We start from the raw sequence: 69,017 nt of genomic DNA on the forward strand, positions 1-69,017 counted from the left end.
GTCCACAGGCAGTAATACTGCAGGACTCCACCATTATATTGCCATTCAGGAATACAGTCCCAGGGTAGCTCATCTTACAACTTTTCAAGAGAAGCTCGAAATGACGCTCTTTATGTGAAATCTCTCACTTTGAAATGTTGGCAATGATTAGTCACGGCACAGGCCCCTGAGACTTGGGCTGCCAATTTACAAAGCCTGGGTTTACAAAACAGAACTCTTTTTAAATGCATGCTCACACGTAATTCTGCCAGTAATCCTGGGGGGAAGTGGACAGAGGAAGACCCTGAGGCTCAGAGTAGAAAAATGACTTGCATATAGCCACCCAGCTGGTAGGGGTATGTGTGTGCGGAGGAGATGGAGGCAGTCCTGACCCCCTGGCCTGAGCTGTCACACAGCTCCTCTTCCAGGAGGGAATTGGGGCATTTCTGAGGGAAGTGAAGCTAATTCTCAGAGCTCCTGGCCAAGGAGTTTGTCACAAGCCTGCCTGGGCAGGTGAACCTTGGCCTGACACCTCTGAGTCCCTTCCATGGCAGAGATAGGCAGGTCGAGCTCCCACCTGGAAGCCCATTTGGGCTGTGGCCTTCTCTCCACTCTCTATACCTCGCTGTTTGTCGGTGCCCCACGCACAGCAATTAATCATCACTGCCTCATGACAACTCTCGTATAATTATCTTGTATTATGAGTGAAGTCTCACCAGCAGGCCAGCCCTCCCTAGAGAGGCCACGGCTCCCTGAGAGCCGGGTGAGAAGTGTTCTCTGCCCCCATGGGTACGACGGGTGCAGGGATGTGGAGGGGCCTCAGTGGTTCTCTCCCTCCATCCCAGACCCCTCTGGGATGGGAGCAGGTCGGTGGAGCTGGAGTGGCTGCTGAATGACTTACAAAAGTCATAGGGGAAAGGAGGAGTTACTGTAGTAATAAAGAGAAATGACAATGAAGAAGGCAGGTGGCTGGGCCCGTCCAGCCCCCTCTAGTCCTCATTCCCTCATTCCCAAAGTTGCGACTGATGCCAACCAATTGTCAGATATGATTCCAGTTGCTGAGCTGTAGCCACAAACAAAACAGATCCTGCCCCCTCCCCCGCAAGGATCCTGGCATTCTAGAGGGAGAGTCAGACAACACACACACAGGGGCAAGACTATTTCAGACTGTGTTAAGCACTATAAAAGAAATGCATAGACAGAGAAGAGTGGGGGACAGGGGAGCAACTTGGCTTTCGGAGAGTGACACTTGAATGGAGGCGGAATGCATTCGGGGTAGAGGGGACAGTAGACTGAAAGGCCCTGGGGTGGGGACACTCTGGAACAGGAAGAGAGTCACTGTGGCTGCAGTGAGGAAGAAGGAAATCAGGTCTGAGAGGTCAGTAAGGGCGACTACATAGGTTCTAAGAGTTTGGCTTTTATTCTAAATTCAGTGGGATGCATTCTCAGAATGCTGCCAACTAAACTGTAGCCTTTGGCAGTTTGCCCCCGTCTATAATTTCCTGCCCATCCATCCATCCATCCATCCATCCATCCATCCATCCATCCCTCCATCCCTCCATCCATTCGTTCAACAAACACTTATGGAGCACCTACTGTGTGTTAGTCTGGCCCTGGGGAACAGTAGTGACAAAGCAAAGCCCCTGCTCCCAGAGAGCCCGCCTTCTGGAGGAAGACCCTCACCCCACTTCTGCACCGGAACCGGCTCCGCGGACCCCACCCGAGATCTCGCCGCCGCCAGGTGGCGCTCTGCGCCTGCGCTTGGGCAGCGGCCGGGGGTCGCTGGGCCGGGGCTGGGGCCGGGGACAGGGACGGGGCGGGGGAGGGGCGGCCGGGGAGTGGGGGCGGGGCCGGCGTCGCAGGTTGTGTGACTTTGGGTTTGACCTGCCTGGAGATGAGCTAATCCCGCCGTATAATAGACTCCGGGGAGATAGGGAAAATGGCTGCGGCGCTATCTGCGTCGCCATGGGGACCATCGCGCGCGCGCGGGCGGGGCGCGAGCCTGGAAAAATACAGCCTTTGTCGGCGGCGCGTGTCACTCACGGCGCGGGGACCTCAGGCGGCGGGCTCGGGCTTCCTTGTCCCAGCTGCAGAGGCTCTGAGGCTCGGATGCCCGGGTGTCCCCAAACTCCACGGACGGCCCCTCTTCCTTCCACACTCGCACTTTCCGTTTTGGTCAAGAAAGTCTTCCGTGACACAGCATGTTCCACCCCATCGCTCTGGCGTCTGTCACCCCCGCACACACCATTCCCTGTCGCTTCCCCAGCCCGGAGTCCACCCACGCTGGCACATAGACAGGCCCCGACAACTGCCCTTCCCCCGTGCCCCTCTCGCAGCTCACCTGGGCACACCTGGGCAGAGATACAGCAGGACACACACAGCCTCACACAGACCCGAGCACACCCCAAAGGCACGCCGGGCGGGAGCGGTGACACTTGCACGCTCATGCCCGGCAGGCACAGGAAGCTTGTGTGCCCCGAAACACAACATAGGGTGGGCAACTGCATGCACACAGCACATCCACCCTAGTGGCCTCCAGCGTGCGACCCTAAACAGCCACCTCCAGAGCAGACACAGTGAGGCACTCGCGGGATGCTTATCCGCTGCCCTCGGACACGCGGGCTTGCACTCCCATTCCTCCACCGCGTGTCCAGCCACCCTGGGCCGCATGCCTGCCCACAAGCTTAGTGTGGCACCGCCTCCTGTGTGGACCCTCCAACCGCCTCATCGGCCGCCTCTGGGCACTTAGCACACACGCATGAGTGTGTGAAACATGCATTTCAAAGATGTAGTCATATATGCAGTTGCCCACAACCCAGATACCCAGACACAAACACCCACTGCAACACACATCAATTCATACATGGAGCTGTACATAGACATGCAGACACACTCTGATACATCTCCTCCGGGCGCTCAGCACACACGCCTCCCATGCGTGTGCATGGATGGGCTCACGTACTTGCACTTTTTTGTGGTACACTTGTTTGACACACCCGCACACTTGCATCGGCGTTAGCCCATGCACTGGCACACCCGCGTGTCCATCCAAACACGCCGGGCACACCGGGGCGCGCACTCAGTGGTCCTGGCAGGCAGGCGGGTGGTGCGGGCACGGGGAGCCCGCGTGCCCCCAGCGGACGGCTATCTGCCTGCCCATCAGCGCGCGGATCTGCGGTGGTAAATGATGCATTCGATGGCGGGCGCATTTGTTGTGCGCTCTCTGAAAGGGCTGCGATAATCTGGAAGGCAGAGATAAGGAACACCATTTATTCCGCGGCACTTTGGAAACAATTCCCAGCCCTGTACAACCCCATTCTCCGGCAGCCTTCGGGAGCCGGGCAGATAACGATTGGCTATTCATTATCTTCGCCGGGAACAAAGATTAGCCGGCCGAGATGAAAAATTACCCCGGACAGCGGCGCAGCCCCGCGCGGAGCCCCCTGCCCGCTGCCACCACCCGTGCCTTGGTGTCCCGCCCTGCCCGCGGCCCGCAGCTCATGCCCAGCCCGGCCTCGCCCGGCTTCCGGCCTCCTGCGCGTTCTTCGAGCTTGGTGGCTAAGCCCTGTCGGTCTTTCCATCTCAGTCTGTCCATCTCATCCTGCCCATCTTTCCTTTGTGTCCCCACTCTTCTCTCTGGGGCCCTTCCCATCCCTGTCCCTCTTCTAGCATTGGCTCTTTGAGCCTCTCTGGGGTTCTCTTCCCATCTCTCTATTTTTGTCGTATCTCTCTGTCCTCTCTTATCTCTCTCATGTCTCTGTCCATGTCTCTCTGGTTATCATCTTCTCTGCTTTTATTCCCATCTTTCTGACCCTTTCTGCCACTTTTTAGTTGTTTATTTCTGTCTGTCTCCGAGTGTCCGAAGTCCCAGGCCTGTCCCCACCAGTGCCTCTTCCTCATTGTTTTTAAAACATCTGTCCTTGGGCCTCCCATCTCTTTCCCCGCTCCTTGTCTCTCTGGATCTTTCTGTCACCGAATCTCCATTTCTCTTCATCCACCCCACCCTGAGGGCCCCACATCTCCAGGCCTCATACCTCCCGCCCTCTCAAGGCTGTGAACCTGGCCACAGACCAGAGACTGGAAGGCTCCAGCCAGCTCTGGCCTGGCCAGCCCAGCCCCGCCCAGTAGGCAGGAGGCAGGTGGGGTGGGGAGGTGCAAGGCCTGGAACCCCCTTTCCAAGGAAACAAGACAAGTAGAAAAGGCCCCATGGGCACCCAGGCCCTGCTCCTGTGCTTCAGACAAGCTCTCCCATGCCCCTCCCCAATAAGGCCCGGGGCCTTGGGATCCGGTGGTCCCAATGAGGACACCTCATTAGAGCAGTTATTCAGCATGGCACTGGCGACAGCAGATAAGCTTTATCATCTCATCTCCCCTCCCACAGACAGACAGAAAGTGCCCGAGCAAATGGTACCCTGGAGCTCCACTGGCGGCCTGCCCTGCTGGTTAAGGAAGGTCTGGATGGTGGGTGATCCTGCAGGATGCACACCCTGCATGTCACAGAGGACACACTTTTCCACAGTCCACAGAACAAGGCAGTGCTGGCCACAGAAACATGCATTTCAAAGATATAGTCATATATACAGTTACTCACAACCCAGATACGCAGACACAAACACCCACTGCAACACACATCAATTCATACATGGAGCTGTACATAGACATGCAGACACACTCGGATACATCTCCTCCTCCCCACCATCAGTTCAAAGATACAATGATATACAATGATACCTATGCTGTTAAAGACAGATACACACACACACAGCCAAATGCATGTTCAAATACACAAACACAGGCCCCAACAGCCATCAATTAATAAACAGAATTATACATGGACATCCAGACACATGCAACATACCACACACACACCTACACATACACCAGTTCAAGGACACATGCAGATACCCAGGTACAAACTATTAAAGACACACACAGGCCAGGCGCAGTGGCTCATTCCTATAATCCCAGAAGTTTGGGAGGTCGAGGTGGGAGGATTGCTTGAGTCCGGGAGTTTGAGACCAGTCTGGGCAACATAGTGAGATCATGTTTCTACAAAAATAAAAATAAAAAAATTAGCCAGGCATGGTGGCACATGCCTGTGGTCCCAGATACTCAGGAGGCTGAGGTGGGAGAACGGCTTGAGCCTGGGAGGTTAAGGCTGCAGTGAGCGGTGATTGAACCACTGCACTTCAGTCTGGGTAACAGATCAAGACCAGGTCTCAAGAAACAAAACAAAACAACAACAACAAAAATACATACAGTTTAACACATGCCTAGATACATGCACATACACAAACACACACTCCAAAACACGCCAATTCATAGACATGCCACACACTGCTACAGACACACAGGCAAACACTTGGAAATCCCCACCCCTCTTTACACGAGTCTCTGACATGATGACCCCACAGACACAGAGCCAAAGGGACACACAACCATTTCCACAGACACACTCTCTTGTGCCAGCTTCCAGGGTCATGCTCTGAAATAGCCACATTGTGACCTACTGCCCAATACACAAACTCTCAGGAACCCACAAGAAGAAATGGACATACTAATACATCCAGTTTTGCAGACACTCCTGTGTGCTCATAAGTGTGCACAGACACACCTGGGCACACAGGACATAGACTGTGAGCCACACGCATAGAACACACAGACAATGCAATAGTCACCACCAGATTTGGAGAAAGACCTATAGACAGCAGGTGTCACAAAGACCAGGGGACAGAAACACTCCTCTGGGGCACACCTGGGCACAGGAGCACAGATTTCCCAGTCCTTCCAAGCCCAAGCACTTTCTCTCCGGGCCTAAGGTCCCCAGGTCACTCTTTGATCTGCTGGGATGGGAATCAGGGGTCGGAGTGGGGGGACACTGACTGGCTGAATCCCTTAGTAAGAACTTTGGCAGCACAAGAACTGAACTCTCTTTGCCCACAAACCCAGGGGCCTTCTGGGGATGAGGACTCCCACACTCCCTTTCTCCCCTCCTCCTGCCCCCCACTTCTGTGAACAAGCCCTCTGCACCCTTCCTTGCTTCCCCCATTGTGAGAGTCTGCCCCAAGGAGATGGGCCAGGGGGACACCAGACAGTGGACCTCTAAAGTGCTCAGGGTCCCCCAGAGTTAGGAACTGGAGTGGGGGTGGGACAGGGAGAGGGGCTGCCCCTGCACTTAGCTAAACCAGCCTGGCAGTGAGGGCGTCCAGAGTGTGAGCCAGAGTGCCGAGTTGCATCTGATTGTGTGACCGTGTGTGTGCACGTGTGTGTGTGCACACACCATGTGTGCGCACAGCTGCGTGCACATGTGCAGGGATGTGTGCGTGTCCGTGTGAGCACTCCTGGAAGTGGGTTGAAGACAGAGGAGCGGGCGTCTGTGTACCATTGTCAGTGAGTGCGTGTGCCCACAGCTCCTGAGGGTCCCCAGGGAGAGTCTCCGTAAAGACGTGTCCCAAGCTTTCTGAGCGAGCATCCCTGAGGTCAGGGGCGCGCGTGTGCGCTCCGGAGAGGGCGGGAGCGGCCTGGAGTGTGGATGCGCAGGGTGTGCACGCCCTGAGTGCCTAGCGGCCCTTGGCTGGCCAGGCGGCTGGACCTGGTAGGCCGGGTGCAGAGCCCCGGGCACCCTCCTGCCCCCTGCGGCGCTCCCGCCCCCGTCGCCACCCCCTGCCCCCCCGCAAAGTGATGTCGAAATAAAAAGCCGCGTTGCGGCCGGTGGGGGAAGAGAGAGGCAGCGTGAGCACAAGGAAGGTAGGGAGGCCAGCGCCGCCGCCGGGGCTCGGTGCTCAAGTCTGTCCATTGCCTGCCGCCACCTCCATCCTAGCAGGGCCCCATCGCCCACCAGGCAGATAAAAGCAGTCCGCTGAACACCATGTGGCCGCTCGGCGTGCCGCCCAGGCTCTGCTGGTGAGCGCCGCCACCCCGCGCCCAGGTCCCGCGAGCCCGCCTGCCGCGCACCTCGCCCTGCTCCCAGCTCTGCTCCGGCCCCGTCCGCCCGGGGGCGCCGCCCACCGCGCCTCGCTCGGTGAGTTCCCTTCACTTCCATCTGTCCGGGCCGGGCCCTTTCCGCCCCCGGCCCGGCCCGGCCCGCCTGGCACCCGAATCTCTTGGTCCGTTTGCCCTGTGGCCCCTACCTTTGGGGCTCGCCTTGGCCCTGCCAGAGACCGGAAACCCTGGTTATAGGGACTTCAACCAGAGGGAGTATTTGGTGACCTGGGCACAACAGGCCCGCCTCGGGCCTCCTGTCTTCCCATTTCTCCCAGCCACAGGCCACGAGACCCCGGCATTCCCAAAGCCTGGCAAAGCACCCCCGCCTCCTGGTCCCCGAACTGGGGGCCTTTGTCTCGGTCGCCCCCAACCCCCAGGCCGCGGCGGCGGATGCGTCCGAGCCGGGCCGCCGAGCGACGGCTGCACCTGCCGGCTGGTCCCGTGCGCCGGCTTTTCGCGGCTTAACCCAGCTCGCTCCTGTTTGCGCCCCCGCGCGCTGCGCCCCGCAGACCTTTATCCTGTGTGACTGGGGTGCGTGTGGGGGAGAGCGCCGGGTCTGGAAGTCTCCCCCCACCCCAAGCCGGAGTCTGAATCCGTTTAGTGGGATTTCAATAAGAATGGGGCCGCCGCGGGCTCGAAGATCTGCCGCTGGTAGGCGTAGACGGCGTTCTGGATCTGTCTCAAAACCGGGCATTTAAAATTATTCGGTGGCGACCAGGCTTGAACTCCGGGTTGCTCCAACTCCGAGGGGAAAGGCCCCGCGTTCAGGGCCCCCATGTGTGGCGGCCGCTTCTTTACCGGAAAACAAGGAAGGAAATTCGTTGTTTTGGAAAAAGCCTCCTCTCCCGAGGTTGGGAACATCTGGTGGTGAGCTCCAGGTCTACGCAGGCACCCCGTACTGGGATTCGTTTATGAGCAGGCAGGATTCGAGAACCAGGTAGGGCCCGTGCGGCAGCCGAGGCGTCTGGAGAGCGTTTCCCAGGCGGGTTGACAAATTGCAGACAAATTGTGTCTAACGAAACGGATTTACCAGTTGTCAGGCCGCCGGCCCCTGTCGCTCCGAGTAAACCCTCCGAGTAAACCGTGGCTGTTCGTGGAGGAGGGAGAAGCATGGCCCGATTGTCTCCGGGTCTCAGCAGGGTCCCGCGGGAAGCCTGCCAGGCTTGAAGGTAGGGGTCAGAAGCCAGAAGCGATATCGAATCTCGGAGGCGCCTGGGTCCAGGGTGCCGAGACACCTAGGACATGGGGGCCACAGACTCTACGATTCCCAAAGACGCAGAACAGGAATGGGGTGGGAGAGCCTGCACTGAGGCCGAGGGAGGGAGCCTTCTGCTTTGAGGGTCTGGAATTGAACCCCAAAGAGCAGGAGGGGCCGTTATAGCCGTAGTCCCTCCTTGGGCACACCCCCCCCCCCAGGGATGGCTGCTGGCCTGAGATCTAATGCCTCGGCTTTAAGGGAACTTCTGAACCCATCTGCTAAGGCATCCCACTTCCTCCCCGTACCCCTCAAGGTTTATTGCCAATGTGGGACTGGGAGGCTGCTGGGTTGCGAATTAAATTTCTCTATGGAAGGTAATCCCATAGCAAATGGGTTTCCTTGACACCCCACCCCCAGCCCCACACTGCGGGCCAATTAGCTGCCCATAAGGAAAAGGCGAGAAGAATTAGGTTACAAAGGGAGGGCAAACTTATGGTCCCAAAGGGGCCACCTCGGATGAGCTAAGTTTAAACAAAGGGCTTAGAGGGGAGGGGAGACCTGGGCAGCTCTGTGTCCCACCTGGGACCAGCGGCTTAGTAGAGGCCTGAGAAGCACTCTAGAACCGGATACCAGATCTGCTACCTCCCCAGCTCCCAGGCAGAAGCACCCAGGTCAAATTGTGGCGATCACCGCTGTGAGTTCTCGGGCCACTTGAAAAGGGTCCTTAGAACATTCTGTTTCCAGACTGACCTTCTCCAGTCCTCGGAGAAATCTTGTTCCCAAGTAAGGAAAGTGACAGCTTCTTAATGTGATCAAAGGCAGCGCCAGCATTTCCAGCTATGCTCCCGAACAAACAAAATACTGAAAAAGGGAACGTGTCCCTCTGAAGGTGTTCTGGGGACCCCAAAGTTCCAGCCCATAAACTGGAGTAAATCTGCTCTCACCAGGCCTGTAACAGCGCCGCAAGACCCCAGCCGATTCTGGGGGCTGCGTTGCCCCTCCCCGGGAGTTTGTTTGGGGCCCGAGGTGGGAGGACCATGTCTTCGGCCTAGTGGGGAGGGGCCCAGGTGGTGTCCCTCGGTCTGCCTGACCCACACAGATATTGACGAGCGCGGGTCCCCCTTTACTGTCCATCTGGGCGCCCTGCTACCTGGCGCCGCATTTCTCTTTCCCAGGCGGGTTCGTTTCCGCCAGAGAATGCAGCAGTCCCGCATCCTACGCAGGACCTGCAACCGATGTGGAGGCTTCGGTCAAGCCGTCCCCTGCCTGCGTTGTCGAGGAAAGCAACCCCAAGGCCTGAAGGGACCTGGCAGAACTCCTCTTTCCTTTTTTTCCTCTACACCCGGATTGCGGGCAAGGAGGCTGGTTCAGGTCTCCCGAGGCCCCCGCTCAAGCACTCCTTAGCCGTCCTGCTAAGCCCCTCAGTGCGCCGATTTTCTGAGCTGCCGAGCGGGGTAATTAAATCCCCTCCCTCGCTCCGCTCTGTACCAAGGCAGGCGGCAGTGCAGGGCTGACGTTTGGGCAGGGGACTCAGCCACGCTGGCCACCTCCACTACCGCAGTGGCCGGGACCCTGCCGCGAAGGGGTTAGACGCGGAGCTCGCTGCGCTGAAACTGGGGATACACACAGAACGGGGGAGGGGGTAGTTTTTACCGCGCCGGTGGGAGAAAAAGGAGAATTACCTGCTTTCTCGAGGGCCGCGCGTAGCCACTTCCCTGAGAGCCGAGGCACCGATCGCGGCCGGGCGGGAAGCTTCCGCTCGGCCCTGGCGTTCACAGCCCAGCGGCCAGCTGCCGGTCTGCCTTCCGCGCTGGGTCCCAGGGTTCGCGCTCGAGCAGGGTAGCTTTGCTGGACACGGGGAATTTTCCCTGGGGACGCGGTGTCTTTCAGAGGGTCTTGCTAGTCTCCGGAGACGCCAAATAGGCTCGAACTCCGCGGCGATCTCATTTTACGCATTGATGAAGAATCGTAAGCTAAAGGATGGGAAAAGTTGAGAGACAGACGGACGGAGAGACAGTGGGTCCCGGCGGGACCGCACGCGTTGAGGGGAGCACGAACTGGGAGACACGGAGACTGCTCACCTGCCCGGCCTGGCCGCGGAGATCCGGCGCCAAGGGCCTTGCGCTCGGCCTCCCGCCCCGGGCGCGCCTTCCCGGGCTGGCGCCGGCCTCCGCTCCCGCGGAGTGGAGTTCCGAGCAGACTGGGCTCCACGCGCTCCAGAGTGGAGGGGAGCGGGAGGCTCAGCAGGCGGCTCGGGCAGGCGGGTTCCCCAAGGGCACGAGACGCGCTGGTTCCCAGCCCAATGGAGCTCTGCGCCCCCCAGCCCCGCGCTTTACCTGCGCTGGGGCCTTGGACAGACAAACGGACGCCAGACGCCTAGGCAGGAGGAGGCCTCAGCCTGAGCCCGCGCCCCCTTGGCGCTGCCCTGAGCTGGCCTGCGAGGGGGTGACGGGGGCGCGCCCGCGGAGCTGGGCCCAGCCGGGCGCCCCCGGAGCTGAGGGGACCGAGGGCTTTCCTCCCTCCTCGGATTATTAAAAAGTTCATTTCCTGGCGAATCGGGTGACGTCAGGGGCTCGGCGTCGCGGTGGCGGGGCCGCCCGGCCGGAGAAGCCGCCTCCAGTTACCCAATTACCGACTGTCAATCCCGCCGCCCCTCCCCCACTCTCCCGGGGGTGGCCGGGACCCCAGCCCTCCTCCTGCCCCCGACCCACCCAGGGGCCCTCTGGACATCTACCCCGGGAGCCTCGGGACCAACAGGGAAGAGGGCTGGAGGACGCTGTTGAGTCCCCTCAGTACTCGGCACCTGTCTAGGTCCCCCCAAATGCCTTTGTCCTGGAACCCCTCCTCGGTCCGGGGCCCCCTTCGAGCCTTCGTCTCCCCAGTCTGTACAATGGGAGGGAGCAAGACTTGTGCGCCCGGCCCACTCGACTCATAGAGCCGATCTCCGGGCTGGAAGTGAGTGGGAAGCAGTTTCAGGTGACTTAGAAGACTGAGACCTCAGACCACCTCTTCCCCCTCACCAGAGGCCACCTCGGGGACCCCCGGAGGAAAAAATGCCACCTCCTGCCCGGGGGCGTCTCCCTCCAGCTGGCGCCGGCGCCAGTCCGGGTCTCCATGGCCTCGCCCCAGGCAATTGGGCCCGTTGGCCTGCGAAGGCCACGCCTGGGGAGGGGATGCCCCCTCCCCCTCTCTGGAGCCACCGGCCCGGCCACCTTCACTGGGTCAAGCACAGCCCTGAGCGGCCGCGTGTCCGAGGCCCAGGTGCCCTCTAGAGCCCTGTAGTTCCTGCCCCTCTCTGCCCCTCCCGGCTCCCGCTGTTCCGCTGCTGTACTCCGAGCCCTCCCAACCCCCAGTCCACTCAGACACCGCCCGAGCTAGGGGAGGGAACGGTCTGGGTAGGTAACTGCGCTCGGACTGACCACGTTCAGCGGTGAAGGAGCGTGGCGGGGTTAGGGTCTCGGGGAGAGGCAATCCAGAGGGTGCGCGGCCCGGGCTCCTGGGGAGGGGGCAGTTGGTTAGTTACTGCTAGTTACGCCCAGAGCGTCGAGGGATCTCGGAGTGTTCGCAAGAGGGGCTGCAGGGATCGGGCCTTGGGGTGAGGGTCCCTTAGTGGTGAGGCGCGTTGGCAGCAGGGGCCTCCAGGAGCGAGCAGGGAGGGGATCCGCCGGCGGAGGGGGGGCTGGCCTGCGGGTCAGTCCAGGAGTCCAGCGGTTCGGGAATTGCGGACGCAGCCAATGGGAGGCGGAGGCTGGGAGGCGCGCGGCGCTGATTGGCTGGCGTGGGCTTCTTAGGCGTGCGCGGCCCCCGCTTCATGTCTGTGCAGGAGTCGGCAGCTGGCGCCAGGGCGGCCGGAGGATGCCGAGGGGCCGGAGCCGGGAGGGCCCGAGGCCGAGGCGCAAGCTACCCCCTGCTCCTACCCTGTAAGCCCCGCCAGCCTCTGGACGTGCTGTCCCTGGGCCCGTCGCCCCCGGGGCTCCCGCCGGAGCTCCTTCACTCTGAGGCCGAGTCCCTCCCCTCCCCACGGCTGCGTGTGTAAGTTTGGGGTTCGAGAGCCGGCTGGGGGCCTGGGGCGCTCCTAGCTTTGAGGGGACTCTAGGGGGACTTAGGGCGGGGTGACCAGGCTGCGGGCTACTGCTTTGGTGTGCCTTGTTGAGCGGTCCTGATTGTGCCGCTTAGGACTGCACTCAGGGGGCTGCGTGTGCATGTTTTGGGGACTGAGGTCAGTATCTGGCGCCAAGCGTGGGTGTGTGGGTGTTGCTGGGATCAAGTGCCCCACTGGGTGCCCGGGTGCCTGTCTGCAACTTTTGAGTCTGTGTTCATGTGTTTGTCTACCGGGCGGGGGGGCCTCAGTGTGAGTGTCCGACTGAAGTGCTGCTCTGTGCGTTTGTTGGGGTCACTGGTGTCGGGACCCGTCCCCGGGTGTGACCCCATGTGCACGGGTGTGTGATTTTGCATCCGCGGGTCACCACGTGAGTGTGCGTGGCTGAACCCCCTCCCCCGCCTTCCTTTCGTTTTGAGCCTTGGGCTTTCCTCCCACCCGGGACTGGTGCTCTTTCTCATCGGAGCTGGGCTGGGGCTCCGCGGCGCGCGGGACACCTCGTGGTGGGCTTTGGGGGTGTCAGACGCTGGCGGCACGCCTCACGCCCCCTTCCTCGCGCAGGGCCGTTGCCGCCTCCACCCAGACCCCGAGCCGCCGCCGCCGGCCATGGAGGTGGCGCCGGAGCAGCCGCGCTGGATGGCGCACCCGGCCGTGCTGAATGCGCAGCACCCCGACTCGCACCACCCGGGCCTGGCGCACAACTACATGGAACCCGCGCAGCTGCTGCCTCCAGACGAGGTGGACGTCTTCTTCAATCACCTGGACTCGCAGGGCAACCCCTACTACGCCAACCCGGCTCACGCGCGGGCGCGCGTCTCCTACAGCCCCGCGCACGGTGAGCGCTGGGCCGGTGGTGATGGGAACCCAGGCGCCGCGCGCCAGGCTAGGGAGGGGAGGAGGGCCCGGCTACTTGCTTCCCGGATGTGGGATCCGCAGGAATCGAGCTGCTGAAAAATCGGGGCGGGAGAGGTGGGGGCAGCGGCCGATTGGGGAGGGTCTGGGACCCACAGGGTTTCTGCCCACTTCCAGCTGGCCCGTGAGGGTTCCCTGTAGGGCCCGTCCGGTGGGGTTCCTTCTATGCCACTTGTCCTTCAGCTCGGACTGACATTCCTGATTATTATCGGTGGGGGTTATGTTTCTGGTTTTTTTTTTGGGAGGTGATGACTGCTGGTTCTGGGAGTCGTGATCTCATGTCTGTCAGGGGCGTCCCTACCTCTGCCTACCCTGGTCTTTCTGCCCACCCTGACCCTCTCTCTCTTTGCCCGCAGCCCGCCTGACTGGAGGCCAGATGTGCCGCCCACACTTGTTGCACAGCCCGGGTTTGCCCTGGCTGGACGGGGGCAAAGCAGCCCTCTCTGCCGCTGCGGCCCACCACCACAACCCGTGGACCGTGAGCCCCTTCTCCAAGACGCCACTGCACCCCTCAGCTGCTGGAGGCCCTGGAGGCCCACTCTCTGTGTACCCAGGGGCTGGGGGTGGGAGCGGGGGAGGCAGCGGGAGCTCAGTGGCCTCCCTCACCCCCACAGCAGCCCACTCTGGCTCCCACCTTTTCGGCTTCCCACCCACGCCACCGAAAGAAGTGTCTCCTGACCCCAGTACCACGGGGGCTGCTTCTCCAGGCTCATCTTCCGCGGGGGGTAGCGCAGCCCGAGGAGAGGACAAGGACGGCGTCAAGTACCAGGTGTCACTGACGGAGAGCATGAAGATGGAAAGTGGCAGTCCCCTGCGCCCAGGCCTCGCCACTATGGGCACCCAGCCTGCTACACACCACCCCATCCCCACCTACCCCTCTTATGTGCCGGCGGCGGCCCACGACTACAGCAGCGGACTCTTCCACCCCGGGGGCTTCCTGGGGGGACCGGCCTCCAGCTTCACCCCTAAGCAGCGCAGCAAGGCTCGTTCCTGTTCAGGTAAAGGCAGGTGCTGGGGACTTTCGTGGAACAGGGGAGCATTTGCGTTTTTGTGGTGGAGGGCTGTGACTTGGGAGAGGGGCAATGTCGGTTTCCCAGATCTGGGAATGGGTGATGTCCTCTCTAATAGTCCCCAATAGATGTTTGAGACCCCTGGGTCGGGGAGAGGAGACTCTAAAACTTTTGCCATTTTCTTAAGTGTTTCCGGTGGACCCCCAAAGTTCAGTTCCTTGACCCAGGGTTGGTCACTGCTTGACCAGAACACAGAATGGGAATTCCCCCTTCCCCTTCCTGAATCCTAAGTGAAAATTCAAGCCACCTCAGGACTTAGCATGTGAAGCGAGGGAAGTGAGTCTGTATGTGCATGTGTTTGGGAGCATGCGTGCATGTGTGTACGTGTGTCTCTGTGCATGTTGTGTGTGCATGTTTCAGGCATTCTGGAGGTTCCAGACCCTTAAGGAATCTGGGTCTCCAACTCAATCAGTCTGATCTTGGGATTTCGATGGATCCCCCATCTCCTTGGGAGATTTCCCCCAAAGCAAAATTCCCAGGACCTGCTCCTGCTCCCTGCCCTGGCCAGGCCCTTCCCTCTCCCTCCCTGAGGGCTGGAGTGAGGGGATGAAGCTGCAGTGCGCCCGCCCCTTTTCCCGCAGCTGGCCAAACTGGGTTTGTCCAAGAATCTGGCCACAGAGCATAAACCCAGAAACTGGTGGCTAGTGTGGAGTTCCTGCTGTCCATGTCTCTTTACCTGGTCCCTTTGAGCCACAGAGCAGGAAGGTTTTTAAAACAGTTACTCCTGAGTGCAAGAACCACCTTCTTTTGCCAGTCTGTACTGCTCATTTAGTTTAAACTAAATCAAGAACAACTTCCTGGGGAACACGATGCCAGGCAGCGATCCTGCTCAACTTCGTCTCCAACCCCAGCCCCTGCTGGTCCCAGCCCGCGCTGAGCCCCGGCTCAGGATCCTAGTTCTGCTCAGGCCCGTCAGCTTGCGTTTTCTTGGTCCTTTTTCCCAAGTTTGTTTTGCATTTTATTTGAATTCCAGATGGCCTTTTAACTGGGAAAAAAAAAATTACAAACAAAAAACCGAGGCCACTTATCTAAAAAAGAAAGAGCTTATTATTTATTTTATTTTAAAGAACAACAACTTCAATCCATTTTTTCCAGGTCTCAGAAAAATTCTAGGGTTCGGTGGAAGAGGAGAAAAGTTGGGGAGAAAGAGGGAAATGATTCTGGACTTAGAGCAGAAAGATGGGGTGGGGCGGACACAGTTGGGTAGAAAGGAGAGGGACAAAAGAGGAGAGGGAAAGAGGCACGCCGGAGCGGGAAGGAGAGAGCCTCCTGGGCCCAGCCAGGTTGAGCTGGGTGACTCCTGCCACCGCCCTACCCTCGGCAAAGTTTGCAGTAAATAGCTCCTGGTTGCTCCAGAACGCCTGGGGCCCTGGGCCCCTCCTCCCCTCCTCCTTCGTTTCCATCCCTCCTCGGGAGGATTGGAAGCAGGGGATTTGGCCTTAAAGGACTCTGGACCTGGGCCCCATCCCATGTAGGAAACCCTCTGGGTCCCTCTTCCTGCCCAGGCTGTCGCAGCCAGGCCCAGGCCAACCGCGTGCCTGAGAGGCACCGGCACTGCTTGGCCGGTGCTCGCGTGCCCTGGGTTCCCTCCAGAGACCTTGCTGGTTAAGCAGGCCCTGTGTCTCTCCCTGTCCCCCTGCAGAAGGCCGGGAGTGCGTCAACTGCGGGGCCACAGCCACCCCTCTCTGGCGGCGGGACGGCACTGGCCACTACCTGTGCAATGCCTGTGGCCTCTACCACAAAATGAACGGGCAGAACCGGCCACTCATCAAGCCCAAGCGAAGACTGGTAGGAGTGGGCACAGGTGGCTGGGAGGGGGCTTCTGGGCAGGAGCTGGCGGTTAATTAAGGAGAAAAAACTCCTTCAAATGCAGACACTTTGCCGCTTGAAATCCTCTTTTATCATGAAAAGCACTGGGATATCAGTTGGGTCATCCCTCTTTCTGGCCAGATTCTTTTGGGCCAGATTTCCTCCTCGGGTATAGGGAGCCCACCGGGTACCCTCGCGCCACGCCACGCCACTGTGCTCCGGGATCCCCAAAGTTGAGTGTCCACGGGCTGGACTCCTGTCCTCTGGCCTCTGCTTAGCTCTTTTTTAAAAATAGGGCCATGAAGTATTTTTCCTTGTGGCTCAGCCCTCCCCGACAGCCCCACTCACAAGCTCCTCGTGCTTATTTAAATAAAACACAAACTCACACCGGCCACTAAAAAAACCTGCCCTTTATTATTTTTCCATGGAGTCACCTATACTGTGTATTTTCATTTGAGTGATTTTAAAAAAATGCCCTTTCGGATCTCCTGCCGGAGTTTCCTATCCGGACATCTGCAGCCTGAAGATAAGGAAACTTCGTGTATCTGTTTCCGGACTCTGCGAGTTTTTAGAGTCTCCTCAGCTCAGTCCTGCCTCTTGCTGGGCTGTTTTGAAATTTCTAATAACCTCCACTCTGCAAATAATGCGTAAAATGCTAAGAATAATAAATATATTTTTTCAGGGCGAAGTGATTTATGAGGCTTAAATCGTTCCCTGCTTTGGGGGCCTTTTTTTTCCCCTGGAGCGAGGGCGGGGTGAGGCCCGGGTGGGGGTAGAGGTGGAGGACGCGGCGTTGGCCCCTGAGTCAGAATTCCAGCTTCAGGCTGCTTACTCACCCCTCCCTGCCCCCGCGGCTGCAGTCCCTCTGTCCCTTCTGTGACCAGGCTCGGGCCTGGGGCCGTTCCAGGCTCTGCAGGCCTCAGCCTCCAGCTCCCAACACTCGCCACCTGGTGCACTCCTGCCTGCGGTTCTCTGGGAAGTGTTGGGGGACCCCTTCTGTCACTGTGGGGTTGGCATTGGTGGAACCGGGAGAGGGGATCTGCTTTCTTGGGTAAAGCCTCCCTCTGGCTTCTCTCTCCAGGGACCAGGCGCTCATTTCCAGACCCTGCCTCTGCCAGGCGTTTCCTGAGGGACTAGGACTCAGAGGGGCTGGGGGTGTTAAAGCTCTAAGGGTTGGGGTATGGGTGGCTGCATAGATGGGGATCAGCATTTGGGTCAGCTGAAGAGATGGAAAAGTTCTGTGTCTGCACTGCCCACTGTGGTGGCCCCTGGCCACATGTGAATATTGATCACTTGAAATGTGGTTAGTGCAATTGAGGGAACTGGATTTTTAATTCTGTTAATTTGTAGTTAGATCTTATTTAAATGGCTCCCTGTGGCCAGCTGCTACGGTGTGAGACGGTGCAGCTCTGCACTCTGTAAACCTGTGCTGGCCTCAGCTACACTGGCTCACCCAGGATTATGGATTTTGAGCAGAGTTGTGCTAGAGGAGACACAGAATCAGCCCCAGATCCAGGGGCTCGAGGGGGACCAAGCCAGCTCGGCCTCAGGATGCCTGTGCTACTAGAGAGGCCCTTCTCAGGGCCTCAGTTTCCCCATTTATGGAGTTAGAGTGCAGGGTAGTTGGGGGAGGTAGCTATTGCTGCCCTCTAGCTCTTGCAATCCCATTGATTCTAACATCAGGCTTCTGAGAGTTCTTTATTCCAAAGTTCTGTGAGTCTTGACTTAATTCATTCTCAAATTCTGAAATTCCATGGTTCTGAGATGCTTTGATTCCCCTGTGAGATTTAGCCCTCCTTGACTGAGTGGGTGGGGACTGGGGCTGGAGCGAGGGTCAGGGAGGGAGGTCGAGGTGGGCGTGGGAGCCCAGCCTGCTGACGCTGCCTTGCCCTCCCAGTCGGCCGCCAGAAGAGCCGGCACCTGTTGTGCAAATTGTCAGACGACAACCACCACCTTATGGCGCCGAAACGCCAACGGGGACCCTGTCTGCAACGCCTGTGGCCTCTACTACAAGCTGCACAATGTGAGTGTGCCCCGCCCCGGCCGCCCCACCCCTCCCCCGGGACCTCTGCGCTTTGTGCTGCCAGGCAAGAGGCCCCAGCCACAATATCCAGCTTGGCTTGGCTTGGGAAGCCGCTGCCCTGAGCGAGCGCCAGAAGGGCTTCCCGTAAGAGGGGGCGCCTTGCCTCTGTTCAGGAGATGGAGCTGGCTAGGACAGGGTCTCGGAGGGTAAGGAAGTGGTTTTTCTACTTAAAAAAGGTCAGGGTGGAGGGGAGGACTTCAGTTGGCTGGGCAGTGCTGGTATGCGGTGGGCAGAGCCAGGGAGGGTGTGGATCAACCCCATACACCAGAACCTGCCCTTCCTGGAATTGTAGCCATCTGGTGATGGGACTGTGAAGGTCGGGCACAATTCCTGGCTTCCTGGGACCCTCAGCTTGACCTGCCTCTGGTCCACGCTGTGGCAGGGGTGGGACATGTTGCTGGAGGAAAGAATTGGCCCTCTGAAAGCTGATGGTTGCCTCTAGGTTAACAGGCCACTGACCATGAAGAAGGAAGGGATCCAGACTCGGAACCGGAAGATGTCCAACAAGTCCAAGAAGAGCAAGAAAGGGGCGGAGTGCTTTGAGGAGCTGTCAAAGTGCATGCAGGAGAAGTCATCCCCCTTCAGTGCAGCTGCCCTGGCTGGACACATGGCACCTGTGGGCCACCTCCCGCCCTTCAGCCACTCCGGACACATCCTGCCCACTCCGACGCCCATACACCCCTCCTCGAGCCTCTCCTTCGGCCACCCCCACCCATCCAGCATGGTGACCGCTATGGGCTAGAGAACAGATGGACATCGAGGACTGGGCACTCCCAGGATGGGTGGACCAAACCCTTAGCTGCCCAGCATTTCCCGAAGACCGACACCACTCCTGCCAGCCTGGCTCGGTCCAGCACCCCTTCTCCTGGAGGGTGCCCAGCAGCCTGCCAGCAGTTACTGTGAATGTTCCCCACCGCTGAGAGACTGCCTCTGCACCCGGCCGCTGCCCAGGTGGGGTTTCCTGCATGGACAGTTGTTTGGAGAACAACAAGGACAACTTTATGGAGAGAAAAGGAGGGGACGGGACAGACGAAGGCAACCATTTTTAGAAGGAAAAAGGATTAGGCAAAAATAATTTATTTTGCTCTTGTTTCTAACAAGGACTTGGAGACTTGGTGGTCTGAGCTGTCCCAAGTCCTCCGGTTCTTCCTCGGGACTTGGCGGGTCCACTTGCCAGGGCTCTGGGGGGCAGATTTGTGGGGACCTCAGCCTGTACCCCCTTCTCCTCTGGCTTCCCTCTCAGAAACAGCCGAACTCCAGGCTGGGCTGAGCCAAAGCCAGAAGGGCCACAGGCCCTGGAGGGTGAGCTGGTGCCTGCTTTGACGGGCCAGGCCCTGGAGGGCAGAGACAATCACGGGCGGTCCTGCACAGATTCCCAGGCCAGGGCTGGGTCACAGGAAGGAAACAACATTTTCTTGAAAGGGGAAACGTCTCCCAGATCGCTCCCTTGGCTTTGAGGCCGAAGCTGGTGTAACTGTGTCCCCTTAGCGCAAGCCACAGCCCGTCTTGTTTGTCAGGTGGACCCTGTAAATACATCCTTTTTCTGCTAACCCTTCAACCCCCTCCCCTCCTACTCTGAGACAAAAGAAAAAATATTAAAAAAAAATGCATAAGCTTAACTCGCTGATGAGTTAATTGTTTTATTTTTAAACTCTTTTTGGGTCCAGTCGATTGTACATAGCCACAGAAGCCCTGCTATGAAAGGAGTAAACCCTACACACAAGGTTGGAGATTTGCAATTGTTTTTGGAAAAGAGCTGGGATTCCACAGCCCTAGTATGAAAGCTGGGAATGGGGAGGGGCCTTTAATGCCCTTGGTTTCCGGGGGCTGGTTGGCATTTGCTGGCCTGGCAGGGGGTGAAGGCAGGAGTCGGGGGTAGGTCAGGACCAGGACCCAGGGAGAGGCTGTGTCCCTGCTGGGGTCCCAGGTCCAGCTTTGCTGTGGCTGTCTGGATCCTTCCTAAGGTACAGCTGTATATAAATGTGTCCCGAGCTTAGATTCTGTATGCGGTGATGGCGGGGTGTGATGGCCTGCGAGGGGCCCCTGGCCCAGGAGGAGGATTGTGCTGATGTAGTGACCAAGTGCAATATGGATGGGCAGTCGCTGCGGGGAGCACCAAGGCCAGAAGTAACTTATTCTGTACTAGTGTCCGCATAAGAAAAAGAATCGGCAGTATTTTCTGTTTTTATGTTTTATTTGGCTTGTTTTATTTTGGATTAGTGAACTAAGTTATTGTTAATTATGTACAACATTTATATATTGTCTGTAAAAAATGTATGCTATCCTCTTATTCCTTTAAAGCGAGTACTGTTAAGAATAATAAAATACTTTTTGTGAATGCCCCTGGCCTGTCTTGTGGGCTCCCAGGGTGCCGAGTCCCGGGTGCGAATTTGGGCAGCCAGATTGCATTGCTCTTGTCGGCGGGGTGGCTGCGACGGGAAGGCCCCTGAAATCCAGGATGGGGCCCTGTTGGGCCTGGGTCTGATTTTGCCACTGACGTCCTGATGCTCCTCCCCTGAATTGCTCCCATCTGGATTTCTTGTCACTGCACCAGGGGTCCTAGTGAATGGGAAGATACTGGGGAGGCGCAGGGAGGCTGTGGTTTCTCCAGCCTGTGGTCCACCCCTGAGGGCTCAACAAGGCTCCTACAAACCCCATCTCCATTTGCTTCCTTCCAGGTGCTGAGCTTCCTCTCAGCTCTGGTTTCTGAGATATTTGGTCATCAATATTCCTGTTCATTGACTGACTTGACCAGCAGTGTCTGTGATCACTGATGTCATTGATTGCTGTCATCTTTGATCAGTGATGTTGGTCATCAATGATAGGCACCAGGACTGATATTCCAGATCAATGACATGTCTGATCATGAGAGCCTACCATCAGAGACACCTGATGACTAACAACTGATCACCAATATTTCATCAATGCCTCTGCTCAACCATGAATTTGATCACTGACACCCACAAAATGTGATCACGAATGTCTCCAGTGACTGTCTTTGCTCACCAGTAGTATGCCTGATCATAGTATCTCTTCTCACCAATGTGTTGATCGTCAATGTGCTTTGTCACTAATGTTCTAGGCCATCAATAAGTATGACCACCAATGTAATTGATCAGTGTTTTTTTCTAGTGATAGATCAATCACTCACATGTGATCTCCAGTATCTCTGATCACACTGTTTCTTATCACCAGTGTTTCTTTAACAATGTCCTTGGTCAGTTGTTTCTGATCACCATTATTTCTAACCAGCGATGTGCCTGACAACCAATGTCCCTGATCATAGGATCCTCTCCCCATCAAATTTCCTATCAATGTAGTCATTAGTGTTTCTGGTTCCCAATACCCCTGAATGCTCAACACTGATCATCAAGATCTCTTATCACCAATGTCTCTGATGCCCAACATCAGTGATTGCTGAATCTTCTTCAAAGTCTCTGCTGACCAATGCCCCCATTTTCCAAAGTCCCTTATACCTCTGATCACTGACCTCCCTGATCATCAATATCCCTGGTCATCAGAATACCCAGTCACCAATGTCTCTGATCACCAAATTCTCTAATCATTGATGCCTCTGCTCACCAGTGCCCTTGATCCCTAATGGTCTGCATTTGGTTCTCTTCACCAAGATCTCTGGACCCCATGTCTCCAGTCATTGAATCTGGTCACTAATATCTCGTGTATCTTTGGCCACCAACGACATGGACACCCAATGCTTTCCCCGCTAATGCTCCCAGTTACAGCTGAAGCCACCCATGGCCCTGATCAATGATTGATGACATATTTGATCAATGATAATTCTGGTTACCAAGACCCCTGAACACTGGCTCCTGATGGCCAGTGTGTTACACACCCCTCCCTGACCAGGTTGTGTTTGACAGACATCTTCTCTGGCTGACTCCACCATCACTAATGACAAGTCACTCTGATTGTACATCCCTGGTCAGCCATGGCTTCTCTTCACCTTAGTTGTCATCATCTTTGACCAACAGGATCTTTATTCACCAGGGGCCCTGAGGACAGGTATTTCTGATTGCCACCATCCTTGTTTCTTGACAGCCCTGCTGTGCACCTGGTCCAGGAGATTTTCCTTTAATTTTTTCCAATACCAGGCTGCTGACACCTTCCTCGCTTAGAGCTGGGTGGGCCAAAGCACCGGAACGGTCAGCACCTTGTCCCAGCTGCTGCAGTCCATCAGGATAGACTCTGACCTCCAGACTCTGCCCTGGTGTGCCACCAGTACCCCCTCCTGTCTTTCCCTGTGAAGTTGGCACTGAGAACAGACAGGAGCCAGCCTGGGGTTTGGCAGGGCAGGCACGTGCTTCCTTCCTACCTGATGCAGAGTGGCCCTGGGCCCCCCTGGCCTCCACCCCCTACAACTCTAGGGCAGGAGGCCTCCTCTCTTCTTGCCAGCTGTTGCCACAGTGAGGGCAGGGTTGGTTCTCTCTCCTATGCCCCTAGATCGTGACAGCAGGATTGTGTGTTTCTGCGATGGGGTGTTCACGTGTGCACATCCTGTTGAACATCTCCTGTATGCCACGCACGGTTGTAGGCATGGGGCTACAGCAGGGAATAAAACAAACAAGAATCTGTCCTCAAGGAGCTTACATTCCAGGCATGAAGCATAAATAATAACTCTACTTGGCCTCTGGCGAACCATCCTACTTGCTTGGCCCAGAGTCCATCCAGAACCCAGAGCCAGCCCTGGACTCCAGAGTTTAGAGTTGAGAACCTGCAGCCTAGATCCCCAAACCAGGAACGATAGCTCTAGGCCCCAGAACTCAGGAACCAGAGCCCAGAACATACAGCCCAGAGCTTGGACCCTTCAACCCAGAATTGGCAGCTTGGGGCTGAGAGCTCAGAACTTACAAAGACCTCTAAGACCGGGACCCAGAGCCCAGACCTCAGAATTGAGTTCTCAGAACACAAAGCCCAGAACCTGGGGCCCCGAATGTGGAAACCCAAATCTACAACCTAGAGCTTGGAGCTCAGAACCCATAACTTGGCATTAAGGACATGCAGCCTTGGGCCTAGAATCTAGGTCCCAGAACCTAGAACCATATCCAAACCTAGAACTTGGCTCAGGACTTAAAGGCCAGAATCCAGACCCATAATCCAGAACAGCCATCAAAAGAGGCCTCCTTGTTTCTCTGTTGCGCCCCCGGCTTATTTCCTTCCTTCTGTCAACCAGCATTTTGGAGCACACAGTGCCAGGTGCTCTCATGAGTGCTGGGAGGTGGCCAGCCGACAGAAACAAGCGGAGAGGATCCCCTCGTCCTGTGACGTCAGCTGCAAGAGAGCAGGGGCTGTGTCTGGTCACTCTTGTGTCCCCGATGCCCCCAGTGGCTGGTGTTAGGCTCTCCCCAGTCATCTGTAGACTAGATCCATTCACTTTCCCATAAATGTTCATCAGCCTTGTTTGTTCTTGGTGTTGGGTGGGGGGAATAACACACACAGAGACTCTTGCTACTATGACAAGCTCTCTCCACTCACTACCAGGAAACTCTCGGAAAGCACGAGCTGTTTCTTTTTTCTTTCTTCCTTTTTGGAGACAGGGTCTCACTCTGTCACCCAGGCTGGAGCGCAGAGGTACTATCGTAGCTCACTGCAGCCTCAAATTTCTGGGCTCAAGCCATCCTCCCACACACCTAAGACTTTAGGTATGTACCACCAGGCCCAGTTAATTTAAAAAAGAATTTTTTTTTTTGGTAGAGACAGGATCTTGCTACATTGCCCCAGCTAGTCTCGAACTCCCGGGCTCAAGTGAACCGCCTGCCTTGGCCTCCTAAAGTGCTGGGATTACAGGCGTGAGCCACCGCATCTGAATTGCAGGGGCTGTTTCTCACAAGGAGGCAGCAGCCAGAGCTGGGGGAGGCTGGGGAGTGGTGTTGAGTAGAGATGGGGGTGAGAGCCTCAGATTCAAGTCCCAGCAAGTCACTTTAGAGCAAAGAACCGAGGCTCAGGGGCTAGAGTTTACAGCTTCTCTTCCCTCCTTCATAAAACAATTCACTTCTAACAGTGACTCCTGCCTCCTCGAGTCACTGTGTATGGTAAACAGTTTGAATTTTGTGGCCACAAAGTGCCCAGGTATGGCCAGACACGCAGGCCAGGAGCTGCAAGTGACTGTCTTGAGTGGGTCAGGGTGGCCTTGATGATTCCCCAGGGCCTGGTGCCAGGGTGGCCGGGTGGGTCGGCCTTCTTCCCTCTGTTTGCACCCCGGTGGGGCTGGTGGGCCATGGACTTAGCTCGACTTGCCCGGCCCCTTCCTCCCTGCCTTGCACAGGGACACTTCCAGGCCTGGCTTTGATGCCCATTTGTAGGAAGAAACCAAGTGCCCTTTGTAACTCTTAGGGAGCAGTGCTGTTCTTCCCACAGCACCTCCTGCCCCCCTGGTGACCCAGTGCTAGGATGGGGAAGGGCCCTCAGGGCCACAGAAATGGACACTGCCCTTGGGGAATGCCTGCCATCCGTTTGACACAGGGACAGAATCACCTGAGCAGCGGGAAAGATGAGGGGCAGCAGGGGAGGAGGTGGGTAGATCCTAAATGAGTTATCATACAGGACGGTTCGATCAAAACTCTGCTGGGTTTTTTTAAAGGCAAAATGGCAAATGATTCCAAACTTTATCTGGAAAAACTAACAAGATCAGCAGAAGAAGCCAAAAATTAGGAAAAATAAACTGAGGGTGTGTGTGTGGGGGTGTGAGTGTGTGGGGGGGAAATGCTTTCTGATATTAAACAAGATTCTATTATCACGATCGTTCAAACCTTGTGGTTCTGCTATAAGAATAAACAGATCAATGGCACAGATTCAGTAAACCTGCAACAGACCCTATTATTTACAAGATAATGGGTGATAAAGGAGGCATCCTGAATCAATGCAAAAGTGGAGGGTTACCCAATCCAGTGGTGTTGGAACAACTAGCTGGTTAGCATCTCACTTGGTGAATACTGACTGTTCTGTCCAGACAGCAGGCAAGTGTGTTTGGGCAGCGTGAGGCTTTACAAAGTTTGAATGAGTTGCAGATGATTTCAAATTAGGAGATTCACATAACACACTGTGGAAGGAAACAGGCAGAAGGATACACAAGAGGTCATCCTCAATAGCAATGTGAATCCACAGCCACCAGACATCCCGACAGGTGCTGAGTCTCACAAATGATCAGATCCATGCCCATTCCACATGGGGCACCACTTCCCTCTCTCAGCAGAAATGGAAGAGACTGGGCAGGTGTAGAGAAGCAGCCTGGAGATACCTGTATGGGCAGAAATGATCTAGGTTTTGCACGCTCTCTGGCCCAGCAAGCCTCTTCCCGTACATCTCACAGAAACGCTAGGATACGTGAAAATAAGCAAGCTGGAAAACAACATGTAAAGCAGACTCTGTTTTTGTTTTTAAAATATTTGTGTAGAGGTAGAAAAACACCTGGGGAGACATGTACCTGATGACGATAGTTGTGAGTTCTGAGAAGTGTGCTGCAGACCCAGGGTGTGGAGGTGGCACTTTTCCCTTTATAACTGTGGGCTGTTGTTTTGATACGTTCTGAGTATATGCCACTTGTGTAATTTAAAACATAGTCATTCACAAAAACCTGTCTTCTCTGCCTTGTTCCTAGCTGGTCTCTCTCCCTGGGATGTTCTGTGCTTCAGATCAGCCTGGAGAATTTCTTCACGCTTCAAAACCCTGATCAAGGATCGTAGGGAAGCTTTATTTGAGTTCTTTCCCTGGGGCCCTTCAGGGCCTCCCTGGTCCCTAACCAAGGTTGCTCACGGTGAAGCCCCGTCTGAAGGACAGACCTGACTCCCCCTTGCTGTGCAGCTTCGAGCAAGTGGCTTGGGCTCTCTGAACCCCAGCTCCTCATCAGTCAAGACCACATTTTGCAGGGTTGTTGGAAGGATCATATGAGGAAGACGGAGGTTTCTTGGAGAGGCCACCCAGCGAGGAGACACTTCTAACGCCATTTTATTCGTCCAATCTAGGCTCATCCTGGGTAGCCCAATGGGCTTCAGACTGAGCCCCCAAGCCCACCTCCACTCTTAGAAGACCAGGGTGTTTGGGGACCCTGGGCAAACTGCCTGCCCTTTCTGTTCCTCCTTCTCCCACAGAACCGAAGGCTGCCAGGGCCGGCGGGAGTGCCAGTGGGGTGCCCTAGGCTATTTGTAGGTGTTCTCATGTCTTTCTCTATCCCACCCAACTCAGGGGGGTCCTCACAGATCGTCTGTCCAGTATCACTAGGGAAACTGAGGACTGGTGGGAGCAAGGATAGGGGGAGGGTCTCACGATCTCTCCCACTGGTATGCAGGCTGGAGTTGGGGAGCGGGCATCCCTGGAGAGGGGAGCGGCAGCTGCTCCCTCCCACAGCCCCATCTGTCCTCCTCGCCTGGCCCCAGCCTATACTGCCAGGCTCCCCAGGGGACCCTGGGAAAATATTGCCTCTGCTCCTTCTCCCTGGCCCCTCCCGCCAGGTCTGGCTGTTCCGATGTTCTGATGCTGTGAGGCCGGGATCCAGGTTTCCCAGGCTTTGAGGGGATGCTGGCATGGGCCCCCCACTTTCCTCGGAATCTAGGGATGAAGGAGACTTTCTACACACACACACACACACACACACACACACTCCACCAGCCCTGACACCAGCCCATCCTGCTTCCTCACCTTGGACGGCATGGCCTGTCCCCTCTCCATTGTGCCAGCCTCCTCCTGGGCCTCCCAGCCTCCAGACCCATGCCCTGCACTCTGTCTCTTCTTCCTACAGGTGAGGCCACCACAGGGGCCTTTCTTAACCTCTTAATTATGAAATATTTCAGTTATCTAAAAATATAGCTAATAATATAAGCAACACCATGGTAGTCTTGGTATTGATTTTCTATGCTGCATCACAAACTGCCACACACCTAGCCCCTTGAAACCACACGTGTTTGGTATCCCACGGTTTCCATGGGTCAGGATCCCAGGCGTAGCTCAGTCGCAGCCTCTGCCCAGGGCCTCGCCAGGCTGCAGTCCACCTGCCGACCAGGGCTGGCTTCTCATCAGAGGCTCAACTAGGAAGGGATCTGCAACCCAGCCCCTCCAGGTTACTGGCAGACCTCATCTCCCTGCAGCTGTAGGGGTCTCGGCAGCTCACTCCTGCACAGAGCACAGCTGACGGAGGCGTCGAGAACTGGTGAAGCACGGCCCGATAACATTCCCCCGCCTTGCGTATGCTATTGGCTGCACACAGGTCACGCTCCTGCTCACTCTCCAGGGCACAAACTCCAGGAGTTAGGACAGTGGAGGCAGCGTCAAGTCCCTTTGACACCCTCCCCAGCCCAGCTTAAGGAGGGAAACACCACGGAGATCATAGAACTCTCCTGACCTTGTTGTCCCCTTTCCCCGCCTCCAGAGATAGCCAGGGCTTCATTTTCCCATGCATGTTGTTATACTTTTACTCTAGGTGTATAAATCCTTAATGCATTATTCTGCATGTTTGTATGTTTTTTATAAACGGTGTCACAATGATGCTTTCAATGACTGGCTTGTGTTGCTCACTGCTGTGCTGGGGCTGCTCCTCCATGCTCACATATGGAGTCGGTTCCTTCGTTCTCACTGTAGTGTCATAGTCCGCTGTGCAGCTGTAACACAATGTATTTGCTCATTCTGCTTAAGATGGATATTTCAGTCATGCCTGCCTGTTGCCACCATAAACAGTGCAGCAGTGAGTGTTCTTGTCTCTATTCCCACGTGTGAGGGTTTCCCTGGGGGTATAAGCCTTAGAAGTGCAATTACTGGGACAAGAGACTTCACATTCACGTCTACAAGAGGAGGCCAAAAGGCCAGGCCTTGTGGCTCACGCCTGTAATCCTAGCACTTTGGGAGGCCGAGGTGTGAGGATCACTTGAGGCCAGGAATTCGGGACCAACCTGGGTAACATAGTGAAACCCCATCTCTCCAGAAAAATACAAAAAATTAGCCAGGCATGGTGGTGCACACCTGTAGTCCCAGCTACCCAGGAGGCAGAGGTGGGAGGATCACCTGAGCTTGGGAGGTCGAGGCTGTAGTGAGCTGTGATTATGCCACTGCCCTCCAGCCTAGGTGACAGAGTGAGACCCCATCTAAAAAATGAAAAAAAAAAAAAAAAAAAAGAAGGCCAAAGGATTTTCCAAGTTGGTTGTTCCAATGTATGTTCCCACCAGCAGGGTGTGGGAATTTCAGTTGCTCCATTTCCTTGTCAACACTTGGCAATGTCAAACTGACATTTTTACCAATTTCTTGGGTATAAAACTGAATCTCATTGCTGCTGAGGGATCTTTCTAGAACATACTACAGATTCCATCCTCCCCTTGCTTTAAATCTTCTCAAGGTCTCCCCCTCCCAGGACACAATCCATGCTCTGTGGCCTGGCGTATGAGCCCTGCCTGGTGTAGCCCCTGCCCCTTTCTGGGCTCTATTCCCATCATCCCTTCAGTCCCAGCTGCAGTCGACTACAGATGCCTGCTCTTTCCACTGAGCCACAGAGCCTGGTGCATGCTGTTGCCTTTGCATGGAACCACTCCCATGTTACAAGGCTTCTGCTTTATTAAGAAATAAATCACCAAACAGGTCACCTGTGTGTTTTAAATATTCACATTGAAGACATTAATGCCTTTGGTGCATCAAAAAGACATTGCATTATAATTGTGCTTGTCAAATGATAATTTCAGGGTTTAGAACAGAGTTCTCAACCTCGCTGCTGTTGACATTTGGGGCTGCATGATTCTTTGTGGTGGAGGCTGTCCTGTGCACTAGACAGGGATGCTCAGCAGAAGCCCTGCCTGGCCTCCACCCAGGAGATGCCAGTAGCAACTCCTCCAGTCATTGCCAAATGTCCCCTGGGGAGGGAGGACTGTCCCTGTTGAGAACCACTGATTTAGGAGATGAAATCCTCATGCGCCCAGGACAGGGTGGTCTGCAAATGGGCACATGATCATAGCCATGTGATGAACACCTTCTTCCCACCTTGAAATGTTCCATGACTGAACGAACTACCTCCCTGGGGAAGGATGTCCAGTGTCGACATCCAAGAGCCTTCATGTGTGTGAGGCTGACCCTGCTGGAACCTCCCTCTCCAAGTGCTGCCAAGGTGTCACCTCCTCTGACCAGCCTTCCCAGACACCCCAGACAGTGTCACCTCTCCTTCCAGCGAGTGTTGCAGCTGCATTCGCACATTGGTGTGTGTCTGCTCCTTCTCCCAGAGCCTGGGGTTGGGAGTTCCCTGCGTGGGAGGACAGGGGTGATGCTGCTGAATTCAACTGTTTCCAGCCCCCACTCAGACCAGCGCAGGGAAGAATTGTGAATCTGAATTGTTGGCTACATAGGAGCTGCCCAGGCCCTTTGCTAGCTGACCTAGTAAAACCCAGATGTGCCCTGGGCTCCAGGAAGCAGGCCTGACTTGGGTCATGGGAGGGCCCAGGCTGAGAGAGGCATGAGGCAGCCAGATCTCCCAGTGAGGGACAGCAGGGCCCACACTTTTGGAGACACAGCAGGGCTACAGGCCTCATGGAGGGCCTGTGTGCACATGTGGGACCGTGTGTACAGGTGTGCTCACATGCATAGGGGCATGGGTGTCTCAGCATGCCTGTGGAGGTGTGGGGCACCCAATCTGACCTCCCTAAGAGCCCCAGCTTCCTGTAAGCCCCCATCTTGCTTTGTTTTCCCTCATGGCATCTATGACACCTGCCATCATGCTAAATGTTCATGCATTATCACTTTCTCCTATCTCCCCAACTGCATGTCAGTATCATAAGGGCAAGGCTCTGTCTAGTGCCTTCACTGACATATGGACCCCCAGACCCAGGGGAGCGCCTGGCACACGGCATGTGTGTGGACGAGTCCTCAGGAAACATGTGTGGGTGGCTGGCTGGCTGGGTGTGTGAGTGACTGGGTGTGTGGGTGGCTGGGTGGCTGGGTGGCTGGGTGGCTGAGTGGGTGGGTGGCTGGGTGGTCAGGCAGGTGGGCGGCCGGGCGTGTAGGTGGCCGGGGGCTGGGTGGCTGGGCGTGTGGGTGGCTGGGTGGCTGGGTGGCTAGGTGGGTGGGTAGGTGGGTGGATTGATGGGTAGGTGCATGAGGAGATGGGTGGCTATCTGCTGGTGTAGATGTGTGCATATGCATGCACGCCTTTACTCTGGAAGATACTTCAGGCTTTTTTGTTCTACAAAAAAGACCCAGGAAACTCCACACCCCAGAAACTGCAGAGCCCTGTGGGTGAATGGAGAGGCTCTGGGGTTTGGATCCTCCTGGAGGCTTCGAGTAACTGAGAAACTCAGGGTCACAGCCCTGCCTAGGGTTGCTCCATGCCAGGGGAACTGGGAGCTGGGACCCTTGAGGAGGGGAGCTACCCTAACTGGTTGAAGCAACTTGGAACTCAGAAGGCCCCACAAATGATGCCTTCACTCAGGCAGTAAATCCCTACTTGGGGCTAGATCTGAGCCTCCAGAGACCACATGGGCCACCACCAGGAAGGGTATACTTGGGTTGGGATGGCAGGGAAGGAATCTGGGGAACCCACTGGGCACCTGTCATCACTGGCTTGGAGGACTGGGCAGGAAGGCTGCCTGAAGAGGTCTGAGAGCTGAGCTGAGATCGCCCTGGCACCACTGGGGAGGATGTGAGCTCACTGACCCTTCTATGGTTGCGTAGCCCACTACCTTCCCACCCCATCGGCCACCAATCTGCATGTGAGCCTGCATGTAAGCCTGACCATGGGGCTGTCTGCCTATCATACCTTCCAATGGTTCACCAGGCAGGCTGCCCTTTCATCTGTCTCTGCCCACCCATTATCAACACTGCCAGGATGCCAACACATGCACACACAGCTCCTTCTCCATTCTGACCTTCCCACAGTAACCCTGTGAGAGGGGACCATCATTACTTCCCTTTTACAGATGAGATGAGGATGCTGGGGCACAGCCAGGTTATATGACTTCCCCAAGGACACATGGCTGGGGAGTGGCAGTGCTGGGGTTGGAGCCCAGGCTGTGTCACCTGACAGGCTGAGCTCTTCCCCACTGTGGGATCTGCCCCTTAGCCCGTCTGTCTGTCCATCCGCCCATCCACTCTGTGGCTGCCCACTATTCAGCCCCTTCACTCACCTGCCACTCTGTCCATCCAGCCGCCCGTCCATCCATCCATCGCTGTCGCCCATCCATCCTGGAGCTAATGCAGTTAGAGGACCAGGGGCCCTGAGGGGAGAGAAGGCCCCAAACTGCCCATCTGGCCGGGCCAGGGTGGCCGGGGGTGGGGTGGGCTGCCCAGGCCAGGCAGGGCTGCAGGGGGCTGGAGGGAATTAGCTGAGTGACTGCCAGGATCATCTAATTAGGAACTCTAGTGATAAGCAGATAGGATCGGGGGTGATTAGAATCCTTTTAAAAAGCCACTCCATTAATTACAGAGACAGAGAGGGGCCTCTGGCTGCTCCGAATACCAATTGGCTGCTTAATCGGCTCCATCAGCTCGCCCCGGGGAGACCTTCCTGGTACTGCTGTGTGACCTTGGGTATGCTCTGCCCTCTCTGGGCCTCGCTTGGTTGCTGAAGGTCCTTCTCTCCCTGGCCATGGCTCGGGGTTGGCTTTAGGGTGGGCCTGAGATGAGGGACATGGGACATCAGAGGCCAGGAAGGCTAGGCTGGCTCCCCGGAGAGGACAAAGCCCTAAAAGCATCCCCTGGTGAATGGGGACAGAGAGGCTTGAAGAGGGAAGGTGGCCTGACAGCATCGAGGGTGGACCATGTGGGGCCTGAGTGTGCACTCACACCTGTGTGTCCCTGTCCCTCCAGCAGGCCCCATGGAGGCCTCAGAGCCCCTGCTGCTCCCCCTTGGCTCCCCAAACGCTGGCGTGGAAGGAGACTAGCCTGAACCCTTTGTAGAAGGGAAATTCCTCTGCACGCTGCCCAGCTCCACGGTCCACAGCAGCCTTCATGGGGAGCTCCCCACAGGGGCCTCCATCTCAGGATGCCATTGATGGTGAGGGGCGGGATCTGTTCCCAGGTGACACACCTGTTCCTGTAAGTCCTACCAAGTGGTCTGTTCTGTGTGCCCTAAGACAGCCCTGAATGGGCAGCAGTGAGGGGGTCTCCAGGCCTGTCTCCATCCTGGCTGACTCCCACAGACCCATCCCAGGAACAGGGGTCGGAGCAGGGCAGTGGCTGGAAGAAAGTTCCCCTGGGAGTACAGTGCAGACCAGAGCCAGAGTCTCCAACAAGGCAGGGAGGGCCGGGACGGGGAGGCGGCCACAGGATTCTCAGATGCCTTGTTATGCTAGGTCCCTTGTCTCTTAACATTGTTGTCACCACCCCCTCCCCCACTGTCCTGATTCCATCATCATGGAAACTTCAGGCTTCACCTTTGCAATGTCAGGCCACCAATACCCTCAGCAGTGTCACCATCACCATCAACACCACAGTGTCCCGTCCCCATCTCCTCTACCACCGCCACCATCCCCACTATCACTATCATCTCCGTCACCGTCACCATGGTGCTGTCCACCCGTGTCAGCGTTGTGTCACCACCACATCACTGTCACCACACTTCCTCCACCTCCATCTCCACCCACCATCCCACCTGCGACATCACCTTATCAGCACTGCCATCTCTACCGCCGCCAGTACCACCACTCCCACCGCCTTCGCCATCACCACCGTCATCGCCTCCTCTATCACCACCACTGGGTCTGCCTCAGCCAGACCCACCACTGTCTCTAATTAGACTGCCACCACCACCACCGCCACCACCACTGCCCCTCCAATGCCTCCCTGATGCCACCATCTGCTTCCTCACTGGTATCCTCACACCCACCTCCACCACTACCACCAACTTCATCTGAGCTGCCATCACCCTCACAGTACAAAGCCCTCAAATGCGTACCAAGGAGGAGGACATTTACTACAAGCTGCACCCTGAACAGTCTGGGACCAGCGGTCAGGGAACAAGGAATTGAGATGGTCACCTGCAGCTTCCAGGTGAGCAGCTCTCTAGAGCTTGCCTGGGAGCTGCTGAGGAGCTCATGGTATTCCAGGAAGCCCCCCATCCATGCCTCAGCCTGTGGCTTGGAAGCAGGGGCTTCGCAGAAGATTGCCCTGAGCTGTTGCAAAGCTTTCCATTGTCACCTGCCTGCAACGGCCTCTCTTTTCCACTCTCCAAATCTCGTGTAATGGTAGGCTCTAACCTGGAACTATACTGGTGACAGGATTCTGGAAAATCCCTCAGATTTCTCCAGGATGCAAGGAGACCATAGAAGAGGTTGGTGTAATGCCAAGTTAGCAACAGAAAATACAGAGCCCCACATGTCAGTGCCATTACCATCGCCATCGGCATTCATATCAGTATTTCCACCACTGCGTCCTTCTCACCACTCAGCACCCCCCTCTACCATTGCCTCTTCCACAACCACCCTCACCACCATCCTCCATTAATAGCACAATTCCTGCCTCCTACCCCATCACCACCACTGGTGACCCCGGCACCAGCAGCACCGACACTGCTCCCAGCAAAGCCATCGTTACCATCCCCGGTCAGTCCCGCCATTAGCATCTGGCATATGTTGGAGAACTGCTCACTCCCTCTTCCCCATGGGAATCTCAGGCCTCTCTCCTTATTGCCCTGAGATTTGCAGAACCTTCCTGAAGGAAACATTCTTTGCCCCACAGATGCTGGCCTTGACCATGGGATGCAGCAAGAGTGCCACACATCATGGACCAACAGAAGCTTTCAGAGGCAGCACGTTCCTGCTGGCTCTGAGTGGCACCCTCATGAGAGAAGAGTGTGTGGGTCAGAGCTGCTCCTCCAGCCTGGGACCCGTAGTGAGAAGCTATGGGAGGCGGGGCCCTGGCAACTGCCTGCAGGCACCAGGGAGCGAAGTCGGGGGAACCAGATGCTTGTCGTGAACGTCGTGAACCACTGAGAGGTGAAAGCTGTCACTGTGGCAGAGCCAAAAAGATACAACCTCTGCTACTTCCACCATCTTCACCTTCATCGTCACCATTACTGTCACCACTGCCAACCACACCAAGGGCTCACTAGGAGCCATTCCCATCACCTCCTCATCATACCTGCACCATCACTGCCAACCACAACACAGGCTCACTATTACCATCTCCTCTGGCATGACCATCCCCACCACCACTACCATCATCAGTTACTCTCCAGCACAAATCTTGCTGCTGTCACCACCAGCATCACCATCACCATGACCAAGTCCAGCATCACCCATAATTACTCTCCCCCTCACCCCCACCTATGACCACTACCTCCACACCAACACTGCTACCATGGTCACCTCTACTATTTAATGACACCTTATCCATCTCCATGGACACCCACCGTGCCTCTCCCCACGGGCACCACAGTCAACAGCAGCGCCTCTCCCACTGCCACCGCCATCATGGAGAACTGGGCAGGGCAAGCATCTTTCTCCTGCCCCAGTGGGCAAGCCTGCAAGGGACAGCAGGTGCTAACTAGTAACAGAGACATAGTGACAAAAATCCAGCCACAGAGATAAAGAACCAGGTTCATCTGTAGCTACATCCAGTAGAGAAGTTCTGCTCTTCAACTCCTCTGCCAAGCCACATGTGTCAGCAGGTGTAGGTGGGTGGATGCCCGGCACGGGGGGTGAGTCATGCTCTTGATAAGCTGCATGGAGAGACAGCGATGGTCACTGGAGGCTGGGTTTGCAAAGTGTCTCTACAGTCTGTCTCCATCCCTCCTGGCATTTGGGATTGGTTAGAACATACTATCCCCTGCTAGGAGCCTGAAACCTAGCACCCATGAGCATTGGAAGAAAAGAGAAAGAGAGAGGGAGGATAATAGAAAGGGATAAAGACTAGAAAAAGGAAGAGGAGAAAGAAGGGAGGAATGAAGGAAGGAAGGAGGAAGGAAAAATGCCAGGAGTGAAGAAGGGAGGGAAGGGAGAAGGGGGAAGGGAGGGAGGGAAGAAGGAAGGAAAGAAGGAAGGAGAAAGGGAGGAAGGAAGAGGAAAGAAGGAAGGAAAAAAGGGAGGTAGGGAGGAAGAAAGGAGGGAAGGAGTGGGAAAGGGAGGAAGGGAGGAGGGAAGGAAGGAAGGGAAGGGAAGGGAAAGGAAGAGGGAGGGAGGAAGGAAAGAAGGAAGGAAGGAAGGAAGGGAGGAAGGAAGGAAGGAAAGAAAGCAGGCAGGTTATCTTTAGTTAAGACTTGGTGACCCCAAACATCTAGGCTCTTTATTGGTGTGGTTAGTAGGTGGTTTAGCATGGTTTTGATCTTAACTGGAGTGGGGTGAGGTGAAGGTAGGAACAGATATTAATCAGTATTGTGAATTGCTGTTTCTATATATGATCCAACACCAGAACAAGAATTAAAGGAATATAAAATGCCTAAGAATATTTGGTTACCTCACTCACCTGATTCGTTTTCTAGGGCTGTTACAAATTATTACAAACTGGGTAGCTTAAAACAAAATAAATCTCTTCCCCCCAGTTCTGGAGGCCAGGGATCTGAAATCGAGGTGTTAGCAGGGCTGCACTCCCTCTGGAGGCTGCAGAGAGAGCCCTCCTGGCCCCCAGCTTCTGGCTGCATCAGTGTCCACCTCCTATAAGGACATGTGTCACTGGATTTAGGGCCACTTAGATAATCCAAGATGATCTCATCTCAACATCCTTAATTTAATTACATCCGAAAAGATCCTTTTTCCAAATAAGCTCACATTCAGAGGTTCCAAGGATTAGGACAGGAACATATCTTTTTGGGGGCCACCATTCAACCTGCTACACTCAGTAATCAATATTTATCATCAATCCCTATTTTTCTTACCAGAATTGAGTGGAACGCTTCTTTGGATTTGCTGTCCGCTGCAGCCTTGGCCCTGGTTTCACATCCCCTCCCTCACTGACTCGCTGTGTTACCTTGAGCACTGCGTGTCTCTGAGCCTCGTTCATCCAAGTGTTTACCGATGGCCCTCGTATGCCAGCCACTGTCCTAGACAGGGACAGACTTTCCTGCCTTTGTGGAGCTTACTGCGGAAGACCTGGCCAGATAATGGGCACGAGAAAAGCAGACTCTTTTCCCTACCCCAGCCTGCCTGAATCCCACCTTGGCCTCCTCTTGCCTTAGCCGCTGCCTAGCCATCGGCAGAGTGGATATACCCAGAAGGCCCTCGCCCACCTCCCCCACCACGGCCACGGACCTTTGTCACCCACCAAGGCTAGAATCTCATGGCCAATCCTGCCTCTGCCCTTTGGCTCCTGGGGCTCAGCTCACACCACCTGAGTCACAGAGCATCCCGTTCCCACCCGCCGCTATGGCCGCCTCAGTGACAGGGGCAGGCCCATATGCCCAGCTTTGCCTGGTGCAGAGCTGGGGGCGGGGGTAGGCCACGCCCTGAGAGCTGATGTCATAAAGGGAGCTCTGGAGGGCAGCCCACCCTGACCTGGCCCCACAGCGGCAGTGTCCCTCCCCTCCCCCCACCCCTCTCAGTGGGGGCCCCTCCAGTCCCTGAGAACTGGTACTATGAAAAGGTGAACTCCCCAGCAGAATCTTGCCTGGAGCCTGAGGAGTCCAGCCAGGCCCCTGCTGAAGGGCCCCAGACCACCGGCCACCTCTCTCCACCGTCCATCTGACCAGCTGGGCCCCTGAGCCCACCTGGCCTCCACGTCCCCTCTCCTCTCACCCACACCCCTGGCCATGGCTAACTACTACGAAGTGCTGGGCGTGCAGGCCAGCGCTTCCCCGGAGGACATCAAGAAAGCCTACCGCAAGCTGGCCCTTCGCTGGCACCCTGACAAGAACCCCGACAACAAGGAGGAAGCTGAGAAGAAGTTCAAGCAGGTGTCTGAGGCCTACGAGGTCCTGTCCGACTCCAAGAAGCGCTCCCTGTACGACCGCGCGGGCTGTGACAGCTGGCGGGCTGGCGGCGGGGCCAGCACGCCCTACGGCAGCCCCTTTGACACTGGCTACACCTTCCGTAACCCTGAGGACATCTTCCGGGAGTTTTTCGGTGGCCTGGACCCCTTCTCCTTTGAGTTCTGGGACAGCCCATTCAACAGTGACCGTGGTGGCCGGGGCCATGGCCTGCGGGGGGCCTTCTCGGCGGGCTTTGGAGAGTTCCCAGCCTTCATGGAGGCCTTCTCATCCTTCAACACGCTGGGCCGCAGCGGGGGCAGCCACACCACCTTCTCATCCACTTCCTTCGGGGGCTCCGGCTCTGGCAGCTCGGGGTTCAAGTCGGTGATGTCGTCCACCGAGATGATCAATGGCCACAAGGTCACCACCAAGCGCATCGTGGAGAACGGGCAGGAGCGTGTGGAGGTGGAGGAAGATGGGCAGCTCAAGTCGGTGACTGTGAATGGCAAGGAGCAGCTCAAATGGATGGATAGCAAGTAGGCGCCGGCCACCTGGCTCTGCCTTCCTTCTGTCACCACCATGAACGGGGCAGCAAACACATGGGGCCGCAGACATAGCCCGATGGTTAATAAATGTGCCAAGTGAGTTCATGGAACAGCTTGCCCAGCTTTGTGGGGATGTGGGGCCAGCTCCAGCCTAGTGGACATGAAGGAGGGTGTGGATGCTGCCTCCAGGGCCTGCGCTGTTTCCATCAGGAAGCCAGGGGTGGTTCTGCATGGGGGTCTGTCATCTCTCCTGTGCCCACCATCTGGGTTGACAAATAACGTGGCTGCCCTGTCCTGATTACCTCAAACCCAACCCTGACCTGTATCCATTCTCTACTGCTGGCCCCTGCCATCTGCACAGGCCTTGCTGTTCCAGTTCTCAGGCTTCCCCTTTCTACCCACCCACATAGGTTCTTCCTGGGACAGCTGTGCCAAACTCACGTTCAATCGCATTGCCTGGTGGCTTTAAACCAGGCTCCCCCGCTCTAAGCATAAGGACTGCATGTCTCATCCTCACCATGAGGGCCTGGTGGCCTGGGCCCACCCATCTGCCTCTGGCCCTCTGCCTCTGACCTCCCACCGTGCTGGCTTCCCCAGTTGTTCCACTGCACCACACACCCTGCAGCCCCAGGGCCTTTCTACAGGCTGCGCTCCCTGGTGAGTGCCCACTCATCTTCAGGCCTGGCATCCATGGGTGGGGGCAGGATCCCAGGGAGCAGATCTCAGCCATGTGGAGCCAGAGCTTTCCCCAAGTCAGAGCCAGGCTGACCCCTTCAGAGGGTGAGTGAGCTCCACGTCATGGGAGGGTGCCTGTGCTAAAAAGGAAAGGGGACTCTGTTCTGATGACCTGAGTCCTACCGAGTGCCAATCTTTAAAAAGTATGCATTTTTAAAATAACATTTTACTTTGAGGCTGGGTGCGGGTGGCTCACGCCTGTAATCCCAGCACTTTAGGAGGCTGAGGCGGGCGGATCACGAGGTCAGGAGTTCGAGACCAGCCTGGCCAACATGGTGAAACCCCATCTGTACTAAAAATAAAAAAATATATATATAAATTAGCTGGGCATAGTGGTGAGTGCCTGTAACCACAGCTACTCCAGAGGCTGAGGCAGGAGAATTGTTTAAACCCAGGAGGCGGAGGTTGCAGTGAGCTGAGATTATGCTACTGTACTCCAGCCTGGGCAACAGAGCAAGACTCTGCCTCAAAAAAAGTAACATTTTACTTTGAAACAATCTCAAACTCACAGATGTGTCAGGCACTATTAATTGGATGCAATTCAAGAAATATTGATTGAGCACCTGTTAGATACTGGAGATACAGCTAGGAACAAAACAGGCAGACCCCTACCCTCATGCGGTTAGTATTCTAGTTGAGGGAGACAGATGAGAAACAGGTGTGCAGAACATGGTCCCCACTAGCAATGAATGCCGGAGAGGAAATGGGCAGGTGAGCTGACTGAGAAGGGGGCTCAGGGAGTGGGCAGGGGAGTGCTGAGTCACTCAACACCCAACAGAGTGGCCTCGCCGGACACGGTGGCTCACGCCTGTAATCCCAACACTTTGGGAGGCCAAGGCGGGTGGATCACGAGGTCAGGAGATCGAGACCATCCTGGCTAACATGGTAAAACCCCGTCTCTACTAAAAATACAAAAAAATTAGCCGGGCGTGGTGGCGGGCACCTGTAGTCCCAGCTACTCGGGAGGCTGAGGCAGGAGAATGGCGTGAACCCGGGAGGCGGAGCTTGCAGTGAGTCGAGATCATGCCACTGCACTCCAGCCTGGGCGACACAGGGAGACTCTGTCTCAAAAACAAAACAAAACAAAACAACACACACAAAAAAAACAGAGTGGCCTCCATTTCTGAGGGGGTGACATCTATCAGGAACTGGAATGAAGGTGAGGCACTGGACCATGAGGCTATCTGGGGAAAAAGCGTTCTGGGCAGAGGGAACAGCAAGTGCAAAAGCCTGGGGCAGGAACAGGGCTGCCCCTGTTTGGAGAACAGCAAGAAGGCCAGGAAGGTGGCTATGCATGGTTCCATTCAATGCCCACAACTGTCCACAACCCTCCCAGACAGGGGTCATTGACCCCACATTATCCAAGAGGAAACTAAGGTCTGGAGAGGAGAGAGTCACACAGCTGGCAAGTGGCTGTGCTAGAATATCACCCCAGGTGTTGACTCCAAAGGACCTGCCTTTAAAATGGTGGTGATGATGATGATGCTGGCAGTGACAGCCCAGGGAGACGCGCTTAAGTGCTTGAGTGCGTCTATATAAAGGACCAGCAGGTGGCAATTCCTTGTTCCTTGGGGTTGGAATAGAAGCCAAAAAGGAGGTGATTCCAGGTTTGAGGGTTAAAGGATGGTCAGTGACAGGGTCTCTGGCTCCCTGGCTGCGGCAGGGAGGTGTGGCATGGCCACAGAAGGTGTCCTGAGCACCAACTGGACTAGGCTCTGGTCAGATTTTGCTCACTTCTGCATCCCAACTCCCAGCCCAGCTCATGGCATCTAGTAGGTGCCCAATAAATGATATATAATGAAAGAAGGGAGGAGCACTGTGCCAGGGAAGAGTGGGAACCAAGGACCATGCTCAGAGGACACTCTCTGGAGCTCAGGACAGGAGAAGACACTGGGAGGCCTTTAACCTAGAGGGGAGGGTGAGGCTCGATTGAATAAGGGGAACACCCAGTGAAGAACTCATCCCATTTCCAGATGCAGAGTTGGTCTGAGGGGCACTCACGAGGGATGCAGAGGCGGGGAGGTGGCCTGCTGCTTTTCTCCAAGGGGAGCCTGCTGAAGGCCTCTTCCAGGAAGCCAAGGGGCATCACCCCAAGATCTTTAGGGCTTTAAAAGCCCCCTTGGCTTCTGCATGTGTCTTGGCTTAGAGGACACAGTCGGCAACTTAGCGCTGTGGCTGTATCTTGAGGCTCAGGCCAAGCTGCAGCTCCCTGGGTTCTGCCTCTGAGAGCCCTGGGACAAGCCGGCAGCTGGAGGTCCCCTAACCACGTTACAGGCAGGGCAGGAGAGCCCCGTGACACACAAAAGGTCAAACCCCAGCTCCCAGTCCTTCCCTGGGACTAACTTCATCAAAGCCCCCACTACAGCATTAACCACCTGACCTCTGTCCCCGCCGACTTGCTAATTTCACCAATTACTGGCCAGCTGTGGCTGCGTCAAGTGGGCCTGCTTAGCACAGGCAGCTGCTGAGCAAATCCAGTTACAGCCCGGCAGCCCAGGAGGCCACAGTCCTGGCGCTGGGTGCACAGCAGAAACCTGGGTGCTGGCACGGCACTGGTCCCCAAACACCCCAGGACTCCTGGCTCTCTGCTTCCTTCTTGTCACCCAGCCTCACACCTGGAGCTGGCACCTGCTCTCTCCAATGCAAATCCAACACGGCATCCCCTGCTCAAATGCCTGCGGGGCCCCAGTCACTGACCCGCCCAGCCGAGCATGTGACACCTGGCGGAATCCCTGTGTCCACCCTTAGCCCCACTTTACAGACAGAGAAGCTGAAGCCTGGCAGCTTGAGTGACTTCCTCAGGAGCACATCTGGGGTAGAGTCCAACCCCCAGGCGGCACTCACTGCCTGGGGCCTGCCCCACAGCACTGCCGGCTCCGGGCCCTTTCTGCTGCGGCATCACGCTGTTGCCCCTGCCTGGGCCGCCCTTCCCATCTCCTTCGGCTTGTTAAAGTCATCCCTGGAGGCCCCTACTCTGTGTCACTTTCTTGAGGAGGCCTTGCTAAGCTGCGCTGCTGCAGCAGGCCATTCTGGCCTTTCCCAGAGCCTCTTCTAGGCTGGGCTGTGTGTCTAGAGGCCAAGTCTGAAGCAGCGAGGTGTCCTGGGAGCCATTTTCAGAGCCAGATGGGGCAGTGAGAGGTCCGGGAGCCACTTTCAGAGCTGCGCAGGGCAGCCGGGGGTCTGGGAGCCACTTTCAGAGCTGGGCTGAGGCTGGCCGCGCCCTGTGCAGTGGCATGCTGAGCGGAGTCCGCTGAGGTTCCTCTGCTGCCCCAGGGTTCAGCAGGGGGGCAGGGGACACCGCAGAGGGTAGCTCCCCACGAAGATGATGGCTGTGTCCCAGTTGGGTCATTGTCGTCCACTGGACATCACGCCAGCCTCCTCCCCGGCCTCCTCCCTTCCCTCTTTCATCCCATTTTTATCCCAGCAGCCAGAAGGGTCCTGTGAAAGCCTGAGTTTTTCGGAACACTCAGGAGTGGAGGCTGCAGTCCCCATGGCGGCCCTCAGGACCTTCCCCAGCCGGCACAGTGACGGCCCCGGCTTCCCCATCATTCTTTGCTCCAGCCCCCTGGCCTCCTCCCCTTCCTACTCACACTGGCTTGTTCCTGCCCGGGGCCTCTGAGCTGGCCGTGACCTCTACCCAGAGTCCTCCTCCGGATCTCACGCAGCCCTCCCTCGCCTCAGATCCAGGCGCACCTCCCTGCTCTCTCCTGCTCTCTGTGCTCTGGCCCCACCCTGCCTCCCACCTCCAGCTTTCGAACATGCTGACCCCATTGCCTGGGACCCACAGCCCACCCAGCGAACACCACCAGATGCTGCTTCCTTGGGAGGTCTCATACTGGGGCAGGTCTCCACCTTCTTCACCCTCCATTCCTGGGTCCGCACATTCTGTGAGGGCCCTGGCTGTCTGAAGGGACCAAAAGGCTGTGGGGGAGGGAGTGGATGAGATGGCATCTAAGCTGGAGCATTTTGCAAGTTAGGGTGTCAAGGCCCTGGGAGATGCACTGGGCTTGCAGAGCAGGTGGGGAGCCAGGTCTGTGGCCTCTCAGCCACGAAGAGCTGGTTTACTCAAATGGCCTTGGTCCCTAAGGCCTGGCCGGTCAGGGATTGCCCACCGGGGCTTAGGCTTCTGCATGGACTGGGTGGGCAGGTACAGTGTTCTCAGCCTACTGCAGAACCTCCCCCACGCCTTGCACCGAGCCAAGCAAGAGATATGGCTGTTCACCCCCATTTTGCAGATGCAGAAACTGAGGCTCAGAGGACGAGAGATGTGGTCAAGGTCACAGGGCCACAGTGGGAACCAGTTCTGCCCCCCTCTTCCTCTCCCTCTGCACTGGGCCTGGGGCGGGTGGGTGGGGCGCAGGCAGCCTCCTGCCCGCCTTCCCTCCCTCTGGCCGGTCGATGTTATCGCAGCTGATTTAATTTCAAAGACGGATTGAGCTGCGGAGGGAGGGAGAGTGGCTAATCGCAGCCGCCATCTGCCCCGTTGTCATGGGGATGGGCTCCCAGCAATTGTGCGGGGCAGACCCAGATAAGGGCACCAAGTGGGCTGGAGGGGATTGTGGTGGGCGGGACGGGGAGGGCAGGAGAACTGGGAGCAACGAGACACGGTGACAGAGACAGGGAGAGACACAGAAGGAAGGGGAGATTGGGATTCCGGGGACCCAGGGACCATAGAGACACAGAGATGCCAAGGAGCCAGGGAGATAGCTTGAGGTGCCCAGGTGAGGGGTGGAGACAGAGCCCCTGGAGGGGGCTGGGGGAGGGTGTGAGACGGCTGCCTTCCCGCCTCACTGCCCACCCGGCCCCAGGTGGCCCGCCTGCCCCCTCTCCCCCGGCAGCCTGCCACTGAGTGGGAGATTCTCCTCTTGTCTGCTGGGGAAGGGTCTTGGTAGGGAGTTCAGGCCTCCCCAGTCTGCCCACTCTGCCATGCCAGGGTCACAGACCTCACGGCCCCTCCCTGGCTGGACAGGGTCCCAAGCTCCGCTCAGAGCTGGGGTGTCTGCTGCTTCCAATGAGAACTCCCAGGGTCCTTGATCTGGCTTTTACAACAATCATGCCATCAAGATCTGCCAATACAGACTTCATCTTGTGGATGGAGGGTGGCACTGAGCACCTGCATTGGGCTTTGTCCACCCACTGTCATCTGTCTTCCAGGCAGCCCTACCCGGTGGGCATCCTTATGCCCATTTCACAGGACAGAGTCGTCTGACCCCTCCCAGAACAGGTGCCCGGAACAAGAGCCCCCATCTAACTTATGCCAGCAAGCATTTATCATGACCTCTGTGTGCTGGGACTTGGGAAGCTGCCAGGAGACAGCAGAGAAGGAGGCAAGACGTCTGGTCTCTGCTCTGCCAGCCACCACTACTCAGAACCCTTCACCAGGCTGGGGCTGGCAGGCCTCAGCCCTGCCCTTCCACCTTTGCAGATGCTGTTTCTCCCCGGAGCGACTCCCTGCCACCTGCACTAACCTCACTGCCACCCTGCCTATTCCCCCCTACAGCCTGGTTCTGCCCGCCTTGTACCCACCAGGAGCTAGCTTGAGGCCCTGGGAGGTGGGCTCTGCTCGCGGCTCTGTTCCCAGCTCACAACGTGGGCCTCAAAATACAGGCTATTAATCAGGGCTACACCTCTACTGGCAACCTCAGCATACGACTGGGACTCAGACTTCAGGTCTGCACAGCATCGTCCACTGGATGCCTCCCTGGTGGCCCCCGGGCTCTGCAGATGCTCAGTTTCCAACGCACCCGATCCCTGCCCCAGCCTCCTCCCTGGGCCCTGGGCACCAGCACCAGCCTGCCAGAGGCGGCCTTCCAGGGCCCGAGCCATCCTCTGACCTGGGCACATCCCCACCAGCCTTCAGAAAATGCCAAGGTGCTCTGCTTCTTGCTGAGGGCATGGATCATTCATCATTATGAGTCTGAAGTCCAAATTCCACAGAGTGGCTCGCAGGAAAATATTAAAATCCCCTCCAAGGCCTTCAGGACAAATTCAGACTGCCCACTGTGTCCGCAGGTGGACGCCTCCACACTCCTCACCAAGATCCTGGACAAAGTCCAAACCCCAGTTGGGACCCACAGGCTCGCATGGGGTCCAACCTCTTCTCCAGCCTCGTCGTTTACAACCTCCCACCTCTCTTTTACCGTGAATGGGCTATTTTTGTGTTTGTTTAATTGTGGTAAAATACCCACAATATGATTTCCCATTTCACCGTTTTGATGTGGACAACTAAGAGGCATGAAGCACATTGGCACAGCTCTGTTGCCCTCACCGTCATTCGTCTCAGGACTCTCCTCTTCCCAAATGGAAACAGTCCTCACTCAACTCTAACTCCGCACCCCCCAGCTCCTGGTGCCCCCCGTTCCACTCTCTGTCTCTGTGAAGCGGACTACTCCAGGGACCTCAGGGGCCTAGGGGCTGGGACAAGGGTGGGGGCAGCCCCCCTGCTTCCTGCTGCCTCTGAGGCCATGCTTGGGCTTTGCTTGGGTCCCTCCTCACCCCAGTATGTCCTCTCTTTTGCAATTCTCTTTCACTGTCTTTTGGGTTTTTCAGAAAAGGAGCCTGCAATCATCTTCTATTGCTTCTGTGGAAAATTACTACAAACTTTGTGATTTAAAGCAACCCAAATTTACTGTCCTACAGTTCTAGAAGCCAGAAGTCCCAAATGTGTCTCCTTGGGCTAAAATCAAGGTGTCTTCCTCCTGAGGTCTCCAAGGGAAGACCCGTCTCCTGGCCTTTTCCAACCCAGAGGCCACCTGCATTCCTTGGCTGGTGGTCCCTTCCCTCATCTTCAAAGCCAGAGGCACAGCATCCTCCAGTCTCCCTTCCTGACTCCGACCCTTCTCTTTCCTCTTGTAAGTGCCCTTGGGATTACATCTAGGGCCCACCTGGATGATCATGTATAGTCTTCTTGTCTCAAGATCCTTCACTCAGTCGCATCTGCAAAGTCCCTTTTGCAATCTAAGGGAACACGCAGGTTCTGGGGATGAGGACGAAGACATCTTTGTGGGGAGGGGACATTGTTCCACCCACCACAGAGCCTGCAGAGAGGAGAGGTGGTCTCCTCACAGGGCTGGACAGAGGGGCCGTTGAGAGTCCAGCTCAAGGCCACCTACTCCTCAAATGGCCTCCTGCCTGGGGGACCTATATTCCAGGTTGCTCAGGGAGGGGCACTCGAATGCCTGGACCCCTGGGCAGGACCTGCTCCTAGGGCCCGTCCCTGAAGGGGAGCCTCCTGGGGAGGAGGTAGATTGTGTCTGGGATGCAGAGCAAAGAAGTAGAGACCAGGAGGCTAGGGCTGAGAGGCAGGGCTGGGAGGAGGCCCGTGTGGCAGGAGCTTGGCAGCAGGACCTGGGAGGTGGGATATGGGGTCAGGGCTGTGGGTTCCTGAGCAGAGGAGCCAGTGCCTTCATGTGGCCAAGGCTGGGAGGGTGCAGGACCTGCTCAGCCCCCTTGCTGGAGACCTCAGGTTTGTCCCTGCCTCTCTCTGGGACTGGCTTTCTCTGTCTGTCAAAGCCCTCTCTCTCCCCTGGCTCTGGAGACACTCCCAGCTGTTCCTCCCCAAGGCTGTGTCCCTTGTCCCAGAGCCCTGGCTGTGGCATCTCGTCCATCTAGAGGCATTAGTCACCCTTCAGTTTAACCCTGGGAATGGTCTGGGTCTGGGTCCCCAGGAGGGCCCAGGATCACAGCTCAGAGCAGAGGAGGCAGAGGGGCAGCTGGCTCCTGGGGACCCAGGATGCAGACAGAGATGTGGGTCCACAGGTGGTTTTGTTTTGTTTTAAGAAAAGATATGATCACAGCCTCCATCAGCATCTCAGAGGGGTCCGGGACTCACCAAAGGTCGAGTATGACCTCAGGCGACATTGCTGAGCGTCCCTCCCCATCCCTGGGGCCATGTCCCCGGGCCCGACACTCCCTGGCTCGGTGGGGTGTGGCCTGGGGACAGGCCTGCCCTTCATGGGGCTTGGGAGCACGGGTGCTGGGCAGCGCGGGGCTGGGGCCGCCTGCCCGCCAACCACACTGCGCTGTCACACCCCAAAGCAGGAACCTGGCACCGCCAGCCACTCAAGCCCCCGGGCGCCGTGGTTATGCCTGCGGTCACCCGAGCAGCCGGTCAGGAAACCCCTGGGGTCGTGGGGTTCTGGGGTGGTGGTGAGGGCACGAGTCTCCTTCAGGTTCCTGGGTCGCTGCTGGCTTTGGCCACCTCCCACCACTTTGAGCCTCGCCATACTGACGCAGCCATCCCCCAGCCACTCGGCTTCCCTCCCAGGAGCGTCCCTTCAACGCTTCCCTGTCAAGGCCCACTGGAGCTGGGTGTTTTCTGCAGCCTGCGGTTCCGCTGTTTCTCCCTCCCTGGGATCCCAGAAACAAGTCCTTCTCCACCTGCAGGTTCCTGAATATCTTCATCTGGCATTCAAGTTGCCTGGGTCTGGGCCCAGCTCTTGAGTGCAGGGACAGTTTCTGATCTGCCCCTAGTTTGCCCAGCAGAGAGCGGGGCTCAGATGAGCATGAAGCTGACTGGAGAAAGCTCTGCCCTTTGCGGCTAAAGGAGATCCGGCTGGTGGCCCCAGAATTCCTGTGGCCATAGGAGAGGGAGGAGCCAGTCCAGCATGGCCCTGCTGTGCTGCCGAGTCCCCCCGGCTCTCCCACAGCGTGGCTGTGGCATGGCCCCCCACCTGTGTGGCTCTGGAGCTGGGCCCTTCCATGCATCCCTCTAGGAAAGGCAGGCGGGAGCCGTAATTGCAAGAGACTGATTCTCATACTTGCTGTACATTTATATTTGATTAAAAAGGTAATCAGTAATTGGGCTTATTGATCCACTGTCAGCTGCCAGCTAGGCAGGGCTGGCTGTGGAACTGTCCCCCAGGAGAGTGGCCATGCTTCTCTCTGAACTGGGTCAGTGGTGCCAGCTCTGCTCACACCAGCTCGGCCACTGATTTTGCGGCCTACCATGGGCTGGATTCCCTAGCAGCTGGCAGACACTAGTGGAGTGTCACTACTGCTCACTGCAGGGGCTGCCCCAGGGGATGGGGTGGGGGTCAGCCCTCTCCAGGCAGCCGCCTCCAGGTGGGGCATTGCCTCCCAGTCTGGTCTCTGCCTTGGGCTCCATGCGATGGATCTACCAGGCAGTGTCCTGCATGCTCCGCCCTGGATGGCCCCTCTCTCCCTATGCCTCACACGCACTTGGCATCTTCCTCTCCAAAGCCAATCCCATCTCATGTCCCTTCCCAGGTGCCTGGGAGTCATCCTGAATGCCCCCTCTCAGACACCACATCCTGTGGGGTCTCCCTCCAGGCCCTCTGCCCCTGCCCTGCTCAGAGCCTCCATCACTGCCCACCTGAAGGCAGTGAGGAAGCAGGAGCAGCTCGGGGCAGCATTCCCTGTGGGGAGCACAGCTAGTTGCAAAGGCCCTGGGGCAGAAGTGCTCCTGAAAAGAAAAGCATCCCCTGAGCCAAACAGGTGAGGAGGTGTAGAAGAGGTGGTAGGGGCTAGACCATGTCAGAAGACTCATGGGCCCTTTGAAGGGCTGTGTTCCTTGTGGAGGAGATGGGCAGCCATTGGAAGGTTGAGGGTGGAGGAGGAGCTGGCCTCTGGTCTTTCTGGACTGCTCTGGCTGCTGCATGGAGGAGACTCCTGGGGTCCAGGAGGAGGCTGCAGTTGCTCTCCTGGGGCTAGAGGATGGCGGCGTGGGGAGGCACAGCAGTGCAGGTGGAGATTGGGAGGCTCCATCTGGAAGGTGAACTGATGAGGCTTACTGGTGGATCGGATGTAGGGGCGAGGGACAGGAGTCAAGGATGGCCCCAAGGTTGCTGGTAGGACATGTTGTGGTTGCTGCTCACAGGGGTTGCAGAAGATCGTGCAGGGAGCAGGTGCCTGGAGGGAAGTCCCATGCATCACAGGGCAGGCTGAGTTTGAGATGTGACAGGCAGCCATGTAAGAAATGCCCTGTGAATTTGGCTTCGGGAGAAAAGTCAGAACCAGAAACATGTACTCGAGATTTATCAGCTTATAGCATGGTATTAAGGGGATGAGAGTGGACAAGATCACCCAGAGAGTGAACAGAGACAAGGAAAGATCCAAGGACATTCGGAGGCCAAAGAGAGGAGGAGAGGCCAGCAGGAGGCGGGAAGGAACGGGCCCCCATCTCAGCTCACCCCACCATTCCTCGTCCCATCGGTACCAGTTAGCTTTCTCTGGCTACAAGGGACAGACTTCAACCCCAGCCAGATTCAGTTAAAAGGGAGGAGGAACGCTATTGAATGGGTACAAGCTGAGCCAAAGGAAGAAGAAATCACAGGGGTATGGTGAGGCCAGGAGCCCAGGCAGTCCTGGATTGAAGGATGGTCTCCTTAGGTTGCTGCCATTGGAACAGATCAGCCCCCCATTTCCCTTCCTTACATAAATCTGCTCAACGGTCTGTCAGCCATGCTGGTGTGGAGGAAGGTGACCACCGTCACTAGCATCACCACCATCATCCCTGTCATCACCACCGTCATCCCCTCAGCCACCTCCCACACCACTGTTTCCACTGCCCTTGCATGTCGCCACCACCACCGTCACCTCCACCTCCACCAACACACCCTCATGGTTCATAACCATGCCAACACTACCCCTGCCCTGCCATCACCATCACTACTGTCACCAACACTCCAGACACCATCACCGAGCAAGATTTGAGTGTCCACTACATGACTGGCAAAACGTTGGATTTTGTTGACACCATAATGAAGATCGCTCCTACCTTCAAGTGGGTTACAGTCTAGTGAAGGAAATAGATTTGACTCAAATAGTCACAACAATAGTTGTGAAACTATGACTCAAATATGACCACAGGAGGCAGAGGGGAAGATGAGAAGAACTGCCCTGAGAACAAGCTGTCAAGATCTGAAAGGGAGCAGGGGTGATCCTGGAGAGGAGCATGTGGCAGGCAGAGGGCCTGCACCTGCACAGTCCCCACAGCAGGAGGGACAGGTGACGCCAGGGCTGGAGAAGGCCACTGTGGTTGGTGGGTGGTGGCAGGCACTGGGCTGTCAGGGACCAGATGGTGCAGAGGCTGTAGGAGTGTTGTCACCTGGATGCCAGGAGCAATGGGAAATTACGGGCTTGAAGCAAGGTGGCACTATTGGATTTGCACTGTGAAAAGATCATTCCGGCAGCCATGTGGAGAAAGGATGACAAGGTCAGCATGGCAGCAGGGACCAGTTAGGAGGAGTTCCATTCATGCAGGAAGGTGGCTATGGGGGAGATAGACAGAAGAGGATGGACTCAACACTTCTTTGAGAAGTGAGATCCCAGAGGTTGTGGTGATAGGTCAGAATCTGACTAAAGGGAAGGGACAGTTGAGGCAGACTGCCAGGTATTTGGTCCGAGCATCAGAATGAATGGTGGGGCTGTCCACTGAGATAGGGAAGGAGAAAAAGGACCGTGTTCAGAGAAAGAGCATGAGCTCAGGTTTGGACCTGCTAGGAACAAGGTGCCCTTGAGACCCCCAGGATATTTCAACGGGCAGTTGGAGCAGTGGTCCGGGCTCAGAGAGGAGCTCAGGTTTGAGAACACATTTCAGGGTCATTTGCATATAAGGAGTCAGTGACAGCTGGAGTGCACAAGGCCACTTAGGAATAGCCAGGCAACAGGGCCGGGAATCCTGTCCTTAGAGCCCAGCCGGGGAGGAGGGCCCTTCAGAGGAGACAGAGCAGGGGTCTCTGGAGGTTGGGACCGCCGGGAAGAAAACTAGCTTGGGGGGTACACCTGGGAGCCAGGAGGGGAGGGTGTTTCAAGAAGAAGGGAGTGTTAAACCACGCTGACCACTGCAAAGAGGGTCAGGAGTGACAGATGAGGCTTCAAGAACATTAGTTGGTTCTGGCAACACAGAGGACGTTGTTGACCATTGTGGAAGCTGCTTTTGTGGAGTGAGGTGGCAGCGATCAGACTGGGGTGGGAGTGGGGGTCCAAGGGAATGGGACTGCAAACATGGACAGCCCTGTCCAAGTGCTGGGAGAGGGAGCTGAGAAGTGCAGACAGGTGGGCCAGAAGCGGCCATGGCACCAGTCGGGCTGAGCTGAGCTGAGCTGTGCTGTGGTGCCAGCCTCGGGCCACACGCTCCTCTGTGTCCTGCACTTTCTGTGGACACACAGGCTTGATCCGATTCAGGCGTTAGGCCTTGGCAGGAACCTGCATAGGCAGATGTGCCTCCCGCAGCGGCACTCAGGGACACCTCGGGTCCACCCGCACCCTTTTGGTGAGGTCGAGAATGACCACTGGTTCAGGGCTTCCAAGCCAGGCCCATCTGTGATAAAGTCCCCATCAGCTTCTCACTGATGACTTTGGTGGTCAGTGGTGATTATGCCTAGTTCATCATGAGGGGTTGTGACGTGGTGACATCATCCCTCCTTTCTTTTTTATTCATGAGCTAGCATTTTCCTAAAGAGAGCTTCCCTTGTTAATTAGTTACTCTGAGAAATAGTTCGTACAAGAAATGCATGATCGCTGGCCATTCTTTCCTTTTGTTTTACCATTTCTGGAATGATGAGGTGGTTTCCAGCATACCCAATGTTGATCAGTGAGGTCTGAGCTCCATTGGGAACACATGGGTTTTTAGCATCTTTGCTCTCTTTCCATCTATTGACATTTTCTGACATTCAAGGTATCTGCTCTCTGGCCTGAGTGGAAGCCCCTGCAAGCAGCTCCCACATTCTCTTTTCGTGGTTCCATGGTCTCTGATGGCTGCCCTTGTGTCTATAAGATGCTCCAGGTTCGTGTTGAATATGTCCTGACTCAGACCTGGTGCCTTTGAGTGGGACATGGTATTTAGAGACCATAGGAGTGGAGAACTGAGAGGGGCCTGGGAATGGAGAGGAGGAAAAGGAAGATGTGAACACTGCCGTCTGCTGTGGGAGTCTGGAGAAAGCAGCCAAAGAATAATGGGGCCGAGGGCACTGCAGATCCACTGGGAAGAACACAGTTGTGTGGAAGAGGAGGGCTATGTGTGGGAGAGAGAAGGGGCATGCATCATGTAAGGTCCTCGGAAAGGAGAGGGGCTGGGGCCACACACAGGTGAGCTCAGTCTTGGAGGAAGCAGCAATCAATTCCTCTAGCAACAGCAGGGAGGAAAAGAGAGAGATGTGTGCTCGTGGCTTGGTCACAGGAAGATGAAGGACTTCCTGTAGCTTCTATTTTTTTCTGTAAAATTGGAGGTGAGGTCATTTTCTGAGAATAAAGTAACAGAGGAGAGCAGGGGAGAGGTTAGAGATTTGGGGAGCGAGACGTTTCTTAATGTCTCTTTAGAGAGTGGGAGGGTTGAGTTGGGCGCGGTGGCTCACGCCTATAATCCCAGCACTTTAGGGGGACAAGGCAGGAAGATGATGAGGTCAGCAGTTCAAGATCAGCCTGAACAACATGGTGAAATCCCGTCTCTGCTAAAAATATAAAAATTAGCCGGGTTTGGTGGCACACACCTGTAATCCCAGTGAGTACAGGCAGAAGAAGGCAGCGGCCTCCTGGTGTCTATGCCCTGTAGAGCCCCTGCCCACACTATGTGGGGCAGACACAGACAACCAACAAGATGTTTTGGAAATGACAGACTGTAACTTTTGAAGCTCAGTCATCAAAGACACTGTGGGTTTCACTTTCTGCTCACTTGGGTTATTCTCTGTGGGGGAAGGCAGCTGCCATGTCATGAGGACTCTCAGATGGCTCTGTGGAGATGTCCCTGTGGTGAGGAACCAAGTCTCCTGTCAACAGCCAGCATCAGCTTGCCAGCCCCATGTGTACACCATCTTGGAAGCAGGTCCCCATCCCCAGTCAAGCCTTCAGATGATGATGGTCAATATCTTGACTGAGTCAGAACCACCCACCCATGCTGCTCTGGGATTCCCCACCCACAAAAGTGGCATGAGACCATAGTGTCTGCTGTTGTTGAAACTGCTGACTTTTGGGATAATCTGTTACATAGCAATAGGTAACTAACACTGATTGTGACCACAGAAAGACAGTGGGGCATGCAGTGGAGGGTGCTAGCAAGCATGCTATTACAATGCAGTCTCCAAGCTATTGCAACACAGACCCCAGGCTCTGACTGGTGGGGTTGGGGGACTGAAGGAAGTGAGGAGGCTGATGGAGTGAGGGAAGCAGAGGGGTGCACTGCAGGAGGGAGCCAGTGAAGGGGAGAGTGGCTGAACTAGGGGATGGCTGAACAAGGCAAGCTGGGCAGAGATAGAGGTTAGGATGTGGGGAGAAGGGTATCTGAGAGCACAGTAGGAGAAGGTCACTGAGGATGAGCCAGTCAGGAAACCAAAAGGCCAGGAATTGGACAGATTGTCTGAGTGGACATGAAACTCCTCCAGGAAGATGGGAGAGCTGGGATCAATGGGGAAGCCTGGGAGTCTCTTCGAATTCTTCAGTGAATGAGGAAGAGTGGCTAGGAGGTCAGGAGATGCAGCAACAAGGGTGGGAGTGGTGGGATGGCCTACTGGTGTAAGCCTCAAAGGGGGAAGGCTGGACTTAGGGAATTTGCTTTTGCATAAGGAGGAAAAGGACAAGTCAGAAAGAAAATTAAAAAACAAGTAGACCGATTCAATTTCCTGACTCTGGGGTAAGGAGGATGGAGAAATTAAAGCCATTATCAGCACCACTGCCACCACCACCACCATGCCCATTGCCATTACCACTAACATTACTGTGTTAGGCCGTTCTTATGTTGCTATAAAGAAATACCTGAGGCTGGGTAATTTATAAATAAAAGAGGTTTAATTGGGTCATGGTTCTTGCAGGCTCTACAAGCATGGTACCAACATCTGCTCGGTTTCCAGGGAGGCCTCAGGAAGTTTACAATCATAGCAGAAAGCGAAGGGGGAGCAGGCACATCACATGGTGAAAGCAGGAATGAGAGAGTGTGGGGGAGGTGCCACACATTTTTTAAGCAACCGGATATTGTGGGAACTCTTTTACTATCACAAGGACGGCACCAAGTGGAGAGTGCTATAAGCCATTCGTGAGAAATCTGCTCCCATGATCCAGTCACCTCCCACCAGGCCCCACCTCCAACACTGAGAATTACATTTTAATATGAGATTTGGAGGGACAAATATCCAAACTATATCAGTTACCATCACCATTACAGCCATACACATTATACTGGTGTCAGCAAAAGCATTACCCTTATCATGAACATCAGCTTTACCACTAGCACAAGCACTACCAGCACCACCACTACCACCACCACCACCATCACCATCACCATGACTACCACCATCACTATCATCACCATGACCACCACCTCCATCATCATTACCACCGCCACCATCGTCACCACCATGATCACCACTATCACCATCACCATCATCATCACCACCTCCATTGCCACTACCACCACCACCACCACCTCCATCACCATCACCACCATGACCACCACCATCACCACCACCACCACGATCACCATTACCATCTCCATCACCACCACGACCAACACACCACCATGACTATCACCTTTACCACCACCACTGTCACCATAAACACCACCACTTCCATCATCACCAGCCCCACCACCTCCAGCACCACCACAACCACCATTGCCACCATCACCACCACCACCAGCACCACCATCATCATCATTACCACCACCACCACTATCATCACCACCACCATCATCGCCATCACCATCACCACCACTATCATCATCACCACTACCACCACTACCATCACCATTGCTACTATCACCATCACCACCACCATTGCCATCCCCACCACCACCACCATCACTAACATCATACCACAACCACCACCTCCATCACCATCCCCACCACCTCCAGCACCACCACCACCATCACCATCACCACCACAACCATCATCACTATCACCACCACCACCACCATCACCATCCCCATCACCTCCAGCACCACCACTACTACCACCATCACCACCACCACCATCATCACCACCACCACCACCATCATCATCACCACTACCACCGCCACCATCACCATTGCTACTATCACCATCACCACTGCCATCAGCATCCCCACCACCATCATCATCACCACCACCACCACTAACATCATACCACAACCACCACCTCCATCACCATCCCCACCACCTCCAGCACCACCACCACCATCACCATCACCACCACCACAACCACTACTATCATCACTACCACCATCATCACCATCACCACCACCACCATCACTAACATCATACCACAACCACCACCTCCATCACCATCCCCACCACCTCCAGCACCACCACCACCATCACCATCACCACCACCACAACCACTACCATCATCACTACAACCATCATCACCACCACCACCACCATCCCCATCACCTCCAGCACCACCACTACTACCACCATCACCACCACCACCATCATCATCACCACTACCACTGCCACCGTCACTATTGCTACTATCACCATCACCACTGCCATCAGCATCCCCACCACCATCATCACCACCACCACCACCACTAACATCATACCACAACCACCACCTCCATCACCATCCCCACCACCTCCAGCACCACCACCACCATCACCATCACCACCACCACAACCACTACTATCATCACTACCACCATCATCACCATCACCACCACCACCATCACCACCATCACCATTCCTACCATCTCCAGCACCTCCAGCGGCACCACCACCACCATCACCACCACCATCACCATCCCCATCACCTCCAGCAGCACCACTACTATCACCATCACCACCACCACCACCACCACCATCATCATCACCACCATCACCACTACCACCATCACCACCACCATCACCATCACTATCATCACCGGCACCACTATAATCATCATCACCACCACCATCACCATCACCACCACCTCCACCACCACCATCATCACTATCCCCACCATTATCACCATCGCCACCACCACCACTATCATTATCACCACTACCACCACCACTATCATCACCACCACCACCATCATCACCATCAACACATATATCAGCCTCACCACCATCATCCCAAATGTTATTATCACCTTTAGTGTTAGCAACATCATCACCACTGCTACAGGCTTCACTATCATTACTAACACAAACCCACACCACCACTGCTACTGTCACCTTCTATATCAGCAATATCAACATTGTTGCCATACACATCAGTATCACCAGCATCACCTCACACATCACCATGACCATGACCATCACCATCAATTAGACACTACCATCACCTCCACCACCACCACCTTCACCACCACCACCTTCTCTATCACCTCACATGCACCACCAGTAAATGGACCCCCCACCTTGCCAGCCGTCATTGCTCTCACCTTCAGGAAGCCACCATGGTCACCACAAACATCCTCATTGCCACCCCTAGTGCCAGCATTGCCACTTCATTCCTACCACCACCTGTGACCTACCCTCTATCACTTCCAGCCTCATTGGCACCATCACCACCACCAAGTCTGAATCACAGTGGCAGATTGTCAACCGCATCTCAACCAAGCGGGGGAAAAATTATGGCATATCCCTGAAAAAATAAAAGAAAATGAAATCACACTGGCAGAGCCTCTAGATATCTGCTGCAATATCCATCCCCCTTTTCTTCCCTAGAAACAGAATGCCAGAGTCTTCCATGGCACAGGGGTGCTGGGAATAAAGATCACATTTCTTAGGCTCCCTTGCAGTTGGGTGTGGCCATGGGACTAAGTTCTAGCTGGAGGGCTATAAGTGAGAGTGTGAGGGACTTGCAAGAAATCTTAAGGAGGGCAGCCCCTTCCCTGCTGCGGCCCAGGCAACCACCCCCTCTTGCCCATGTTACCATGATCACCTCCTAGCGTGTCTTCCTGCTTTCTCCTTTGCCTCCTGACTCTATGCAGCAGCCAGCGTTCTGTGAAAATGTCAATTAGACCAGCTACTGCCCTCCTGAAAACCATCCTGCCAAGAATGAAATCCTTATCCTAGCCACAAGGTTCTGCCACCTTTTCATTCCCATCTCTCACCAGACTCCCTCTTGCTTGCTAAGCCCTATGTGGCACCGCTTTTGAAGCCCCTAATGAATGACTCTCCTGCTTACCACAGGGCCCTTGCACACACTGTTCCCTCTGCCCAGAATGTTCTTCAACCCCTAACTTCTATGGAGTCTTTCAGCCTCTGCTAAATTTTTTTTTTTTTTTTTTTGAGACGGAGTCTCGCTCTGTCACCCGGGCTGGAGTGCAGCGGCACGATCTTGGCTCACTGCAAGCTCCGCCTCCCGGGTTTACGCCATTCTCCTGCCTCAGCCTCCCAAGTAGCTGGGACTATAGCCTGCCACCACGCCCGGCTAATTTTTTTGTGTGTGTTTTAGTAGAGACGGGGTTTCACCACGTTAGCCAGCATGGTCTCGATCTCCTGACCTCGTGATCTGCCCGTCTCGGCCTCCCAAAGTGCTGGGATTACAGGCTTGAGCCACCGCGCCCGGCCTTCTGCTAAAATGTTATTTGTTCCAGGAACCCTGCCCTGACCCCTAGTCAGGTGAGCATCTTGTATACTCTTGCTTCAAGGCCCTGTCCTTGTTTGTAACAATAGATCTGTGTGTTTCCATATTGCATTCATCCTCCCTACCAGGTGGGGCTGCCCTGGGGGCAGGTTATGTTGGGGGGCAGTTGGTGCACTTCTGTCTTCTCAGTACCAGAAACAGCACCAGGCACATGGAAATATTTGTTGAAAACATTGCATGGGTGAGGGAATTAAAGCTGACCCCATGTCCAGATCTAGACTCCTGCCTCAGTTTCCTTCAGGTAAGTATTAAAGTTTTCCTTGCCTCAGTTTCCACATTTGTAAAATGGGAATAACTATTGACCCTACTTATTGTGGTCGTTTGGAAGATACGAATAAGTGTTTAGAGCACTGTACGGCTGAAGGATCACATGAGTGTTTTCGATACTGTTTTTGTTCTCCTGTCCACTGGCCTTTCTCGCCTCCAGCCTGCTGGAATAGACATCGTCCCTGTCTCATCGTGTCAGCGCCTTTCCTGGGGTCTAGACCTGCTTCTGACTTCTAAGCTCCTGGAAGGTCCGGATGGTCTCCAACACCCTCCCTACCAGATCATGCCCTTTGATGTGAACCTGGGCCTGGAGCACAGCCAGGTTTGCCTTCAGTCCACCTCCAGGGAGTCTCCCACCTATCTCCAGAGGAACCCGGCTTCTAGTTCCCCCACTGTTCTGTTAGGTCGACCCTGGTTCCCATCTAAACTCACCCGACTCCAGCATTTTGGCTGAAATGATACATTCAGTAATTTTTACTGAATGTTTAAATGTTATTTAATGACAACTAAACTAGGTTACTCTAAAACTTAAATAATACAGAGAAATTTAAAAACAAAATTAAATCATTGCTCCCAAACCCCACTACCCAAAATAATCATCATGAACCTGAAAGAGTGTAATTCTATGTCCCTCTGGACCCCTAGATACCCAAGACCAAGAGAGGCCAAAAAATATGTAGCTGGAATCACTGGTGTAATAATGCATCACAGCATATGTGCAGTTTAGCAGTGTGAAAAGATTCCATTTAATCAGAGTTTAAAAAGCTTAATGTGCCACAGGAGGAACTAATGTGCCATGGAATGTCATGCTGGTCCACTCTGCTGACGAAGCTGTGCTAAGGAGGACTGGGAAGCAGTGTGGCATGCACCCTGGTTACCTTGGTAAGATGCATGGGACTTGCTGTATCCGTAGGGACCTGAGGGATCCCAAGCTCTGGGGAAGGCTGTGAAATCTCTTTTGGGGAAAAGGAGAAGCTATTACCCTTCACACCTCTTACCACAAAGAAAGAGGTACAGCATTTAGTGGGCCTTCTGGGACTGGGATGCAGCAGCTATCAGCTTTGGGGATACTGCTCTGTATTCATCAGGTGGCTCAAAGGCTACACGTTTTGAGTGGGGCCCAGAGCAAGATAGGCCCCTGCAGAAGGCTCTGACTGTGGTCAATCTGCCCTGAGGCCCGGCCACACAATGTGATGGCAACAGACACGCCTTCCTGCGGGGTCTCTGGCCAGTTCTGGTAGGAAGTTGCTTAGAGTCCTGCAGCGAGGGCGTGCCGTCCTAGAAGGAGCTCCTGGAATGCTGCTGGGCCCTGCAGAGCCCAGGACATCCAGTGACCCTGTGACAGCAGCTGGCTGTGGTCAGATCCACTGAGTCCTGAGGTGGCTGGATGGCTGGCACAGTGGCCACCCATTGTGTGACGGAAGGCGGGGGTGTTCAGGTCTAGACCTGAGCAGGTCTGCGGAGGAGGCCCAGACTCCCTGTCACCCATCTCTGTTGCACTGACACCTATTCCTGGGATCACCTATGGCTTCATAGGAGGGTCCCCTAAGGCCACCTAATAGAAGAAAAAACAAAGGCCTGGCTCACAGAGGGGTCTGCAACCAAATATGGATCCCCATGCTGTTCTACAGTCCTCAGGAGCACCCCTGCAGAGGAGCAGTGCTTCGGGTAGCCCCATAAGCATTGCCCTCCATGGCTCCTGCTGTAGGGAGAGACCCTGCCCTGAGGAGGGGGTGGCATGAACTTGTGCAGCCAGGCTGGCTGGTCATGGACCCAGAAGGAGTGAGCATGGGAGATCTGAGGCCAGGAGGTCTGGGGTTAAAGGACAGGTTGGGCACAAAGTGTGTGCATCTACCACAGACAGATGTGACAACCGGGGGAGCCTGACCTGTCCCGTGGCCGCCAGTCGGCCTGTGTCCTTGGCCACTCCAGCGCTTGCACAAGGAGTTTATGGACACAGGCATCAGGAGGGCAGGAGTGGAGCCATCGGTCTCTGCTACTGTTGCTGGGAAATAAGCAACCGCAGCGGCAGAGACAGATGCTGAGCTGGCAATTGGGGACATCCCTTGAGACTGACAGCTACTTACTGGTAGGTTGGTTACTTTGGACCCTGTCCCCCATGGAGGGGCAGCAGCTCACATGTGCACCCACCCTGGTTTGCCTTCTGGCTGCAGAACCTCCACTGACATCACCATCCCAGGGCTCACGGGGATCTGGTGGCAACATTTCTCCAGCAGGGCAGGAGGCTTCTCAATCAGTTTCCCATCTGAACCGAACACACAGAAAATGATTTGAGTGATGACTTTCTCAGTGTACCCCAGGATGATACAGAATTGGTACCATTCTTGATACCCAGGAGAGAAGTTAGTCCGTTATGTACAATGCAATCCTTGAGTTTAAAAGCTTACTTCTCAGGGAACCCTGGCATCCTACACAATTGCCTTGGACTAGGGGACTGAGCTGCTATAAGGAGAGGGCAACAGGAATATAAGAATGGGTGTCCTGACCTCACTTTACTTCACATCACTTAGAAGCAGCTGGTCTAAGAGGAGTGGCCCATCAGAGACTCAGCTCAGGTGCCTGCCTGACTAGCAGCCCGAGGGCTGGGGTCTTGTCCTGCTGGCAGCAGTGTGTGCAGTGAGCCCAGGCTGGGCCCTGGAACCAGAATACACACCCGGAGTGTGGGGAGGAGGCCCACTCACCATCATTCCCTTTTGCAGAACACAGACTTCCTGCCCCACAATGTTTGGTTCTGCCAAATTGGAAGTCCTGGCTTGGTGGTGGGATGGGACACATGTCAAATATGCCACTGAACCTGAAGCCACAACCACAGCCCAGCGGTGAGCCTGCTGGTGACAGTGACCAACTTGGCCACCGTGAGAAGACTACTGCTGCTGCCCAGGGTGGACATCTAAAACTCAGGGAAGGCTCTGGGGCTTCTCCTGGTCCTTCCGTATGAGGGGATAATGACCAGTGGGCACCTGCAGCAACCTCGGCTGGACAAGGGCAAGCCAACTGAGGTCTCAGATCCCCCGAGGAAGAGCCGGCCACCCCACCAGACAAACACCCCAGAGCAGCTGACATGCGGGCCAAGGCGGGGGCTTCCAGAACAGGCAGTGAGGTGGGGGTGCTGCTGAGCATCAGTTCCAGCCCTGAGACCAGGTGCAGCAGGAGGGACTGTGACCCATCCATGACTTGTGTATCAACACTGAACAAAGATCCAGGCTGGCTGCCACCTTGATTTAAGCTCTGGACACACAGGACTCAGTGATGCCACAAGCAGGGCCAAGCTGGTCAGGGGTGGCGGGTGGCCTTGAGCAACCACCTCCTTCAGTGTCTTTGTTCTGATGCTTTGACACCTGGGGCCTTGCTGAGCCTGGAGGGACCACCTCTCTCAGGGTCGGCCAATCCATGGTGATAAGACATGACTCGCTCTGAGCTTACCTTTCAAAGTCAAAACCACCCAACCCAGTGTCCACACCCCAGCTACCTTCTTTTTTGTAATCTCACACTCCAGGCCACCATCCCTCTCCCCTATCCCCCCAAGGGCCAGGACCAGACAACCAGGGGCAGCCCTGTGCCCCAGAGCCCTGAAATTATTCAAACAAATCAGCCCTACACCTGCTTACCCACTTCACCATTAATTCCATGATGGCGGCTCCTGCCCTCTGGTCCACCCTCCCTCTGCCTCCTGGCCCACCCAGTGCCTCCCAGGCGGCCCCCTCCTCTAAAGAACTGTGAGCAATAAACTATCTTTTCAGCGGCAGTCGCTGTGTGATCTGTTGGCCTTGCTATACTTCAGATTTTCTATTTCACAACCATTATTTTTAACCGTGAACTGCATCAGATACCCCTGTGCCCACTTCATGTCCTCTTGACCTCCTGCTTGTCTCAGCCACAGTGCTATCATGGTCTCTTCCATGTGGTCTTTGCACAGCTTTGCAACTTGCCACTTGCCAGAGCTGGCATGCTGTGAGGACCGCCTGTGGGAACTGCTTGGCACTCACACGGTGCAACCCAGAAGCACAAGGTCACTGGGTGGCCCGATGGATGGATGGGAGCCTATGGCTGTGTGCCCCTCTGCCATCCCTGGGCCAGACAGGATTCAGCACCTCCCACAGGTTTCCACGGATATCCTCTTGGGGTGGAGTGCAGAACCCCACAGAGGTGGCTGGGTTGGCGGTGCCTCCTGCTGCTTTTCCTCCTTCCCTGCCTGGCTCTCCTGTGGCTCACTCACTCCTATCCCCTGCCATTGCTTCCCACCAAAACTTCCTGCACACAGACTCCTTTCTTCCAGACAGTCCTTTCAGGGGAGCTCAGGCTAAGGTGAGCCTTGGGTTGCCTTTCCCAAGGTCTGTGCTGAGAATGAAGGGAGATGGTGACCAGGTGAGCTAAGGGCTCCTTCCACTAGCATCCCTAGCTGGGGGTTGAGGGGGGCTCCTCCCTTGGTGAAGGGGAGAGGCATCTATAGGAAGAGAATGGAAGGCTGGCCACTGCCGGCTGTCTTCCATCCCTGGTCCAAATCTCGGAGCAGCCCTGGGGCAGGGGAGCGAGAGCCTCTGGGTGGATTGCAGACACCCACACCCTGCCGCTGCCCCTGCTGGAGGTGTGACCTGAGGCTGAAGTGAGAAGGCAGGGGAAAGGGCAAGCCACCAGTCTCCTCCTGCCCCACAGAGGCCTCATGCCCATTCTGGAGGCCAGAGCCCAGCTATAGAGACACCTGCTCCCCACCCCGCCTGCAGTGTTCCAGGCACACAGTTGCAATCCTCTTAGCCTCTAGGGGGCTCTAGACTCCCTACCACCCCTTCCCCATCATTTCCTTGGGCCCTGAAGCTGAGGGGCCTTCTTCAGGGTTGAACAGCAGATCCGGTCAGGAAGGGCCCAAGTTTCAGTACAGAACCACTGGTCCTGAGCGCTGATGTGTGCCTCAGTTTCCCCACCTGAATAATGGAAATGACAAGGAGCAGTTCACAGGATGGGAAGGATGGCAGCAGAGAGGATAAGCTGGCTCGCGGGATGAGGCCTGGAGCCTGTCCCCTGGCCAGGGGTGTCTCCCTGCAGATGACAGATCATGGGCTGCCTTTCCTTGCATGGAAGTCAGCACTGGGATCAGGCTGGGCTGCAGCTGGGGGAACCCGGATGCCCCTGGGCGCTGAGGGGGCACCTCAGCTCTGAGCTGGGCCAAGGGCTGGGTCAGAGGCCTGCAGCAGGCCCCATGGTGGCCCGAATGCCAGGCTTTTTGGGGAGGTCATTCGTGGTTCAGCTCTTGGGTCTCATAAAGGAGGGCCCTGTGGGGAAGCGAGCTCTCTCTGAGCCTCAGTTTCTTTCTTTACTTTTCTTTTTCTAATTTTATTTTTAAGTTTTTTAATTCAATAGGTTTTTGGGGGAACAGGTGGTGATTGGTTACATGAACAAGTTATTTAGCAGTGATTTCTGAGATTTTGGTGCACCCATCAGCTGAGCGGTGTACACTGTACCCAATGTGTAATCTTTTATCCCTCACCCTTTCCCCTGCGTCGCCAAAGTCCAATGGATCATTCTTATGCCTTTGCGTCCTCCTAGCTTATCACCCACATATGAGTGAGAACATACGATGTTTGATTTTTCCATTGCTGAGTTGCTTCACTTAGAATAATGGTCTCCAATCCCACCCAGGATGCTACGAATGTCATTATTTTGTTACTTTTTATGGCTGAGTAGTAGTCCATGGTATATATATATACACCACATTTTCTTTATCCACTTGTTGACTGATGGGCATTTAGGCTGGTTCCATATTTTTGCAATTACAAATTGTGCTGTTATAAACATGTGTGTGCAAGTATATTTTTTGTATAATGACTTCTTTTCCTCTGGGTAGATACCTAGGAGGGGGATTGCTGGATCAAATGGTAGATCTACTTTCAGTTCTTTAACGAATTTCCACACTGTTTTTCATAGTGGTTGTACTGGTTTATATTCCCACCAAGAGTGTAAAGAAGTACTCCCTTTTTACCACATCCATGCCAACATCTATTATTTTTTGATTTTTTGATTATGGCCATTCTTGTAGGAGTGAGGTCGTATCTCATTGTGGTTTTGATTTGCATTTCCCTGACAATGTGTGATGTGGAGCATTTTTCCATTTGTTTGTTGGTCATTGTATATCTTATTTTGAGAATCATCTGTTCATATCCTTAGCCCACTTTTTGATGGGATTGTTTATTTTTTCTTGCTGATTTGTTTGAGTTCTTTGTAGATTCTGGATGTTAGTCCTTTGTCAGATATATAGATTGTGAAGATTTTCTCCCACTCTGTGGGTTGTCTGTTAACTCTACTGATTATATTATTTCTTTTTTTCTTTTCTTTTCTTTTTTCTTTTCTTTTTTTTTTTTGAGATGAAGTCTTGCTCTCTCGCCCAGGCTGGAGTGCAGTGGCGCAATCTTGGCTCACTACAAGCTCCGCCTCCCGGGTTCATGCCATTCTCCTGCCTCAGCCTCACAAGTAGCTGGGACTACAGGCGCACACCACTACGCCCAGATAATTTTTGTTGTATTTTTTAGTAGAGATAGGGTTTCACCATGTTAGCCAGGATGGTCTCGATCTCCTGACCTCATGATCCACCCACCTCAGCCTCCCAAAGTGCTGGGATTACAGGCGTGAGCCACCGCACCCAGCCTGATTATTTCTTTTGCTGTGCAGAAGCTTTTTAGTTTAATTAAATCTCATCTATTTATCTTTGTTTTCGTTGCATTTGCTTTTGGGTTCTTGGTCATGAAGTCTTTGCCTAAGCCAATGTCTAGAACGGTTTTTCCGATGTTATCTTCTGGAATCTTTATGGTTTCAGGTCTTAGATTTAAGTATTTGAGCCATCTTGAGTTGATTTTTGTATAAGGTGAGAGATGAGGATCCAGTTTCATTCTACATGTGGCTTGCCAATTATCCCAGCACCATTTATTGAATAGGGTTTCCTTTGGCTTTATTTCTGGGTTCTCTATTCTGTTCCATTGGTCTATGTGACTATTTTTTATACCAGTACCATGCTGTTTTGGTGACTATGACCTTATAGTATAGTTTGAAGTTGAGTAATGTGATGGCTCTGGATTTGTTGTTTTTGATTCTGAGTCAGTTTCTTCATCTGTAAATGGGATGCCTCCAGCTGCCCTGTAGGGCTGTGAGAGTCCTGAGGTTTACTGATCAGATCCTGGCAGGAGAGGTAGCCTGTAAATTAGGGGAAAGGGCTTAATGAGCTGGCCATTTACCAGTGCTGTATAGAGGATGGTGACAGTACAGACAGCAGGAAGCTGCCATTCTTGCCTCTGGGGAATGGGAGCAGGGCTGTTACTGGAGCTCTCCCAAGCAGCAGACTGGGAGAGGGCCACCCTCCCACCACAGTGGTGGCTGTGGCTCTTAGTCAGGACATGGCCAGCCTCGACCCAGGAGGAGCTGGATGAGTAATTCTGGCCACTCTCTCCTTCCACCCTTCCAGTCTTCAGCTGGTGTCCCCATTGGTGAACCAGACCAGAGGCGACGGCAAGGGGACCGTGGCGGCAGAGCACACAGGGCACGGAGAGGGAGAGCTGTGGTGGTGGAGGAGGAAACAGAATGTTCAGTATAGAAAGTGAATTGCTGGCAGCCTGGGAGACTGAGCTGTGCTCTGCCCTGGGTCCCTGGGGCTACAGCACCTATGAGAGAGACTTGCTCTCTGAACCCCTGGCCTGAGGCTGGCAGGAACCACCAGGCAGAGGGCACCCCGCTGATGAGGGACGGAAGTGGTACAGGCCTGAGGCCGTACTGATGGCTGGCAGCATGGCTTTTGTGATTGCGTGTGTGAGAACCAAACCCATCAGGGGAGCTGGCCCAGCCAGGCCCTGGGAGCTTCTGGAATGTCAGACAGAGACAGAGAAACCAAGATGGTGCCTACCTGCAATCCAGAATCCTGAACAACCTCACACCCAGGCAGCCCCAGGTCATGCTGTCTCTGGGCTTTAGAGCCTCATCAGGGGCTGGTATAAACTCTTCCTTGCAGCGCCCCCAGTGCTGGGTCACCTCGGACCTGTACCACCTCTCCCCAGGATCACCTCCTTCTGTGCCACCTCACTGCAGGCAGCGAAGGGAGGTTCTGAGAGGATACCTGGGTGCCTGGCCCCCAAAAGCTGGTGACAGAGGCTGGGACAAGGCAGGGGCAGCTCCTCACTCCACTTGTGAATCAGGCTGGGCCAGGGCTCTCCTGTCTTTGTCCCGCTTGAGTCTCCTGCCCAACCTGGCCAACCTGCACAGACCTTATCTCAGCCATCCATCCAGGCCACCTGGACTAACCAGTCCTGCCAGAAACTGGATCTGGCCACAAATGCCCCTCCCTGGGGGAGAGGGTGGCGAGACAAGCCCCCCACCTTCCACTGGCCTTTCCTGCTGGCTGAGCCAGAGGGGCAGGGCCCAGGGGTAGAGGAGTTGGGCCTCTGGGCTCCCCTCCCCTCCCCCGCCCTCTCCTGTGACAGGCAAGGCTGGGTCTAAGCTGAGACTGATGCATGGCCCAACAGACAGACTGAGCCATGTCCCTCTCCTACCCAGCTACTCAGCTGCCAGGGAGTCACAGCCATGGCCAGGAAGGGAGGGGTCGCTGCAGAGAGTCGAGGAGCCACCTAGTGAGCTCCCAAGACCAATTTTTCTTTGTTCAAGAGGGAAACTGAGGCCCAGAGAGGCTCTCCTTTATTTGTAAAGCTGTTTAATAATTCATCATATGGGACCACCAACTTTTTCCTTTATATAAATTTATTGTCTCTTGTGTGCCTAAAGGTAAGCATTCTACCCATGCAGCCTTATGCCCTCCTCAGACGGCCCTGGAGGGGATGGGTATTGCCATGATTCCCACCTAACAGATGAGGAAACTGAAGTTCAGAGAGGTTAGGACAGTTGCCCAGAATCACACAGCTGGGCTGAGATTGGAACTCTCATCAGCTTGCAAAGCTGTGCTCTTGGGGTGGCTTCCAGGTTTCCCCATGACGTGACTAGGTCTTCTTTGTCCATTCATCTTATTCGTGCCCTTTAAAGACAAATTCAGCATGGGCAACATAGTGAGACCCCATCTTTCCAAAAAAATTTCAAAAGTAGCTGGGTGTGTTGGTGCACACCTGTGGTTGCACTACTTGAGGGAGGCTGAGGCAGGAGGATTGCTTGAACCCAGAGGTCGAGACTGCAGTGAGCTGCGATCATGCTACTGCACTCCAGCCTGGGAGGCAGAGCAAGACCCTGTCTCAATAAATACATAAATTTAAAAATGAAGATAAATTATTTGAGGTAAGTCACTGGATCAAAGCTCCTGCAGAATTTTGAGTGTCATATTGACAAACTGCACACCAGAAGTAGGGTCCATGGGAGCTCCACCTGTCCCACAGCTGCCCGGCACTGCTTGTTGTCAGTATTCTTGCCTTTTACTCTAGAAATGAGGAATGATACCATGTGATTCCATGCGCATAACCTAGACTTGAGGCATCTCGTCTGTGTTGGCCATTTCTGTACCTTCTGGCGTGAATCCCAGTCCTACGTTCTTTGCAGGAGAAGACAAGGGCTGGGAGGCCACAGGTTCCCACTGCTCTCTGGCCTCAGGCTGCTCACCTGCAAAATAAGGAGAGAGGGTGCTTCTGGGATGATACTAGCAGGTGACCCTGGCAGGGGACACCAGCTCCTCCGGCCTGATTCCAGTTGCAGGAATGTTTCTCCTCTCAGGTCTGGCCCCGGGCCTGACTCCTGACACTAGGCAGTAAATAACTTTCCATTTGATCACCCCTATTTTGGAGAATCTTTTGCTCTGGGGAAAGTGGGCGTGTGCCCCAGTCAAGCCCCACCCCAGTTACCTAGGAGGAGCCAGGACCTTAGGGTTGGGTCAGGATGGGTGGGAGAGGGGTAGGCCTGGGAGGGTGGGGATCCTGGCATCCTAAGCATGAGTGTCATTGCCCACGGCCCTGAGCTGCGGGCATCCACATCCCCGGGCCAAATCCCTGCATGTGAGGCCAGATGTATCATCCTAAGGCCACCACGCCAGGTGGCTGTAAGACCAGGCAGACAAACCTGGCTCCTGCCTCCTCCTAAGCCCACCAGTCTTCTGTGCCCTGGAGCAGCCCTCATAGTACACATGGGAAGACTGGGGCAGGAATGGGCAGTGACTGGGTCCCAGCCACCCACAGTGGGCAGAGGTCTGGCTGGCCTAGGACCAGTTGGGAGGGATGGGGCTGCCCCCCACATGTGCCCCACACTTTTGGCAGTGGCAAATCCCAGCCCCTGCCCCAGGGCTCCAGGTGTGTGGATAGCAGGTTCCTTTGCAGGGAGTGCGAGCGAGAACACAGGCCAGGGATCCCCAGCGACTTGAGTGGGTCACCTGGCGCCGGGGGAGGGAGGAGCTGGTGCCAGGGCAAGGACGACGCGGTCTTCACGGGAGCCTCGGCATGATGTGGGAGCGGAGTTGTCCCCCACCCCCCAGGTCAGCTGCCCCAGCGCCGCCGAGCGAGGCCGGCCGCCAGCGGGCCATCTGCATGACAAAGGCGCGCCCCGGCGGTGTGAGCGGGAGAGGGGCGCCCCGAGCTCCGCCCGCCCGCAGGCCCGCAGCTGCCCTGCTAAGCCTCCACCCCGCGGCCTGGAGATTTGGGGGGCGGGAGCGGCACGCGAGCCCGGGCGCTCAGCTGTGTTTGCTCGGGGGGAGCCACGCGGGGCGGCGGGGCTGGGGCGCGGGACAAAGGCCCGGATCTGACCGACCCCGCAGGTGGCGCGGGGGAGGGGGCGGATGCTCCGGGAGAGGGCGATGGGGGAGGGGCGGCCTCCTGGCTGCCCAACCCGAGTGCCCAGAACCTGAGACCCCCTCGGGCGGCCGCAGTTCCCGCAACCTGGCCTGGGGATCATCTGGGTCTTCCTCCAGGTCCCCCGCCCTTTCCTGGAATTCCAAATGTTCAGCAAACGTGGCCACCGTCTGGGCGGGCTGCTTGATTTGTCCTCAGCTCCAACAACACTTTCTCCCTGGTGCCTCCTCCAGTGCCAGCAGGAGTGCCCAACGCCATGTCCCCGGACCACCCTATCCTGGGAGCCTCTCTCTTCACTTTCCCGCATGTCCAGGGAGCCAGCTGGCCTTTCCAGCCTCACATTCACTGCAACCAGCCCCTTCGCTTTTCCCACTCCAGGAAACAGTCCTTCCACACTCCCGCTGCCCAGGCCAAACCCGCGGCACCAGCCTCCACGCCTCTCTTTCTCCCCGCTGACTCCACCTTGGACGTCTCCCCAGAGACGTCTCCCCCTCCCGTTCCGGCCGCTGGTCCCGCCGCCATCGTGCTCACCTGGACCAGTGAGCACCCTCTGTACCCGGCTCTATCCCGCTGCAGCCCATTCTCCTGCAGCAGCCAGAGGGTCCGTTAAAGCCAAGTCAGAGATCCTCCCTCCTTTGCTCCACAGTCTCCCGTAGCTCCCACCTCACTCACGGGAAAAGCTCACCCCGCAGTGGGTTCCAGGCCCACCCGATCCCCCGACTGCCACCTCCCCCATCTCTGACCTGTCTTTCCACTCAGCCTCCCCAGTCTCCTTGGTTTCCCTTGGGCGGCCAGGCCTCCAGGCCTTTGCATGGCCGCTACCTCTGTTTGGAACAGGCCTCACCCGACATCTGTGTGCCTCACTCCTGCACTTGCTTCAGGTCTTTACTCAAATGCCTCCTCCTCAGTGAGGCCGTCCTTGGTTTAAAATGTCAGCACTCCTTCTTCAGCTCCTCTTGCTTTGCTCTCTGCCCTAGTTTTTCTCCTGGGCACTTCTTGCTATTGGCATTTCTGCACGTGGTGCTCATTCCCATTGCTCACTTTGTTTTTCTCTCCCATTGACTGTAAGATGCACCAGGGTGGAGACTGTCTCCTGTTGGCTGTTGTGACCCCCAAACCTAGCATGGAACACAGTAGATGCTCAGTAAATACGTGCTGGATAAATGAGTAAATTAAATCCTTTACTCCTCCGCAGCACCCTGTCAGGTAGGCCCTCTGTAAGGTAGACACCCTCCTCCCCTTTCT

At 55.6% G+C, this 69,017-nt stretch overlaps 3 protein-coding genes and 1 long non-coding RNA gene across 4 annotated transcripts in view; 3 read left to right on the forward strand and 1 right to left on the reverse strand.

Annotated features, from left to right (window-relative positions):
* Nucleotides 1-10,674, reverse strand: part of LOC105477793 (uncharacterized) — a 12,747-nt gene extending 2,073 nt beyond the window's left edge. Inside the window, exons 1-3 of the long non-coding RNA XR_984940.3 lie at nucleotides 10,243-10,674; nucleotides 9,844-10,134; nucleotides 1-3,221 (exon numbers count right to left, since the gene is read on the reverse strand). The exon at nucleotides 1-3,221 is cut by the window's left edge and continues 2,073 nt beyond it. This is a non-coding gene — a long non-coding RNA (uncharacterized lncRNA). The remainder of the gene's footprint in view (nucleotides 3,222-9,843; nucleotides 10,135-10,242) is intronic.
* A 1,302-nt stretch (nucleotides 10,675-11,976) lies between these two features.
* LOC105477792 (GATA binding protein 2) lies at nucleotides 11,977-22,699 on the forward strand. The gene is made up of 6 exons (XM_011734583.3): nucleotides 11,977-12,193; nucleotides 12,822-13,095; nucleotides 13,529-14,170; nucleotides 15,885-16,030; nucleotides 17,949-18,074; nucleotides 18,577-22,699. Exons 2-6 carry the CDS (start codon nucleotides 12,867-12,869, stop codon nucleotides 18,874-18,876), a joined length of 1,443 nt encoding a protein of 480 aa, XP_011732885.1. The 5' UTR covers nucleotides 11,977-12,193; nucleotides 12,822-12,866; the 3' UTR covers nucleotides 18,877-22,699.
* A 13,874-nt stretch (nucleotides 22,700-36,573) lies between these two features.
* Nucleotides 36,574-37,606, forward strand: LOC105477795 (DnaJ heat shock protein family (Hsp40) member B8). Its single transcript, XM_011734584.2, has one exon. The coding sequence runs from the start codon at nucleotides 36,793-36,795 to the stop codon at nucleotides 37,489-37,491; it is 699 nt and encodes a 232-aa protein (XP_011732886.1). The 5' UTR covers nucleotides 36,574-36,792; the 3' UTR covers nucleotides 37,492-37,606.
* A 14,714-nt stretch (nucleotides 37,607-52,320) lies between these two features.
* On the forward strand, nucleotides 52,321-54,702 carry LOC139361792 (uncharacterized). The gene is made up of 2 exons (XM_071090510.1): nucleotides 52,321-52,651; nucleotides 52,997-54,702. The coding sequence occupies exon 2, from the start codon at nucleotides 53,390-53,392 to the stop codon at nucleotides 53,702-53,704; it is 315 nt and encodes a 104-aa protein (XP_070946611.1). The 5' UTR covers nucleotides 52,321-52,651; nucleotides 52,997-53,389; the 3' UTR covers nucleotides 53,705-54,702.
* Nucleotides 54,703-69,017: the final 14,315 nt, after the last annotated feature.

Source organism: Macaca nemestrina, chromosome 2, assembly GCF_043159975.1.
Source record: "Macaca nemestrina isolate mMacNem1 chromosome 2, mMacNem.hap1, whole genome shotgun sequence".
Taxonomy (NCBI): Eukaryota; Metazoa; Chordata; class Mammalia; order Primates; family Cercopithecidae; genus Macaca; species Macaca nemestrina.

Coding starts and splice junctions, on each gene's coding strand:
- LOC105477792 (XM_011734583.3), top strand. CDS start 12,867: ATGGAGGTGGCGCCGGAGCAGCCGCGCTGGATGGCGCACCCGGCCGTG. Junction 14,171..15,884: donor CAAGGCTCGTTCCTGTTCAG/GTAAAGGCAGGT, acceptor GTCCCCCTGCAG/AAGGCCGGGAGTGCGTCAAC. Junction 18,075..18,576: donor TCTACTACAAGCTGCACAAT/GTGAGTGTGCCC, acceptor GGTTGCCTCTAG/GTTAACAGGCCACTGACCAT.
- LOC105477795 (XM_011734584.2), top strand. CDS start 36,793: ATGGCTAACTACTACGAAGTGCTGGGCGTGCAGGCCAGCGCTTCCCCG.
- LOC139361792 (XM_071090510.1), top strand. CDS start 53,390: ATGAACATCAGCTTTACCACTAGCACAAGCACTACCAGCACCACCACT.